Source organism: Equus asinus, chromosome 27 (genome assembly GCF_041296235.1).
Source record: "Equus asinus isolate D_3611 breed Donkey chromosome 27, EquAss-T2T_v2, whole genome shotgun sequence".
Lineage (NCBI taxonomy): Eukaryota > Metazoa > Chordata > Mammalia > Perissodactyla > Equidae > Equus > Equus asinus.
In genome coordinates this window covers 45,606,088-45,674,105 of record NC_091816.1, presented here as the reverse complement: position 1 = coordinate 45,674,105, position 68,018 = coordinate 45,606,088, and positions in this window count along the sequence as shown.

The window sequence follows — 68,018 nt, the reverse complement described above, 5'->3', positions numbered from 1 at the left end:
CCACGCCCTTGTGTGTTTCTTTTGCTTAAAGATTGCCACCTGAGCTAGCCTCTGTTGCCCATCTTCGTCCGTTTCAGAGGGTGGATTTCTCAGTGTTGCCTTTTCGCCAGCTCCCCACGCCCTTGTGTGTTTCTTTTGCTTAAAGATTGTCACCTGAGCTAGGCACTGTTGCCCTGCTTCCTCAGTTTCAGAGGGTACCTTTTTCAGGGTTGCTTTTTGACCGGGTCTCCTCGCCATTGTATTTTTTTATTTTATTTTTTTTGCTTAAAGATTGCCACCTGAGCTAGCCTCTGTTGCGCTTCTTTCTCAGTTCTAGAGGGTAGATTTCTCCGTGTTGCTTTTTCCCCAGGTCTCCACGCACTTCCTTTTATTTTTCCTTAAAAATTGCCACCTGAGCTAGCCTCTGTTGTCCATCTTCGTCGGTTTCAGAGGGTAGATTTCTCACTGTTGCTTTTTTGCCAGGTCTGCACGCCCTTGTGTTTTTTTTCTGCTTAAAGGTTGCAACCTGAGCTAGCTTCTTTTGCCCATGTTCCTCAGTTTCAGAGGGTGGATTTCTCCGTGTTGCTTTTTCCCCAGGTCTCCACGCCCTTGTGTGTTTCTTTTGCTTAACGATTGCCACCTGAGCTAGCCTCTGTTGCCCATCTTCGTCCGTTTCAGAGGGTGGATTTCTCAGTGTTGCCTTTTCCCCAGCTCCCCACGCCCTTGTGTGTTTCTTTTGCTTAAAGATTGCCACCTGAAGCCAGCCTCTCTTGCCCATCTTCCTCAGTTTCAGAGGGTAGATATTTCAGGGTTGCTTTTTCCCCAGGTCTCCACGCCTTTGGGTTTTGTTTTTGCTTAACGATTGCCACCTGAGCTAGCCTCTCTTGCCCATCTTCCTGAGTTTCAGAGGGTCGATATCTCCGTGTTGCTGTTTCCCCAGGTCTCCACGCCCTTGTGTGTCTCTTTTGCTTAACGTTTGCCACCTGAAGCCAGCCTCTCTTGCCCATCTTCCTCAGTTTCAGAGGGTAGATATTTCAGGGTTGCTTTTTCCCCAGGTCTCCACGCCTTTGTGTTTTGTTTTTGCTTAACGATTGCCACCTGAGCTAGCCTCTCTTGCCCATGTTCCTCAGTTTCAGAGGGTAGATATTTCAGGGTTGCTTTGTCCCCAGGGCTCCACGCCTTTGTGCTTTGTTTTTGCTTAAGGATTGCCACCTGAGGTAGCCTCTCTTGCCCATCTTCCTCAGTTTCAGAGGGTGGATTTCTCCGTGTTGCTTTTTCCCCAGGCCTCCACGCCCTTGTGTGTTTCTTTTGCTTAACGATTGCCACCTGAGCTAGCCTCTGTTGCCCATCTTCGTCCGTTTCAGAGGGTGGATTTCTCAGTGTTGCCTTTTCGCCAGCTCCCCACGCCCTTGTGTGTTTCTTTTGCTTAAAGATTGTCACCTGAGCTAGGCACTGTTGCCCTGCTTCCTCAGTTTCAGAGGGTACCTTTTTCAGGGTTGCTTTTTGACCGGGTCTCCTCGCCATTGTATTTTTTTATTTTATTTTTTTTGCTTAAAGATTGCCACCTGAGCTAGCCTCTGTTGCGCTTCTTTCTCAGTTCTAGAGGGTAGATTTCTCCGTGTTGCTTTTTCCCCAGGTCTCCACGCACTTCCTTTTATTTTTCCTTAAAAATTGCCACCTGAGCTAGCCTCTGTTGTCCATCTTCGTCGGTTTCAGAGGGTAGATTTCTCACTGTTGCTTTTTTGCCAGGTCTGCACGCCCTTGTGTTTTTTTTCTGCTTAAAGGTTGCAACCTGAGCTAGCTTCTTTTGCCCATGTTCCTCAGTTTCAGAGGGTGGATTTCTCCGTGTTGCTTTTTCCCCAGGTCTCCACGCCCTTGTGTGTTTCTTTTGCTTAACGATTGCCACCTGAGCTAGCCTCTGTTGCCCATCTTCGTCCGTTTCAGAGGGTGGATTTCTCAGTGTTGCCTTTTCCCCAGCTCCCCACGCCCTTGTGTGTTTCTTTTGCTTAAAGATTGCCACCTGAAGCCAGCCTCTCTTGCCCATCTTCCTCAGTTTCAGAGGGTAGATATTTCAGGGTTGCTTTTTCCCCAGGTCTCCACGCCTTTGGGTTTTGTTTTTGCTTAACGATTGCCACCTGAGCTAGCCTCTCTTGCCCATCTTCCTGAGTTTCAGAGGGTCGATATCTCCGTGTTGCTGTTTCCCCAGGTCTCCACGCCCTTGTGTGTCTCTTTTGCTTAACGTTTGCCACCTGAAGCCAGCCTCTCTTGCCCATCTTCCTCAGTTTCAGAGGGTAGATATTTCAGGGTTGCTTTTTCCCCAGGTCTCCACGCCTTTGTGTTTTGTTTTTGCTTAACGATTGCCACCTGAGCTAGCCTCTCTTGCCCATGTTCCTCAGTTTCAGAGGGTAGATATTTCAGGGTTGCTTTGTCCCCAGGGCTCCACGCCTTTGTGCTTTGTTTTTGCTTAAGGATTGCCACCTGAGGTAGCCTCTCTTGCCCATCTTCCTCAGTTTCAGAGGGTGGATTTCTCCGTGTTGCTTTTTCCCCAGGCCTCCACGCCCTTGTGTGTTTCTTTTGCTTAACGATTGCCACCTGAGCTAGCCTCTGTTGCCCATCTTCGTCCGTTTCAGAGGGTGGATTTCTCAGTGTTGCCTTTTCGCCAGCTCCCCACGCCCTTGTGTGTTTCTTTTGCTTAAAGATTGTCACCTGAGCTAGGCACTGTTGCCCTGCTTCCTCAGTTTCAGAGGGTACCTTTTTCAGGGTTGCTTTTTGACCGGGTCTCCTCGCCATTGTATTTTTTTATCTTATTTTTTTTGCTTAAAGATTGCCACCTGAGCTAGCCTCTGTTGCCCATCTTCGTCCGTTTCAGAGGGTGGATTTCTCAGTGTTGCCTTTTCGCCAGCTCCCCACGCCCTTGTGTGTTTCTTTTGCTTAAAGATTGTCACCTGAGCTAGGCACTGTTGCCCTGCTTCCTCAGTTTCAGAGGGTACCTTTTTCAGGGTTGCTTTTTGACCGGGTCTCCTCGCCATTGTATTTTTTTATTTTATTTTTTTTGCTTAAAGATTGCCACCTGAGCTAGCCTCTGTTGCGCTTCTTTCTCAGTTCTAGAGGGTAGATTTCTCCGTGTTGCTTTTTCCCCAGGTCTCCACGCACTTCCTTTTATTTTTCCTTAAAAATTGCCACCTGAGCTAGCCTCTGTTGTCGATCTTCGTCGGTTTCAGAGGGTAGATTTCTCACTGTTGCTTTTTTGCCAGGTCTGCACGCCCTTGTGTTTTTTTTCTGCTTAAAGGTTGCAACCTGAGCTAGCTTCTTTTGCCCATGTTCCTCAGTTTCAGAGGGTGGATTTCTCCGTGTTGCTTTTTCCCCAGGCCTCCACGCCCTTGTGTGTTTCTTTTGCTTAACGATTGCCACCTGAGCTAGCCTCTGTTGCCCATCTCTGTCCGTTTCAGAGGGTGGATTTCTCAGTGTTGCCTTTTCCCCAGCTCCCCACGCCCTTGTGTGTTTCTTTTGCTTAAAGATTGCCACCTGAAGCCAGCCTCTCTTGCCCATCTTCCTCAGTTTCAGAGGGTAGATATTTCAGGGTTGCTTTTTCCCCAGGTCTCCACGCCTTTGGGTTTTGTTTTTGCTTAACGATTGCCACCTGAGCTAGCCTCTCTTGCCCATCTTCCTGAGTTTCAGAGGGTCGATATCTCCGTGTTGCTGTTTCCCCAGGTCTCCACGCCCTTGTGTGTTTCTTTTGCTTAACGTTTGCCACCTGAAGCCAGCCTCTCTTGCCCATCTTCCTCAGTTTCAGAGGGTAGATATTTCAGGGTTGCTTTTTCCCCAGGTCTCCACGCCTTTGTGTTTTGTTTTTGCTTAACGATTGCCACCTGAGCTAGCCTCTCTTGCCCATGTTCCTCAGTTTCAGAGGGTAGATATTTCAGGGTTGCTTTGTCCCCAGGGCTCCACGCCTTTGTGCTTTGTTTTTGCTTAAGGATTGCCACCTGAGGTAGCCTCTCTTGCCCATCTTCCTCAGTTTCAGAGGGTGGATTTCTCCGTGTTGCTTTTTCCCCAGGTCTCCACGCCCTTGTGTGTTTCTTTTGCTTAAAGATTGCCACCTGAGCTAGCCTCTGTTGCCCATCTTCGTCCGTTTCAGAGGGTGGATTTCTCAGTGTTGCCTTTTCGCCAGCTCCCCACGCCCTTGTGTGTTTCTTTTGCTTAAAGATTGTCACCTGAGCTAGGCACTGTTGCCCTGCTTCCTCAGTTTCAGAGGGTACCTTTTTCAGGGTTGCTTTTTGACCGGGTCTCCTCGCCATTGTATTTTTTTATTTTATTTTTTTTGCTTAAAGATTGCCACCTGAGCTAGCCTCTGTTGCGCTTCTTTCTCAGTTCTAGAGGGTAGATTTCTCCGTGTTGCTTTTTCCCCAGGTCTCCACGCACTTCCTTTTATTTTTCCTTAAAAATTGCCACCTGAGCTAGCCTCTGTTGTCCATCTTCGTCGGTTTCAGAGGGTAGATTTCTCACTGTTGCTTTTTTGCCAGGTCTGCACGCCCTTGTGTTTTTTTTCTGCTTAAAGGTTGCAACCTGAGCTAGCTTCTTTTGCCCATGTTCCTCAGTTTCAGAGGGTGGATTTCTCCGTGTTGCTTTTTCCCCAGGCCTCCACGCCCTTGTGTGTTTCTTTTGCTTAACGATTGCCACCTGAGCTAGCCTCTGTTGCCCATCTTCGTCCGTTTCAGAGGGTGGATTTCTCAGTGTTGCCTTTTCCCCAGCTCCCCACGCCCTTGTGTGTTTCTTTTGCTTAAAGATTGCCACCTGAAGCCAGCCTCTCTTGCCCATCTTCCTCAGTTTCAGAGGGTAGATATTTCAGGGTTGCTTTTTCCCCAGGTCTCCACGCCTTTGGGTTTTGTTTTTGCTTAACGATTGCCACCTGAGCTAGCCTCTCTTGCCCATCTTCCTGAGTTTCAGAGGGTCGATATCTCCGTGTTGCTGTTTCCCCAGGTCTCCACGCCCTTGTGTGTTTCTTTTGCTTAACGTTTGCCACCTGAAGCCAGCCTCTCTTGCCCATCTTCCTCAGTTTCAGAGGGTAGATATTTCAGGGTTGCTTTTTCCCCAGGTCTCCACGCCTTTGTGTTTTGTTTTTGCTTAACGATTGCCACCTGAGCTAGCCTCTCTTGCCCATGTTCCTCAGTTTCAGAGGGTAGATATTTCAGGGTTGCTTTGTCCCCAGGGCTCCACGCCTTTGTGCTTTGTTTTTGCTTAAGGATTGCCACCTGAGGTAGCCTCTCTTGCCCATCTTCCTCAGTTTCAGAGGGTGGATTTCTCCGTGTTGCTTTTTCCCCAGGCCTCCACGCCCTTGTGTGTTTCTTTTGCTTAAAGATTGCCACCTGAGCTAGCCTCTGTTGCCCATCTTCGTCCGTTTCAGAGGGTGGATTTCTCAGTGTTGCCTTTTCGCCAGCTCCCCACGCCCTTGTGTGTTTCTTTTGCTTAAAGATTGTCACCTGAGCTAGGCACTGTTGCCCTGCTTCCTCAGTTTCAGAGGGTACCTTTTTCAGGGTTGCTTTTTGACCGGGTCTCCTCGCCATTGTATTTTTTTATTTTATTTTTTTTGCTTAAAGATTGCCACCTGAGCTAGCCTCTGTTGCGCTTCTTTCTCAGTTCTAGAGGGTAGATTTCTCCGTGTTGCTTTTTCCCCAGGTCTCCACGCACTTCCTTTTATTTTTCCTTAAAAATTGCCACCTGAGCTAGCCTCTGTTGTCCATCTTCGTCGGTTTCAGAGGGTAGATTTCTCACTGTTGCTTTTTTGCCAGGTCTGCACGCCCTTGTGTTTTTTTTCTGCTTAAAGGTTGCAACCTGAGCTAGCTTCTTTTGCCCATGTTCCTCAGTTTCAGAGGGTGGATTTCTCCGTGTTGCTTTTTCCCCAGGTCTCCACGCCCTTGTGTGTTTCTTTTGCTTAACGATTGCCACCTGAGCTAGCCTCTGTTGCCCATCTTCGTCCGTTTCAGAGGGTGGATTTCTCAGTGTTGCCTTTTCCCCAGCTCCCCACGCCCTTGTGTGTTTCTTTTGCTTAAAGATTGCCACCTGAAGCCAGCCTCTCTTGCCCATCTTCCTCAGTTTCAGAGGGTAGATATTTCAGGGTTGCTTTTTCCCCAGGTCTCCACGCCTTTGGGTTTTGTTTTTGCTTAACGATTGCCACCTGAGCTAGCCTCTCTTGCCCATCTTCCTGAGTTTCAGAGGGTCGATATCTCCGTGTTGCTGTTTCCCCAGGTCTCCACGCCCTTGTGTGTCTCTTTTGCTTAACGTTTGCCACCTGAAGCCAGCCTCTCTTGCCCATCTTCCTCAGTTTCAGAGGGTAGATATTTCAGGGTTGCTTTTTCCCCAGGTCTCCACGCCTTTGTGTTTTGTTTTTGCTTAACGATTGCCACCTGAGCTAGAGTCTCTTGCCCATGTTCCTCAGTTTCAGAGGGTAGATATTTCAGGGTTGCTTTGTCCCCAGGGCTCCACGCCTTTGTGCTTTGTTTTTGCTTAAGGATTGCCACCTGAGGTAGCCTCTCTTGCCCATCTTCCTCAGTTTCAGAGGGTGGATTTCTCCGTGTTGCTTTTTCCCCAGGCCTCCACGCCCTTGTGTGTTTCTTTTGCTTAACGATTGCCACCTGAGCTAGCCTCTGTTGCCCATCTTCGTCCGTTTCAGAGGGTGGATTTCTCAGTGTTGCCTTTTCGCCAGCTCCCCACGCCCTTGTGTGTTTCTTTTGCTTAAAGATTGTCACCTGAGCTAGGCACTGTTGCCCTGCTTCCTCAGTTTCAGAGGGTACCTTTTTCAGGGTTGCTTTTTGACCGGGTCTCCTCGCCATTGTATTTTTTTATCTTATTTTTTTTGCTTAAAGATTGCCACCTGAGCTAGCCTCTGTTGCCCATCTTCGTCCGTTTCAGAGGGTGGATTTCTCAGTGTTGCCTTTTCGCCAGCTCCCCACGCCCTTGTGTGTTTCTTTTGCTTAAAGATTGTCACCTGAGCTAGGCACTGTTGCCCTGCTTCCTCAGTTTCAGAGGGTACCTTTTTCAGGGTTGCTTTTTGACCGGGTCTCCTCGCCATTGTATTTTTTTATTTTATTTTTTTTGCTTAAAGATTGCCACCTGAGCTAGCCTCTGTTGCGCTTCTTTCTCAGTTCTAGAGGGTAGATTTCTCCGTGTTGCTTTTTCCCCAGGTCTCCACGCACTTCCTTTTATTTTTCCTTAAAAATTGCCACCTGAGCTAGCCTCTGTTGTCCATCTTCGTCGGTTTCAGAGGGTAGATTTCTCACTGTTGCTTTTTTGCCAGGTCTGCACGCCCTTGTGTTTTTTTTCTGCTTAAAGGTTGCAACCTGAGCTAGCTTCTTTTGCCCATGTTCCTCAGTTTCAGAGGGTGGATTTCTCCGTGTTGCTTTTTCCCCAGGTCTCCACGCCCTTGTGTGTTTCTTTTGCTTAACGATTGCCACCTGAGCTAGCCTCTGTTGCCCATCTTCGTCCGTTTCAGAGGGTGGATTTCTCAGTGTTGCCTTTTCCCCAGCTCCCCACGCCCTTGTGTGTTTCTTTTGCTTAAAGATTGCCACCTGAAGCCAGCCTCTCTTGCCCATCTTCCTCAGTTTCAGAGGGTAGATATTTCAGGGTTGCTTTTTCCCCAGGTCTCCACGCCTTTGGGTTTTGTTTTTGCTTAACGATTGCCACCTGAGCTAGCCTCTCTTGCCCATCTTCCTGAGTTTCAGAGGGTCGATATCTCCGTGTTGCTGTTTCCCCAGGTCTCCACGCCCTTGTGTGTCTCTTTTGCTTAACGTTTGCCACCTGAAGCCAGCCTCTCTTGCCCATCTTCCTCAGTTTCAGAGGGTAGATATTTCAGGGTTGCTTTTTCCCCAGGTCTCCACGCCTTTGTGTTTTGTTTTTGCTTAACGATTGCCACCTGAGCTAGCCTCTCTTGCCCATGTTCCTCAGTTTCAGAGGGTAGATATTTCAGGGTTGCTTTGTCCCCAGGGCTCCACGCCTTTGTGCTTTGTTTTTGCTTAAGGATTGCCACCTGAGGTAGCCTCTCTTGCCCATCTTCCTCAGTTTCAGAGGGTGGATTTCTCCGTGTTGCTTTTTCCCCAGGCCTCCACGCCCTTGTGTGTTTCTTTTGCTTAACGATTGCCACCTGAGCTAGCCTCTGTTGCCCATCTTCGTCCGTTTCAGAGGGTGGATTTCTCAGTGTTGCCTTTTCGCCAGCTCCCCACGCCCTTGTGTGTTTCTTTTGCTTAAAGATTGTCACCTGAGCTAGGCACTGTTGCCCTGCTTCCTCAGTTTCAGAGGGTACCTTTTTCAGGGTTGCTTTTTGACCGGGTCTCCTCGCCATTGTATTTTTTTATCTTATTTTTTTTGCTTAAAGATTGCCACCTGAGCTAGCCTCTGTTGCCCATCTTCGTCCGTTTCAGAGGGTGGATTTCTCAGTGTTGCCTTTTCGCCAGCTCCCCACGCCCTTGTGTGTTTCTTTTGCTTAAAGATTGTCACCTGAGCTAGGCACTGTTGCCCTGCTTCCTCAGTTTCAGAGGGTACCTTTTTCAGGGTTTCTTTTTGACTGGGTCTCCTCGCCATTGTATTTTTTTATTTTATATTTTTTGCTTAAAGATTGCCACCTGAGCTAGCCTCTGTTGCGCTTCTTTCTCAGTTCTAGAGGGTAGATTTCTCCGTGTTGCTTTTTCCCCAGGTCTCCACGCACTTCCTTTTATTTTTCCTTAAAAATTGCCACCTGAGCTAGCCTCTGTTGTCCATCTTCATCGGTTTCAGAGGGTAGATTTCTCACTGTTGCTTTTTTGCCAGGTCTGCACGCCCTTGTGTTTTTTTTCTGCTTAAAGGTTGCAACCTGAGCTAGCTTCTTTTGCCCATGTTCCTCAGTTTCAGAGGGTGGATTTCTCCGTGTTGCTTTTTCCCCAGGCCTCCACGCCCTTGTGTGTTTCTTTTGCTTAACGATTGCCACCTGAGCTAGCCTCTGTTGCCCATCTTCGTCCGTTTCAGAGGGTGGATTTCTCAGTGTTGCCTTTTCCCCAGCTCCCCACGCCCTTGTGTGTTTCTTTTGCTTAAAGATTGCCACCTGAAGCCAGCCTCTCTTGCCCATCTTCCTCAGTTTCAGAGGGTAGATATTTCAGGGTTGCTTTTTCCCCAGGTCTCCACGCCTTTGGGTTTTGTTTTTGCTTAACGATTGCCACCTGAGCTAGCCTCTCTTGCCCATCTTCCTGAGTTTCAGAGGGTCGATATCTCCGTGTTGCTGTTTCCCCAGGTCTCCACGCCCTTGTGTGTTTCTTTTGCTTAACGTTTGCCACCTGAAGCCAGCCTCTCTTGCCCATCTTCCTCAGTTTCAGAGGGTAGATATTTCAGGGTTGCTTTTTCCCCAGGTCTCCACGCCTTTGTGTTTTGTTTTTGCTTAACGATTGCCACCTGAGCTAGCCTCTCTTGCCCATGTTCCTCAGTTTCAGAGGGTAGATATTTCAGGGTTGCTTTGTCCCCAGGGCTCCACGCCTTTGTGCTTTGTTTTTGCTTAAGGATTGCCACCTGAGGTAGCCTCTCTTGCCCATCTTCCTCAGTTTCAGAGGGTGGATTTCTCCGTGTTGCTTTTTCCCCAGGTCTCCACGCCCTTGTGTGTTTCTTTTGCTTAAAGATTGCCACCTGAGCTAGCCTCTGTTGCCCATCTTCGTCCGTTTCAGAGGGTGGATTTCTCAGTGTTGCCTTTTCGCCAGCTCCCCACGCCCTTGTGTGTTTCTTTTGCTTAAAGATTGTCACCTGAGCTAGGCACTGTTGCCCTGCTTCCTCAGTTTCAGAGGGTACCTTTTTCAGGGTTGCTTTTTGACCGGGTCTCCTCGCCATTGTATTTTTTTATCTTATTTTTTTTGCTTAAAGATTGCCACCTGAGCTAGCCTCTGTTGCCCATCTTCGTCCGTTTCAGAGGGTGGATTTCTCAGTGTTGCCTTTTCGCCAGCTCCCCACGCCCTTGTGTGTTTCTTTTGCTTAAAGATTGTCACCTGAGCTAGGCACTGTTGCCCTGCTTCCTCAGTTTCAGAGGGTACCTTTTTCAGGGTTGCTTTTTGACCGGGTCTCCTCGCCATTGTATTTTTTTATTTTATTTTTTTTGCTTAAAGATTGCCACCTGAGCTAGCCTCTGTTGCGCTTCTTTCTCAGTTCTAGAGGGTAGATTTCTCCGTGTTGCTTTTTCCCCAGGTCTCCACGCACTTCCTTTTATTTTTCCTTAAAAATTGCCACCTGAGCTAGCCTCTGTTGTCCATCTTCGTCGGTTTCAGAGGGTAGATTTCTCACTGTTGCTTTTTTGCCAGGTCTGCACGCCCTTGTGTTTTTTTTCTGCTTAAAGGTTGCAACCTGAGCTAGCTTCTTTTGCCCATGTTCCTCAGTTTCAGAGGGTGGATTTCTCCGTGTTGCTTTTTCCCCAGGCCTCCACGCCCTTGTGTGTTTCTTTTGCTTAAAGATTGCCACCTGAGCTAGCCTCTGTTGCCCATCTCTGTCCGTTTCAGAGGGTGGATTTCTCAGTGTTGCCTTTTCCCCAGCTCCCCACGCCCTTGTGTGTTTCTTTTGCTTAAAGATTGCCACCTGAAGCCAGCCTCTCTTGCCCATCTTCCTCAGTTTCAGAGGGTAGATATTTCAGGGTTGCTTTTTCCCCAGGTCTCCACGCCTTTGGGTTTTGTTTTTGCTTAACGATTGCCACCTGAGCTAGCCTCTCTTGCCCATCTTCCTGAGTTTCAGAGGGTCGATATCTCCGTGTTGCTGTTTCCCCAGGTCTCCACGCCCTTGTGTGTTTCTTTTGCTTAACGTTTGCCACCTGAAGCCAGCCTCTCTTGCCCATCTTCCTCAGTTTCAGAGGGTAGATATTTCAGGGTTGCTTTTTCCCCAGGTCTCCACGCCTTTGTGTTTTGTTTTTGCTTAACGATTGCCACCTGAGCTAGCCTCTCTTGCCCATGTTCCTCAGTTTCAGAGGGTAGATATTTCAGGGTTGCTTTGTCCCCAGGGCTCCACGCCTTTGTGCTTTGTTTTTGCTTAAGGATTGCCACCTGAGGTAGCCTCTCTTGCCCATCTTCCTCAGTTTCAGAGGGTGGATTTCTCCGTGTTGCTTTTTCCCCAGGTCTCCACGCCCTTGTGTGTTTCTTTTGCTTAAAGATTGCCACCTGAGCTAGCCTCTGTTGCCCATCTTCGTCCGTTTCAGAGGGTGGATTTCTCAGTGTTGCCTTTTCGCCAGCTCCCCACGCCCTTGTGTGTTTCTTTTGCTTAAAGATTGTCACCTGAGCTAGGCACTGTTGCCCTGCTTCCTCAGTTTCAGAGGGTACCTTTTTCAGGGTTGCTTTTTGACCGGGTCTCCTCGCCATTGTATTTTTTTATCTTATTTTTTTTGCTTAAAGATTGCCACCTGAGCTAGCCTCTGTTGCCCATCTTCGTCCGTTTCAGAGGGTGGATTTCTCAGTGTTGCCTTTTCGCCAGCTCCCCACGCCCTTGTGTGTTTCTTTTGCTTAAAGATTGTCACCTGAGCTAGGCACTGTTGCCCTGCTTCCTCAGTTTCAGAGGGTACCTTTTTCAGGGTTGCTTTTTGACCGGGTCTCCTCGCCATTGTATTTTTTTATTTTATTTTTTTTGCTTAAAGATTGCCACCTGAGCTAGCCTCTGTTGCGCTTCTTTCTCAGTTCTAGAGGGTAGATTTCTCCGTGTTGCTTTTTCCCCAGGTCTCCACGCACTTCCTTTTATTTTTCCTTAAAAATTGCCACCTGAGCTAGCCTCTGTTGTCCATCTTCGTCGGTTTCAGAGGGTAGATTTCTCACTGTTGCTTTTTTGCCAGGTCTGCACGCCCTTGTGTTTTTTTTCTGCTTAAAGGTTGCAACCTGAGCTAGCTTCTTTTGCCCATGTTCCTCAGTTTCAGAGGGTGGATTTCTCCGTGTTGCTTTTTCCCCAGGCCTCCACGCCCTTGTGTGTTTCTTTTGCTTAAAGATTGCCACCTGAGCTAGCCTCTGTTGCCCATCTCTGTCCGTTTCAGAGGGTGGATTTCTCAGTGTTGCCTTTTCCCCAGCTCCCCACGCCCTTGTGTGTTTCTTTTGCTTAAAGATTGCCACCTGAAGCCAGCCTCTCTTGCCCATCTTCCTCAGTTTCAGAGGGTAGATATTTCAGGGTTGCTTTTTCCCCAGGTCTCCACGCCTTTGGGTTTTGTTTTTGCTTAACGATTGCCACCTGAGCTAGCCTCTCTTGCCCATCTTCCTGAGTTTCAGAGGGTCGATATCTCCGTGTTGCTGTTTCCCCAGGTCTCCACGCCCTTGTGTGTTTCTTTTGCTTAACGTTTGCCACCTGAAGCCAGCCTCTCTTGCCCATCTTCCTCAGTTTCAGAGGGTAGATATTTCAGGGTTGCTTTTTCCCCAGGTCTCCACGCCTTTGTGTTTTGTTTTTGCTTAACGATTGCCACCTGAGCTAGCCTCTCTTGCCCATGTTCCTCAGTTTCAGAGGGTAGATATTTCAGGGTTGCTTTGTCCCCAGGGCTCCACGCCTTTGTGCTTTGTTTTTGCTTAAGGATTGCCACCTGAGGTAGCCTCTCTTGCCCATCTTCCTCAGTTTCAGAGGGTGGATTTCTCCGTGTTGCTTTTTCCCCAGGTCTCCACGCCCTTGTGTGTTTCTTTTGCTTAAAGATTGCCACCTGAGCTAGCCTCTGTTGCCCATCTTCGTCCGTTTCAGAGGGTGGATTTCTCAGTGTTGCCTTTTCGCCAGCTCCCCACGCCCTTGTGTGTTTCTTTTGCTTAAAGATTGTCACCTGAGCTAGGCACTGTTGCCCTGCTTCCTCAGTTTCAGAGGGTACCTTTTTCAGGGTTGCTTTTTGACCGGGTCTCTTCGCCATTGTATTTTTTTATCTTATTTTTTTTGCTTAAAGATTGCCACCTGAGCTAGCCTCTGTTGCCCATCTTCGTCCGTTTCAGAGGGTGGATTTCTCAGTGTTGCCTTTTCGCCAGCTCCCCACGCCCTTGTGTGTTTCTTTTGCTTAAAGATTGTCACCTGAGCTAGGCACTGTTGCCCTGCTTCCTCAGTTTCAGAGGGTACCTTTTTCAGGGTTGCTTTTTGACCGGGTCTCCTCGCCATTGTATTTTTTTATTTTATTTTTTTTGCTTAAAGATTGCCACCTGAGCTAGCCTCTGTTGCGCTTCTTTCTCAGTTCTAGAGGGTAGATTTCTCCGTGTTGCTTTTTCCCCATGTCTCCACGCACTTCCTTTTATTTTTCCTTAAAAATTGCCACCTGAGCTAGCCTCTGTTGTCCATCTTCGTCGGTTTCAGAGGGTAGATTTCTCACTGTTGCTTTTTTGCCAGGTCTGCACGCCCTTGTGTTTTTTTTCTGCTTAAAGGTTGCAACCTGAGCTAGCTTCTTTTGCCCATGTTCCTCAGTTTCAGAGGGTGGATTTCTCCGTGTTGCTTTTTCCCCAGGCCTCCACGCCCTTGTGTGTTTCTTTTGCTTAACGATTGCCACCTGAGCTAGCCTCTGTTGCCCATCTTCGTCCGTTTCAGAGGGTGGATTTCTCAGTGTTGCCTTTTCCCCAGCTCCCCACGCCCTTGTGTGTTTCTTTTGCTTAAAGATTGCCACCTGAAGCCAGCCTCTCTTGCCCATCTTCCTCAGTTTCAGAGGGTAGATATTTCAGGGTTGCTTTTTCCCCAGGTCTCCACGCCTTTGGGTTTTGTTTTTGCTTAACGATTGCCACCTGAGCTAGCCTCTCTTGCCCATCTTCCTGAGTTTCAGAGGGTCGATATCTCCGTGTTGCTGTTTCCCCAGGTCTCCACGCCCTTGTGTGTTTCTTTTGCTTAACGTTTGCCACCTGAAGCCAGCCTCTCTTGCCCATCTTCCTCAGTTTCAGAGGGTAGATATTTCAGGGTTGCTTTTTCCCCAGGTCTCCACGCCTTTGTGTTTTGTTTTTGCTTAACGATTGCCACCTGAGCTAGCCTCTCTTGCCCATGTTCCTCAGTTTCAGAGGGTAGATATTTCAGGGTTGCTTTGTCCCCAGGGCTCCACGCCTTTGTGCTTTGTTTTTGCTTAAGGATTGCCACCTGAGGTAGCCTCTCTTGCCCATCTTCCTCAGTTTCAGAGGGTGGATTTCTCCGTGTTGCTTTTTCCCCAGGTCTCCACGCCCTTGTGTGTTTCTTTTGCTTAAAGATTGCCACCTGAGCTAGCCTCTGTTGCCCATCTTCGTCCGTTTCAGAGGGTGGATTTCTCAGTGTTGCCTTTTCGCCAGCTCCCCACGCCCTTGTGTGTTTCTTTTGCTTAAAGATTGTCACCTGAGCTAGGCACTGTTGCCCTGCTTCCTCAGTTTCAGAGGGTACCTTTTTCAGGGTTGCTTTTTGACCGGGTCTCTTCGCCATTGTATTTTTTTATCTTATTTTTTTTGCTTAAAGATTGCCACCTGAGCTAGCCTCTGTTGCCCATCTTCGTCCGTTTCAGAGGGTGGATTTCTCAGTGTTGCCTTTTCGCCAGCTCCCCACGCCCTTGTGTGTTTCTTTTGCTTAAAGATTGTCACCTGAGCTAGGCACTGTTGCCCTGCTTCCTCAGTTTCAGAGGGTACCTTTTTCAGGGTTGCTTTTTGACCGGGTCTCCTCGCCATTGTATTTTTTTATTTTATTTTTTTTGCTTAAAGATTGCCACCTGAGCTAGCCTCTGTTGCGCTTCTTTCTCAGTTCTAGAGGGTAGATTTCTCCGTGTTGCTTTTTCCCCAGGTCTCCACGCACTTCCTTTTATTTTTCCTTAAAAATTGCCACCTGAGCTAGCCTCTGTTGTCCATCTTCGTCGGTTTCAGAGGGTAGATTTCTCACTGTTGCTTTTTTGCCAGGTCTGCACGCCCTTGTGTTTTTTTTCTGCTTAAAGGTTGCAACCTGAGCTAGCTTCTTTTGCCCATGTTCCTCAGTTTCAGAGGGTGGATTTCTCCGTGTTGCTTTTTCCCCAGGCCTCCACGCCCTTGTGTGTTTCTTTTGCTTAACGATTGCCACCTGAGCTAGCCTCTGTTGCCCATCTTCGTCCGTTTCAGAGGGTGGATTTCTCAGTGTTGCCTTTTCCCCAGCTCCCCACGCCCTTGTGTGTTTCTTTTGCTTAAAGATTGCCACCTGAAGCCAGCCTCTCTTGCCCATCTTCCTCAGTTTCAGAGGGTAGATATTTCAGGGTTGCTTTTTCCCCAGGTCTCCACGCCTTTGGGTTTTGTTTTTGCTTAACGATTGCCACCTGAGCTAGCCTCTCTTGCCCATCTTCCTGAGTTTCAGAGGGTCGATATCTCCGTGTTGCTGTTTCCCCAGGTCTCCACGCCCTTGTGTGTTTCTTTTGCTTAACGTTTGCCACCTGAAGCCAGCCTCTCTTGCCCATCTTCCTCAGTTTCAGAGGGTAGATATTTCAGGGTTGCTTTTTCCCCAGGTCTCCACGCCTTTGTGTTTTGTTTTTGCTTAACGATTGCCACCTGAGCTAGCCTCTCTTGCCCATGTTCCTCAGTTTCAGAGGGTAGATATTTCAGGGTTGCTTTGTCCCCAGGGCTCCACGCCTTTGTGCTTTGTTTTTGCTTAAGGATTGCCACCTGAGGTAGCCTCTCTTGCCCATCTTCCTCAGTTTCAGAGGGTGGATTTCTCCGTGTTGCTTTTTCCCCAGGCCTCCACGCCCTTGTGTGTTTCTTTTGCTTAAAGATTGCCACCTGAGCTAGCCTCTGTTGCCCATCTTCGTCCGTTTCAGAGGGTGGATTTCTCAGTGTTGCCTTTTCGCCAGCTCCCCACGCCCTTGTGTGTTTCTTTTGCTTAAAGATTGTCACCTGAGCTAGGCACTGTTGCCCTGCTTCCTCAGTTTCAGAGGGTACCTTTTTCAGGGTTGCTTTTTGACCGGGTCTCCTCGCCATTGTATTTTTTTATTTTATTTTTTTTGCTTAAAGATTGCCACCTGAGCTAGCCTCTGTTGCGCTTCTTTCTCAGTTCTAGAGGGTAGATTTCTCCGTGTTGCTTTTTCCCCAGGTCTCCACGCACTTCCTTTTATTTTTCCTTAAAAATTGCCACCTGAGCTAGCCTCTGTTGTCCATCTTCGTCGGTTTCAGAGGGTAGATTTCTCACTGTTGCTTTTTTGCCAGGTCTGCACGCCCTTGTGTTTTTTTTCTGCTTAAAGGTTGCAACCTGAGCTAGCTTCTTTTGCCCATGTTCCTCAGTTTCAGAGGGTGGATTTCTCCGTGTTGCTTTTTCCCCAGGCCTCCACGCCCTTGTGTGTTTCTTTTGCTTAACGATTGCCACCTGAGCTAGCCTCTGTTGCCCATCTCTGTCCGTTTCAGAGGGTGGATTTCTCAGTGTTGCCTTTTCCCCAGCTCCCCACGCCCTTGTGTGTTTCTTTTGCTTAAAGATTGCCACCTGAAGCCAGCCTCTCTTGCCCATCTTCCTCAGTTTCAGAGGGTAGATATTTCAGGGTTGCTTTTTCCCCAGGTCTCCACGCCTTTGGGTTTTGTTTTTGCTTAACGATTGCCACCTGAGCTAGCCTCTCTTGCCCATCTTCCTGAGTTTCAGAGGGTCGATATCTCCGTGTTGCTGTTTCCCCAGGTCTCCACGCCCTTGTGTGTTTCTTTTGCTTAACGTTTGCCACCTGAAGCCAGCCTCTCTTGCCCATCTTCCTCAGTTTCAGAGGGTAGATATTTCAGGGTTGCTTTTTCCCCAGGTCTCCACGCCTTTGTGTTTTGTTTTTGCTTAACGATTGCCACCTGAGCTAGCCTCTCTTGCCCATGTTCCTCAGTTTCAGAGGGTAGATATTTCAGGGTTGCTTTGTCCCCAGGGCTCCACGCCTTTGTGCTTTGTTTTTGCTTAAGGATTGCCACCTGAGGTAGCCTCTCTTGCCCATCTTCCTCAGTTTCAGAGGGTGGATTTCTCCGTGTTGCTTTTTCCCCAGGCCTCCACGCCCTTGTGTGTTTCTTTTGCTTAAAGATTGCCACCTGAGCTAGCCTCTGTTGCCCATCTTCGTCCGTTTCAGAGGGTGGATTTCTCAGTGTTGCCTTTTCGCCAGCTCCCCACGCCCTTGTGTGTTTCTTTTGCTTAAAGATTGTCACCTGAGCTAGGCACTGTTGCCCTGCTTCCTCAGTTTCAGAGGGTACCTTTTTCAGGGTTGCTTTTTGACCGGGTCTCTTCGCCATTGTATTTTTTTATCTTATTTTTTTTGCTTAAAGATTGCCACCTGAGCTAGCCTCTGTTGCCCATCTTCGTCCGTTTCAGAGGGTGGATTTCTCAGTGTTGCCTTTTCGCCAGCTCCCCACGCCCTTGTGTGTTTCTTTTGCTTAAAGATTGTCACCTGAGCTAGGCACTGTTGCCCTGCTTCCTCAGTTTCAGAGGGTACCTTTTTCAGGGTTGCTTTTTGACCGGGTCTCCTCGCCATTGTATTTTTTTATTTTATTTTTTTTGCTTAAAGATTGCCACCTGAGCTAGCCTCTGTTGCGCTTCTTTCTCAGTTCTAGAGGGTAGATTTCTCCGTGTTGCTTTTTCCCCAGGTCTCCACGCACTTCCTTTTATTTTTCCTTAAAAATTGCCACCTGAGCTAGCCTCTGTTGTCCATCTTCGTCGGTTTCAGAGGGTAGATTTCTCACTGTTGCTTTTTTGCCAGGTCTGCACGCCCTTGTGTTTTTTTTCTGCTTAAAGGTTGCAACCTGAGCTAGCTTCTTTTGCCCATGTTCCTCAGTTTCAGAGGGTGGATTTCTCCGTGTTGCTTTTTCCCCAGGCCTCCACGCCCTTGTGTGTTTCTTTTGCTTAACGATTGCCACCTGAGCTAGCCTCTGTTGCCCATCTCTGTCCGTTTCAGAGGGTGGATTTCTCAGTGTTGCCTTTTCCCCAGCTCCCCACGCCCTTGTGTGTTTCTTTTGCTTAAAGATTGCCACCTGAAGCCAGCCTCTCTTGCCCATCTTCCTCAGTTTCAGAGGGTAGATATTTCAGGGTTGCTTTTTCCCCAGGTCTCCACGCCTTTGGGTTTTGTTTTTGCTTAACGATTGCCACCTGAGCTAGCCTCTCTTGCCCATCTTCCTGAGTTTCAGAGGGTCGATATCTCCGTGTTGCTGTTTCCCCAGGTCTCCACGCCCTTGTGTGTTTCTTTTGCTTAACGTTTGCCACCTGAAGCCAGCCTCTCTTGCCCATCTTCCTCAGTTTCAGAGGGTAGATATTTCAGGGTTGCTTTTTCCCCAGGTCTCCACGCCTTTGTGTTTTGTTTTTGCTTAACGATTGCCACCTGAGCTAGCCTCTCTTGCCCATGTTCCTCAGTTTCAGAGGGTAGATATTTCAGGGTTGCTTTGTCCCCAGGGCTCCACGCCTTTGTGCTTTGTTTTTGCTTAAGGATTGCCACCTGAGGTAGCCTCTCTTGCCCATCTTCCTCAGTTTCAGAGGGTGGATTTCTCCGTGTTGCTTTTTCCCCAGGCCTCCACGCCCTTGTGTGTTTCTTTTGCTTAAAGATTGCCACCTGAGCTAGCCTCTGTTGCCCATCTTCGTCCGTTTCAGAAGGTGGATTTCTCAGTGTTGCCTTTTCGCCAGCTCCCCACGCCCTTGTGTGTTTCTTTTGCTTAAAGATTGTCACCTGAGCTAGGCACTGTTGCCCTGCTTCCTCAGTTTCAGAGGGTACCTTTTTCAGGGTTGCTTTTTGACCGGGTCTCCTCGCCATTGTATTTTTTTATTTTATTTTTTTTGCTTAAAGATTGCCACCTGAGCTAGCCTCTGTTGCGCTTCTTTCTCAGTTCTAGAGGGTAGATTTCTCCGTGTTGCTTTTTCCCCAGGTCTCCACGCACTTCCTTTTATTTTTCCTTAAAAATTGCCACCTGAGCTAGCCTCTGTTGTCCATCTTCGTCGGTTTCAGAGGGTAGATTTCTCACTGTTGCTTTTTTGCCAGGTCTGCACGCCCTTGTGTTTTTTTTCTGCTTAAAGGTTGCAACCTGAGCTAGCTTCTTTTGCCCATGTTCCTCAGTTTCAGAGGGTGGATTTCTCCGTGTTGCTTTTTCCCCAGGCCTCCACGCCCTTGTGTGTTTCTTTTGCTTAACGATTGCCACCTGAGCTAGCCTCTGTTGCCCATCTCTGTCCGTTTCAGAGGGTGGATTTCTCAGTGTTGCCTTTTCCCCAGCTCCCCACGCCCTTGTGTGTTTCTTTTGCTTAAAGATTGCCACCTGAAGCCAGCCTCTCTTGCCCATCTTCCTCAGTTTCAGAGGGTAGATATTTCAGGGTTGCTTTTTCCCCAGGTCTCCACGCCTTTGGGTTTTGTTTTTGCTTAACGATTGCCACCTGAGCTAGCCTCTCTTGCCCATCTTCCTGAGTTTCAGAGGGTCGATATCTCCGTGTTGCTGTTTCCCCAGGTCTCCACGCCCTTGTGTGTTTCTTTTGCTTAACGTTTGCCACCTGAAGCCAGCCTCTCTTGCCCATCTTCCTCAGTTTCAGAGGGTAGATATTTCAGGGTTGCTTTTTCCCCAGGTCTCCACGCCTTTGTGTTTTGTTTTTGCTTAACGATTGCCACCTGAGCTAGCCTCTCTTGCCCATGTTCCTCAGTTTCAGAGGGTAGATATTTCAGGGTTGCTTTGTCCCCAGGGCTCCACGCCTTTGTGCTTTGTTTTTGCTTAAGGATTGCCACCTGAGGTAGCCTCTCTTGCCCATCTTCCTCAGTTTCAGAGGGTGGATTTCTCCGTGTTGCTTTTTCCCCAGGCCTCCACGCCCTTGTGTGTTTCTTTTGCTTAAAGATTGCCACCTGAGCTAGCCTCTGTTGCCCATCTTCGTCCGTTTCAGAGGGTGGATTTCTCAGTGTTGCCTTTTCGCCAGCTCCCCACGCCCTTGTGTGTTTCTTTTGCTTAAAGATTGTCACCTGAGCTAGGCACTGTTGCCCTGCTTCCTCAGTTTCAGAGGGTACCTTTTTCAGGGTTGCTTTTTGACCGGGTCTCCTCGCCATTGTATTTTTTTATTTTATTTTTTTTGCTTAAAGATTGCCACCTGAGCTAGCCTCTGTTGCGCTTCTTTCTCAGTTCTAGAGGGTAGATTTCTCCGTGTTGCTTTTTCCCCAGGTCTCCACGCACTTCCTTTTATTTTTCCTTAAAAATTGCCACCTGAGCTAGCCTCTGTTGTCCATCTTCGTCGGTTTCAGAGGGTAGATTTCTCACTGTTGCTTTTTTGCCAGGTCTGCACGCCCTTGTGTTTTTTTTCTGCTTAAAGGTTGCAACCTGAGCTAGCTTCTTTTGCCCATGTTCCTCAGTTTCACAGGGTGGATTTCTCCGTGTTGCTTTTTCCCCAGGCCTCCACGCCCTTGTGTGTTTCTTTTGCTTAACGATTGCCACCTGAGCTAGCCTCTGTTGCCCATCTCTGTCCGTTTCAGAGGGTGGATTTCTCAGTGTTGCCTTTTCCCCAGCTCCCCACGCCCTTGTGTGTTTCTTTTGCTTAAAGATTGCCACCTGAAGCCAGCCTCTCTTGCCCATCTTCCTCAGTTTCAGAGGGTAGATATTTCAGGGTTGCTTTTTCCCCAGGTCTCCACGCCTTTGGGTTTTGTTTTTGCTTAACGATTGCCACCTGAGCTAGCCTCTCTTGCCCATCTTCCTGAGTTTCAGAGGGTCGATATCTCCGTGTTGCTGTTTCCCCAGGTCTCCACGCCCTTGTGTGTTTCTTTTGCTTAACGTTTGCCACCTGAAGCCAGCCTCTCTTGCCCATCTTCCTCAGTTTCAGAGGGTAGATATTTCAGGGTTGCTTTTTCCCCAGGTCTCCACGCCTTTGTGTTTTGTTTTTGCTTAACGATTGCCACCTGAGCTAGCCTCTCTTGCCCATGTTCCTCAGTTTCAGAGGGTAGATATTTCAGGGTTGCTTTGTCCCCAGGGCTCCACGCCTTTGTGCTTTGTTTTTGCTTAAGGATTGCCACCTGAGGTAGCCTCTCTTGCCCATCTTCCTCAGTTTCAGAGGGTGGATTTCTCCGTGTTGCTTTTTCCCCAGGCCTCCACGCCCTTGTGTGTTTCTTTTGCTTAAAGATTGCCACCTGAGCTAGCCTCTGTTGCCCATCTTCGTCCGTTTCAGAGGGTGGATTTCTCAGTGTTGCCTTTTCGCCAGCTCCCCACGCCCTTGTGTGTTTCTTTTGCTTAAAGATTGTCACCTGAGCTAGGCACTGTTGCCCTGCTTCCTCAGTTTCAGAGGGTACCTTTTTCAGGGTTGCTTTTTGACCGGGTCTCCTCGCCATTGTATTTTTTTATTTTATTTTTTTTGCTTAAAGATTGCCACCTGAGCTAGCCTCTGTTGCGCTTCTTTCTCAGTTCTAGAGGGTAGATTTCTCCGTGTTGCTTTTTCCCCAGGTCTCCACGCACTTCCTTTTATTTTTCCTTAAAAATTGCCACCTGAGCTAGCCTCTGTTGTCGATCTTCGTCGGTTTCAGAGGGTAGATTTCTCACTGTTGCTTTTTTGCCAGGTCTGCACGCCCTTGTGTTTTTTTTCTGCTTAAAGGTTGCAACCTGAGCTAGCTTCTTTTGCCCATGTTCCTCAGTTTCAGAGGGTGGATTTCTCCGTGTTGCTTTTTCCCCAGGCCTCCACGCCCTTGTGTGTTTCTTTTGCTTAACGATTGCCACCTGAGCTAGCCTCTGTTGCCCATCTCTGTCCGTTTCAGAGGGTGGATTTCTCAGTGTTGCCTTTTCCCCAGCTCCCCACGCCCTTGTGTGTTTCTTTTGCTTAAAGATTGCCACCTGAAGCCAGCCTCTCTTGCCCATCTTCCTCAGTTTCAGAGGGTAGATATTTCAGGGTTGCTTTTTCCCCAGGTCTCCACGCCTTTGGGTTTTGTTTTTGCTTAACGATTGCCACCTGAGCTAGCCTCTCTTGCCCATCTTCCTGAGTTTCAGAGGGTCGATATCGCCGTGTTGCTGTTTCCCCAGGTCTCCACGCCCTTGTGTGTTTCTTTTGCTTAACGTTTGCCACCTGAAGCCAGCCTCTCTTGCCCATCTTCCTCAGTTTCAGAGGGTAGATATTTCAGGGTTGCTTTTTCCCCAGGTCTCCACACCTTTGGGTTTTGTTTTTGCTTAAAGATTGCCACCTGAGCTAGCCTCTCTTGCCCATGTTCCTCAGTTTCAGAGGGTAGATATTTCAGGGTTGCTTTGTCCCCAGGGCTCCACGCCTTTGTGCTTTGTTTTTGCTTAAGGATTGCCACCTGAGGTAGCCTCTCTTGCCCATCTTCCTCAGTTTCAGAGGGTGGATTTCTCCGTGTTGCTTTTTCCCCAGGTCTCCACGCCCTTGTGTGTTTCTTTTGCTTAAAGATTGCCACCTGAGCTAGCCTCTGTTGCCCATCTTCTTCCGTTTCAGAGGGTGGATTTCTCAGTGTTGCCTTTTCGCCAGCTCCCCACGCCCTTGTGTGTTTCTTTTGCTTAAAGATTGTCACCTGAGCTAGGCACTGTTGCCCTGCTTCCTCAGTTTCAGAGGGTACCTTTTTCAGGGTTGCTTTTTGACCGGGTCTCCTCGCCATTGTATTTTTTTATCTTATTTTTTTTGCTTAAAGATTGCCACCTGAGCTAGCCTCTGTTGCCCATCTTCGTCCGTTTCAGAGGGTGGATTTCTCAGTGTTGCCTTTTCGCCAGCTCCCCACGCCCTTGTGTGTTTCTTTTGCTTAAAGATTGTCACCTGAGCTAGGCACTGTTGCCCTGCTTCCTCAGTTTCAGAGGGTACCTTTTTCAGGGTTGCTTTTTGACCGGGTCTCCTCGCCATTGTATTTTTTTATTTTATTTTTTTTGCTTAAAGATTGCCACCTGAGCTAGCCTCTGTTGCGCTTCTTTCTCAGTTCTAGAGGGTAGATTTCTCCGTGTTGCTTTTTCCCCAGGTCTCCACGCACTTCCTTTTATTTTTCCTTAAAAATTGCCACCTGAGCTAGCCTCTGTTGTCCATCTTCGTCGGTTTCAGAGGGTAGATTTCTCACTGTTGCTTTTTTGCCAGGTCTGCACGCCCTTGTGTTTTTTTTCTGCTTAAAGGTTGCAACCTGAGCTAGCTTCTTTTGCCCATGTTCCTCAGTTTCAGAGGGTGGATTTCTCCGTGTTGCTTTTTCCCCAGGCCTCCACGCCCTTGTGTGTTTCTTTTGCTTAACGATTGCCACCTGAGCTAGCCTCTGTTGCCCATCTTCGTCCGTTTCAGAGGGTGGATTTCTCAGTGTTGCCTTTTCCCCAGCTCCCCACGCCCTTGTGTGTTTCTTTTGCTTAAAGATTGCCACCTGAAGCCAGCCTCTCTTGCCCATCTTCCTCAGTTTCAGAGGGTAGATATTTCAGGGTTGCTTTTTCCCCAGGTCTCCACGCCTTTGGGTTTTGTTTTTGCTTAACGATTGCCACCTGAGCTAGCCTCTCTTGCCCATCTTCCTGAGTTTCAGAGGGTCGATATCTCCGTGTTGCTGTTTCCCCAGGTCTCCACGCCCTTGTGTGTTTCTTTTGCTTAACGTTTGCCACCTGAAGCCAGCCTCTCTTGCCCATCTTCCTCAGTTTCAGAGGGTAGATATTTCAGGGTTGCTTTTTCCCCAGGTCTCCACGCCTTTGTGTTTTGTTTTTGCTTAACGATTGCCACCTGAGCTAGCCTCTCTTGCCCATGTTCCTCAGTTTCAGAGGGTAGATATTTCAGGGTTGCTTTGTCCCCAGGGCTCCACGCCTTTGTGCTTTGTTTTTGCTTAAGGATTGCCACCTGAGGTAGCCTCTCTTGCCCATCTTCCTCAGTTTCAGAGGGTGGATTTCTCCGTGTTGCTTTTTCCCCAGGCCTCCACGCCCTTGTGTGTTTCTTTTGCTTAAAGATTGCCACCTGAGCTAGCCTCTGTTGCCCATCTTCGTCCGTTTCAGAGGGTGGATTTCTCAGTGTTGCCTTTTCGCCAGCTCCCCACGCCCTTGTGTGTTTCTTTTGCTTAAAGATTGTCACCTGAGCTAGGCACTGTTGCCCTGCTTCCTCAGTTTCAGAGGGTACCTTTTTCAGGGTTGCTTTTTGACCGGGTCTCCTCGCCATTGTATTTTTTTATTTTATTTTTTTTGCTTAAAGATTGCCACCTGAGCTAGCCTCTGTTGCGCTTCTTTCTCAGTTCTAGAGGGTAGATTTCTCCGTGTTGCTTTTTCCCCAGGTCTCCACGCACTTCCTTTTATTTTTCCTTAAAAATTGCCACCTGAGCTAGCCTCTGTTGTCGATCTTCGTCGGTTTCAGAGGGTAGATTTCTCACTGTTGCTTTTTTGCCAGGTCTGCACGCCCTTGTGTTTTTTTTCTGCTTAAAGGTTGCAACCTGAGCTAGCTTCTTTTGCCCATGTTCCTCAGTTTCAGAGGGTGGATTTCTCCGTGTTGCTTTTTCCCCAGGCCTCCACGCCCTTGTGTGTTTCTTTTGCTTAACGATTGCCACCTGAGCTAGCCTCTGTTGCCCATCTCTGTCCGTTTCAGAGGGTGGATTTCTCAGTGTTGCCTTTTCCCCAGCTCCCCACGCCCTTGTGTGTTTCTTTTGCTTAAAGATTGCCACCTGAAGCCAGCCTCTCTTGCCCATCTTCCTCAGTTTCAGAGGGTAGATATTTCAGGGTTGCTTTTTCCCCAGGTCTCCACGCCTTTGGGTTTTGTTTTTGCTTAACGATTGCCACCTGAGCTAGCCTCTCTTGCCCATCTTCCTGAGTTTCAGAGGGTCGATATCTCCGTGGTGCTGTTTCCCCAGGTCTCCACGCCCTTGTGTGTTTCTTTTGCTTAACGTTTGCCACCTGAAGCCAGCCTCTCTTGCCCATCTTCCTCAGTTTCAGAGGGTAGATATTTCAGGGTTGCTTTTTCCCCAGGTCTCCACGCCTTTGGGTTTTGTTTTTGCTTAACGATTGCCACCTGAGCTAGCCTCTCTTGCCCATGTTCCTCAGTTTCAGAGGGTAGATATTTCAGGGTTGCTTTGTCCCCAGGGCTCCACGCCTTTGTGCTTTGTTTTTGCTTAAGGATTGCCACCTGAGGTAGCCTCTCTTGCCCATCTTCCTCAGTTTCAGAGGGTGGATTTCTCCGTGTTGCTTTTTCCCCAGGCCTCCACGCCCTTGTGTGTTTCTTTTGCTTAAAGATTGCCACCTGAGCTAGCCTCTGTTGCCCATCTTCGTCCGTTTCAGAGGGTGGATTTCTCAGTGTTGCCTTTTCGCCAGCTCCCCACGCCCTTGTGTGTTTCTTTTGCTTAAAGATTGTCACCTGAGCTAGGCACTGTTGCCCTGCTTCCTCAGTTTCAGAGGGTACCTTTTTCAGGGTTGCTTTTTGACCGGGTCTCCTCGCCATTGTATTTTTTTATTTTATTTTTTTTGCTTAAAGATTGCCACCTGAGCTAGCCTCTGTTGCGCTTCTTTCTCAGTTCTAGAGGGTAGATTTCTCCGTGTTGCTTTTTCCCCAGGTCTCCACGCACTTCCTTTTATTTTCCCTTAAAAATTGCCACCTGAGCTAGCCTCTGTTGTCGATCTTCGTCGGTTTCAGAGGGTAGATTTCTCACTGTTGCTTTTTTGCCAGGTCTGCACGCCCTTGTGTTTTTTTTCTGCTTAAAGGTTGCAACCTGAGCTAGCTTCTTTTGCCCATGTTCCTCAGTTTCAGAGGGTGGATTTCTCCGTGTTGCTTTTTCCCCAGGCCTCCACGCACTTGTGTGTTTCTTTTGCTTAACGATTGCCACCTGAGCTAGCCTCTGTTGCCCATCTTCGTCCGTTTCAGAGGGTGGATTTCTCAGTGTTGCCTTTTCGCCAGCTCCCCACGCCCTTGTGTGTTTCTTTTGCTTAAAGATTGTCACCTGAGCTAGGCACTGTTGCCCTGCTTCCTCAGTTTCAGAGGGTGCCTTTTTCAGGGTTGCTTTTTGACCGGGTCTCCTCGCCATTGGATTTTTTTATCTTATTTTTTTTGCTTAAAGATTGCCACCTGAGCTAGCCTCTGTTGCCCATCTTCGTCCGTTTCAGAGGGTGGATTTCTCAGTGTTGCCTTTTCGCCAGCTCCCCACGCCCTTGTGTGTTTCTTTTGCTTAAAGATTGTCACCTGATCTAGGCACTGTTGCCCTGCTTCCTCAGTTTCAGAGGGTACCTTTTTCAGGGTTGCTTTTTGACCGGGTCTCCTCGCCATTGTATTTCTTTATTTTATTTTTTTTGCTTAAAGATTGCCACCTGAGCTAGCCTCTGTTGCGCTTCTTTCTCAGTTCTAGAGGGTAGATTTCTCCGTGTTGCTTTTTCCCCAGGTCTCCACGCACTTCCTTTTATTTTTCCTTAAAAATTGCCACCTGAGCTAGCCTCTGTTGTCGATCTTCATCGGTTTCAGAGGGTAGATTTCTCACTGTTGCTTTTTTGCCAGGTCTGCACGCCCTTGTGTTTTTTTTCTGCTTAAAGGTTGCAACCTGAGCTAGCTTCTTTTGCCCATGTTCCTCAGTTTCAGAGGGCGGATTTCTCCGTGTTGCTTTTTCCCCAGGCCTCCACGCCCTTGTGTGTTTCTTTTGCTTAACGATTGCCACCTGAGCTAGCCTCTGTTGCCCATCTCTGTCCGTTTCAGAGGGTGGATTTCTCAGTGTTGCCTTTTCCCCAGCTCCCCACGCCCTTGTGTGTTTCTTTTGCTTAAAGATTGCCACCTGAAGCCAGCCTCTCTTGCCCATCTTCCTCAGTTTCAGAGGGTAGATATTTCAGGGTTGCTTTTTCCCCAGGTCTCCATGCCTTTGGGTTTTGTTTTTGCTTAACGATTGCCACCTGAGCTAGCCTCTCTTGCCCATCTTCCTGAGTTTCAGAGGGTCGATATCTCCGTGTTGCTGTTTCCCCAGGTCTCCACGCCCTTGTGTGTTTCTTTTGCTTAACGTTTGCCACCTGAAGCCAGCCTCTCTTGCCCATCTTCCTCAGTTTCAGAGGGTAGATATTTCAGGGTTGCTTTTTCCCCAGGTCTCCATGCCTTTGTGTTTTGTTTTTGCTTAACGATTGCCACCTGAGCTAGCCTCTCTTGCCCATGTTCCTCAGTTTCAGAGGGTAGATATTTCAGGGTTGCTTTGTCCCCAGGGCTCCACGCCTTTGTGCTTTGTTTTTGCTTAAGGATTGCCACCTGAGGTAGCCTCTCTTGCCCATCTTCCTCAGTTTCAGAGGGTGGATTTCTCCGTGTTGCTTTTTCCCCAGGCCTCCACGCCCTTGTGTGTTTCTTTTGCTTAAAGATTGCCACCTGAGCTAGCCTCTGTTGCCCATCTTCGTCCGTTTCAGAGGGTGGATTTCTCAGTGTTGCCTTTTCGCCAGCTCCCCACGCCCTTGTGTGTTTCTTTTGCTTAAAGATTGTCACCTGAGCTAGGCACTGTTGCCCTGCTTCCTCAGTTTCAGAGGGTACCTTTTTCAGGGTTGCTTTTTGACCGGGTCTCCTCGCCATTGTATTTTTTTATTTTATTTTTTTTGCTTAAAGATTGCCACCTGAGCTAGCCTCTGTTGCGCTTCTTTCTCAGTTCTAGAGGGTAGATTTCTCCGTGTTGCTTTTTCCCCAGGTCTCCACGCACTTCCTTTTATTTTTCCTTAAAAATTGCCACCTGAGCTAGCCTCTGTTGTCGATCTTCATCGGTTTCAGAGGGTAGATTTCTCACTGTTGCTTTTTTGCCAGGTCTGCACGCCCTTGTGTTTTTTTTCTGCTTAAAGGTTGCAACCTGAGCTAGCTTCTTTTGCCCATGTTCCTCAGTTTCAGAGGGCGGATTTCTCCGTGTTGCTTTTTCCCCAGGCCTCCACGCCCTTGTGTGTTTCTTTTGCTTAACGATTGCCACCTGAGCTAGCCTCTGTTGCCCATCTTCGTCCGTTTCAGAGGGTGGATTTCTCAGTGTTGCCTTTTCCCCAGCTCCCCACGCCCTTGTGTGTTTCTTTTGCTTAAAGATTGCCACCTGAAGCCAGCCTCTCTTGCACATCTTCCTCAGTTTCAGAGGGTAGATATTTCAGGGTTGCTTTTTCCCCAGGTCTCCATGCCTTTGGGTTTTGTTTTTGCTTAACGATTGCCACCTGAGCTAGCCTCTCTTGCCCATCTTCCTGAGTTTCAGAGGGTCGATATCTCCGTGTTGCTGTTTCCCCAGGTCTCCACGCCCTTGTGTGTTTCTTTTGCTTAACGTTTGCCACCTGAAGCCAGCCTCTCTTGCCCATCTTCCTCAGTTTCAGAGGGTAGATATTTCAGGGTTGCTTTTTCCCCAGGTCTCCACGCCTTTGTGTTTTGTTTTTGCTTAACGATTGCCACCTGAGCTAGCCTCTCTTGCCCATGTTCCTCAGTTTCAGAGGGTAGATATTTCAGGGTTGCTTTGTCCCCAGGGCTCCACGCCTTTGTGCTTTGTTTTTGCTTAAGGATTGCCACCTGAGGTAGCCTCTCTTGCCCATCTTCCTCAGTTTCAGAGGGTGGATTTCTCCGTGTTGCTTTTTCCCCAGGTCTCCACGCCCTTGTGTGTTTCTTTTGCTTAAAGATTGCCACCTGAGCTAGCCTCTGTTGCCCATCTTCGTCCGTTTCAGAGGGTGGATTTCTCAGTGTTGCCTTTTCGCCAGCTCCCCACGCCCTTGTGTGTTTCTTTTGCTTAAAGATTGTCACCTGAGCTAGGCACTGTTGCCCTGCTTCCTCAGTTTCAGAGGGTACCTTTTTCAGGGTTGCTTTTTGACCGGGTCTCCTCGCCATTGTATTTTTTTATTTTATTTTTTTTGCTTAAAGATTGCCACCTGAGCTAGCCTCTGTTGCGCTTCTTTCTCAGTTCTAGAGGGTAGATTTCTCCGTGTTGCTTTTTCCCCAGGTCTCCACGCACTTCCTTTTATTTTTCCTTAAAAATTGCCACCTGAGCTAGCCTCTGTTGTCCATCTTCGTCGGTTTCAGAGCGTAGATTTCTCACTGTTGCTTTTTTGCCAGGTCTGCACGCCCTTGTGTTTTTTTTCTGCTTAAAGGTTGCAACCTGAGCTAGCTTCTTTTGCCCATGTTCCTCAGTTTCAGAGGGCGGATTTCTCCGTGTTGCTTTTTCCCCAGGCCTCCACGCCCTTGTGTGTTTCTTTTGCTTAACGATTGCCACCTGAGCTAGCCTCTGTTGCCCATCTCTGTCCGTTTCAGAGGGTGGATTTCTCAGTGTTGCCTTTTCCCCAGCTCCCCACGCCCTTGTGTGTTTCTTTTGCTTAAAGATTGCCACCTGAAGCCAGCCTCTCTTGCCCATCTTCCTCAGTTTCAGAGGGTAGATATTTCAGGGTTGCTTTTTCCCCAGGTCTCCACGCCTTTGGGTTTTGTTTTTGCTTAACGATTGCCACCTGAGCTAGCCTCTCTTGCCCATCTTCCTGAGTTTCAGAGGGTCGATATCTCCGTGTTGCTGTTTCCCCAGGTCTCCACGCCCTTGTGTGTTTCTTTTGCTTAACGTTTGCCACCTGAAGCCAGCCTCTCTTGCCCATCTTCCTCAGTTTCAGAGGGTAGATATTTCAGGGTTGCTTTTTCCCCAGGTCTCCACGCCTTTGTGTTTTGTTTTTGCTTAACGATTGCCACCTGAGCTAGCCTCTCTTGCCCATGTTCCTCAGTTTCAGAGGGTAGATATTTCAGGGTTGCTTTGTCCCCAGGGCTCCACGCCTTTGTGCTTTGTTTTTGCTTAAGGATTGCCACCTGAGGTAGCCTCTCTTGCCCATCTTCCTCAGTTTCAGAGGGTGGATTTCTCCGTGTTGCTTTTTCCCCAGGTCTCCACGCCCTTGTGTGTTTCTTTTGCTTAAAGATTGCCACCTGAGCTAGCCTCTGTTGCCCATCTTCGTCCGTTTCAGAGGGTGGATTTCTCAGTGTTGCCTTTTCGCCAGCTCCCCACGCCCTTGTGTGTTTCTTTTGCTTAAAGATTGTCACCTGAGCTAGGCACTGTTGCCCTGCTTCCTCAGTTTCAGAGGGTACCTTTTTCAGGGTTGCTTTTTGACCGGGTCTCCTCGCCATTGTATTTTTTTATTTTATTTTTTTTGCTTAAAGATTGCCACCTGAGCTAGCCTCTGTTGCGCTTCTTTCTCAGTTCTAGAGGGTAGATTTCTCCGTGTTGCTTTTTCCCCAGGTCTCCACGCACTTCCTTTTATTTTTCCTTAAAAATTGCCACCTGAGCTAGCCTCTGTTGTCGATCTTCATCGGTTTCAGAGGGTAGATTTCTCACTGTTGCTCTTTTGCCAGGTCTGCACGCCCTTGTGTTTTTTTTCTGCTTAAAGGTTGCAACCTGAGCTAGCTTCTTTTGCCCATGTTCCTCAGTTTCAGAGGGCGGATTTCTCCGTGTTGCTTTTTCCCCAGGCCTCCACGCCCTTGTGTGTTTCTTTTGCTTAACGATTGCCACCTGAGCTAGCCTCTGTTGCCCATCTTCGTCCGTTTCAGAGGGTGGATTTCTCAGTGTTGCCTTTTCCCCAGCTCCCCACGCCCTTGTGTGTTTCTTTTGCTTAAAGATTGCCACCTGAAGCCAGCCTCTCTTGCCCATCTTCCTCAGTTTCAGAGGGTAGATATTTCAGGGTTGCTTTTTCCCCAGGTCTCCATGCCTTTGGGTTTTGTTTTTGCTTAACGATTGCCACCTGAGCTAGCCTCTCTTGCCCATCTTCCTGAGTTTCAGAGGGTCGATATCTCCGTGTTGCTGTTTCCCCAGGTCTCCACGCCCTTGTGTGTTTCTTTTGCTTAACGTTTGCCACCTGAAGCCAGCCTCTCTTGCCCATCTTCCTCAGTTTCAGAGGGTAGATATTTCAGGGTTGCTTTTTCCCCAGGTCTCCACGCCTTTGTGTTTTGTTTTTGCTTAACGATTGCCACCTGAGCTAGCCTCTCTTGCCCATGTTCCTCAGTTTCAGAGGGTAGATATTTCAGGGTTGCTTTGTCCCCAGGGCTCCACGCCTTTGTGCTTTGTTTTTGCTTAAGGATTGCCACCTGAGGTAGCCTCTCTTGCCCATCTTCCTCAGTTTCAGAGGGTGGATTTCTCCGTGTTGCTTTTTCCCCAGGCCTCCACGCCCTTGTGTGTTTCTTTTGCTTAAAGATTGCCACCTGAGCTAGCCTCTGTTGCCCATCTTCGTCCGTTTCAGAGGGTGGATTTCTCAGTGTTGCCTTTTCGCCAGCTCCCCACGCCCTTGTGTGTTTCTTTTGCTTAAAGATTGTCACCTGAGCTAGGCACTGTTGCCCTGCTTCCTCAGTTTCAGAGGGTACCTTTTTCAGGGTTGCTTTTTGACCGGGTCTCCTCGCCATTGGATTTTTTTATCTTATTTTTTTTGCTTAAAGATTGCCACCTGAGCTAGCCTCTGTTGCCCATCTTCGTCCGTTTCAGAGGGTGGATTTCTCAGTGTTGCCTTTTCGCCAGCTCCCCACGCCCTTGTGTGTTTCTTTTGCTTAAAGATTGTCACCTGATCTAGGCACTGTTGCCCTGCTTCCTCAGTTTCAGAGGGTACCTTTTTCAGGGTTGCTTTTTGACCGGGTCTCCTCGCCATTGTATTTTTTTATTTTATTTTTTTTGCTTAAAGATTGCCACCTGAGCTAGCCTCTGTTGCGCTTCTTTCTCAGTTCTAGAGGGTAGATTTCTCCGTGTTGCTTTTTCCCCAGGTCTCCACGCACTTCCTTTTATTTTTCCTTAAAAATTGCCACCTGAGCTAGCCTCTGTTGTCGATCTTCATCGGTTTCAGAGGGTAGATTTCTCACTGTTGCTTTTTTGCCAGGTCTGCACGCCCTTGTGTTTTTTTTCTGCTTAAAGGTTGCAACCTGAGCTAGCTTCTTTTGCCCATGTTCCTCAGTTTCAGAGGGCGGATTTCTCCGTGTTGCTTTTTCCCCAGGCCTCCACGCCCTTGTGTGTTTCTTTTGCTTAACGATTGCCACCTGAGCTAGCCTCTGTTGCCCATCTCTGTCCGTTTCAGAGGGTGGATTTCTCAGTGTTGCCTTTTCCCCAGCTCCCCACGCCCTTGTGTGTTTCTTTTGCTTAAAGATTGCCACCTGAAGCCAGCCTCTCTTGCCCATCTTCCTCAGTTTCAGAGGGTAGATATTTCAGGGTTGCTTTTTCCCCAGGTCTCCACGCCTTTGGGTTTTGTTTTTGCTTAACGATTGCCACCTGAGCTAGCCTCTCTTGCCCATCTTCCTGAGTTTCAGAGGGTCGATATCTCCGTGTTGCTGTTTCCCCAGGTCTCCACGCCCTTGTGTGTTTCTTTTGCTTAACGTTTGCCACCTGAAGCCAGCCTCTCTTGCCCATCTTCCTCAGTTTCAGAGGGTAGATATTTCAGGGTTGCTTTTTCCCCAGGTCTCCACGCCTTTGTGTTTTGTTTTTGCTTAACGATTGCCACCTGAGCTAGCCTCTCTTGCCCATGTTCCTCAGTTTCAGAGGGTAGATATTTCAGGGTTGCTTTGTCCCCAGGGCTCCACGCCTTTGTGCTTTGTTTTTGCTTAAGGATTGCCACCTGAGGTAGCCTCTCTTGCCCATCTTCCTCAGTTTCAGAGGGTGGATTTCTCCGTGTTGCTTTTTCCCCAGGCCTCCACGCCCTTGTGTGTTTCTTTTGCTTAAAGATTGCCACCTGAGCTAGCCTCTGTTGCCCATCTTCGTCCGTTTCAGAGGGTGGATTTCTCAGTGTTGCCTTTTCGCCAGCTCCCCACGCCCTTGTGTGTTTCTTTTGCTTAAAGATTGTCACCTGAGCTAGGCACTGTTGCCCTGCTTCCTCAGTTTCAGAGGGTACCTTTTTCAGGGTTGCTTTTTGACCGGGTCTCCTCGCCATTGTATTTTTTTATTTTATTTTTTTTGCTTAAAGATTGCCACCTGAACTAGCCTCTGTTGCGCTTCTTTCTCAGTTCTAGAGGGTAGATTTCTCCGTGTTGCTTTTTCCCCAGGTCTCCACGCACTTCCTTTTATTTTTCCTTAAAAATTGCCACCTGAGCTAGCCTCTGTTGTCGATCTTCGTCGGTTTCAGAGGGTAGATTTCTCACTGTTGCTCTTTTGCCAGGTCTGCACGCCCTTGTGTTTTTTTTCTGCTTAAAGGTTGCAACCTGAGCTAGCTTCTTTTGCCCATGTTCCTCAGTTTCAGAGGGCGGATTTCTCCGTGTTGCTTTTTCCCCAGGCCTCCACGCCCTTGTGTGTTTCTTTTGCTTAACGATTGCCACCTGAGCTAGCCTCTGTTGCCCATCTTCGTCCGTTTCAGAGGGTGGATTTCTCAGTGTTGCCTTTTCCCCAGCTCCCCACGCCCTTGTGTGTTTCTTTTGCTTAAAGATTGCCACCTGAAGCCAGCCTCTCTTGCCCATCTTCCTCAGTTTCAGAGGGTAGATATTTCAGGGTTGCTTTTTCCCCAGGTCTCCATGCCTTTGGGTTTTGTTTTTGCTTAACGATTGCCACCTGAGCTAGCCTCTCTTGCCCATCTTCCTGAGTTTCAGAGGGTCGATATCTCCGTGTTGCTGTTTCCCCAGGTCTCCACGCCCTTGTGTGTTTCTTTTGCTTAACGTTTGCCACCTGAAGCCAGCCTCTCTTGCCCATCTTCCTCAGTTTCAGAGGGTAGATATTTCAGGGTTGCTTTTTCCCCAGGTCTCCACGCCTTTGTGTTTTGTTTTTGCTTAACGATTGCCACCTGAGCTAGCCTCTCTTGCCCATGTTCCTCAGTTTCAGAGGGTAGATATTTCAGGGTTGCTTTGTCCCCAGGGCTCCACGCCTTTGTGCTTTGTTTTTGCTTAAGGATTGCCACCTGAGGTAGCCTCTCTTGCCCATCTTCCTCAGTTTCAGAGGGTGGATTTCTCCGTGTTGCTTTTTCCCCAGGCCTCCACGCCCTTGTGTGTTTCTTTTGCTTAAAGATTGCCACCTGAGCTAGCCTCTGTTGCCCATCTTCGTCCGTTTCAGAGGGTGGATTTCTCAGTGTTGCCTTTTCGCCAGCTCCCCACGCCCTTGTGTGTTTCTTTTGCTTAAAGATTGTCACCTGAGCTAGGCACTGTTGCCCTGCTTCCTCAGTTTCAGAGGGTACCTTTTTCAGGGTTGCTTTTTGACCGGGTCTCCTCGCCATTGGATTTTTTTATCTTATTTTTTTTGCTTAAAGATTGCCACCTGAGCTAGCCTCTGTTGCCCATCTTCGTCCGTTTCAGAGGGTGGATTTCTCAGTGTTGCCTTTTCGCCAGCTCCCCACGCCCTTGTGTGTTTCTTTTGCTTAAAGATTGTCACCTGAGCTAGGCACTGTTGCCCTGCTTCCTCAGTTTCAGAGGGTACCTTTTTCAGGGTTGCTTTTTGACCGGGTCTCCTCGCCATTGTATTTTTTTATTTTATTTTTTTTGCTTAAAGATTGCCACCTGAGCTAGCCTCTGTTGCGCTTCTTTCTCAGTTCTAGAGGGTAGATTTCTCCGTGTTGCTTTTTCCCCAGGTCTCCACGCACTTCCTTTTATTTTTCCTTAAAAATTGCCACCTGAGCTAGCCTCTGTTGTCGATCTTCATCGGTTTCAGAGGGTAGATTTCTCACTGTTGCTTTTTTGCCAGGTCTGCACGCCCTTGTGTTTTTTTTCTGCTTAAAGGTTGCAACCTGAGCTAGCTTCTTTTGCCCATGTTCCTCAGTTTCAGAGGGCGGATTTCTCCGTGTTGCTTTTTCCCCAGGCCTCCACGCCCTTGTGTGTTTCTTTTGCTTAACGATTGCCACCTGAGCTAGCCTCTGTTGCCCATCTCTGTCCGTTTCAGAGGGTGGATTTCTCAGTGTTGCCTTTTCCCCAGCTCCCCACGCCCTTGTGTGTTTCTTTTGCTTAAAGATTGCCACCTGAAGCCAGCCTCTCTTGCCCATCTTCCTCAGTTTCAGAGGGTAGATATTTCAGGGTTGCTTTTTCCCCAGGTCTCCACGCCTTTGGGTTTTGTTTTTGCTTAACGATTGCCACCTGAGCTAGCCTCTCTTGCCCATCTTCCTGAGTTTCAGAGGGTCGATATCTCCGTGTTGCTGTTTCCCCAGGTCTCCACGCCCTTGTGTGTTTCTTTTGCTTAACGTTTGCCACCTGAAGCCAGCCTCTCTTGCCCATCTTCCTCAGTTTCAGAGGGTAGATATTTCAGGGTTGCTTTTTCCCCAGGTCTCCACGCCTTTGTGTTTTGTTTTTGCTTAACGATTGCCACCTGAGCTAGCCTCTCTTGCCCATGTTCCTCAGTTTCAGAGGGTAGATATTTCAGGGTTGCTTTGTCCCCAGGGCTCCACGCCTTTGTGCTTTGTTTTTGCTTAAGGATTGCCACCTGAGGTAGCCTCTCTTGCCCATCTTCCTCAGTTTCAGAGGGTGGATTTCTCCGTGTTGCTTTTTCCCCAGGCCTCCACGCCCTTGTGTGTTTCTTTTGCTTAAAGATTGCCACCTGAGCTAGCCTCTGTTGCCCATCTTCGTCCGTTTCAGAGGGTGGATTTCTCAGTGTTGCCTTTTCGCCAGCTCCCCACGCCCTTGTGTGTTTCTTTTGCTTAAAGATTGTCACCTGAGCTAGGCACTGTTGCCCTGCTTCCTCAGTTTCAGAGGGTACCTTTTTCAGGGTTGCTTTTTGACCGGGTCTCCTCGCCATTGTATTTTTTTATTTTATTTTTTTTGCTTAAAGATTGCCACCTGAGCTAGCCTCTGTTGCGCTTCTTTCTCAGTTCTAGAGGGTAGATTTCTCCGTGTTGCTTTTTCCCCAGGTCTCCACGCACTTCCTTTTATTTTTCCTTAAAAATTGCCACCTGAGCTAGCCTCTGTTGTCGATCTTCGTCGGTTTCAGAGGGTAGATTTCTCACTGTTGCTTTTTTGCCAGGTCTGCACGCCCTTGTGTTTTTTTTCTGCTTAAAGGTTGCAACCTGAGCTAGCTTCTTTTGCCCATGTTCCTCAGTTTCAGAGGGCGGATTTCTCCGTGTTGCTTTTTCCCCAGGCCTCCACGCCCTTGTGTGTTTCTTTTGCTTAACGATTGCCACCTGAGCTAGCCTCTGTTGCCCATCTTCGTCCGTTTCAGAGGGTGGATTTCTCAGTGTTGCCTTTTCCCCAGCTCCCCACGCCCTTGTGTGTTTCTTTTGCTTAAAGATTGCCACCTGAAGCCAGCCTCTCTTGCCCATCTTCCTCAGTTTCAGAGGGTAGATATTTCAGGGTTGCTTTTTCCCCAGGTCTCCATGCCTTTGGGTTTTGTTTTTGCTTAACGATTGCCACCTGAGCTAGCCTCTCTTGCCCATCTTCCTGAGTTTCAGAGGGTCGATATCTCCGTGTTGCTGTTTCCCCAGGTCTCCACGCCCTTGTGTGTTTCTTTTGCTTAACGTTTGCCACCTGAAGCCAGCCTCTCTTGCCCATCTTCCTCAGTTTCAGAGGGTAGATATTTCAGGGTTGCTTTTTCCCCAGGTCTCCACGCCTTTGTGTTTTGTTTTTGCTTAACGATTGCCACCTGAGCTAGCCTCTCTTGCCCATGTTCCTCAGTTTCAGAGGGTAGATATTTCAGGGTTGCTTTGTCCCCAGGGCTCCACGCCTTTGTGCTTTGTTTTTGCTTAAGGATTGCCACCTGAGGTAGCCTCTCTTGCCCATCTTCCTCAGTTTCAGAGGGTGGATTTCTCCGTGTTGCTTTTTCCCCAGGTCTCCACGCCCTTGTGTGTTTCTTTTGCTTAAAGATTGCCACCTGAGCTAGCCTCTGTTGCCCATCTTCGTCCGTTTCAGAGGGTGGATTTCTCAGTGTTGCCTTTTCGCCAGCTCCCCACGCCCTTGTGTGTTTCTTTTGCTTAAAGATTGTCACCTGAGCTAGGCACTGTTGCCCTGCTTCCTCAGTTTCAGAGGGTACCTTTTTCAGGGTTGCTTTTTGACCGGGTCTCCTCGCCATTGTATTTTTTTATTTTATTTTTTTTGCTTAAAGATTGCCACCTGAGCTAGCCTCTGTTGCGCTTCTTTCTCAGTTCTAGAGGGTAGATTTCTCCGTGTTGCTTTTTCCCCAGGTCTCCACGCACTTCCTTTTATTTTTCCTTAAAAATTGCCACCTGAGCTAGCCTCTGTTGTCCATCTTCGTCGGTTTCAGAGGGTAGATTTCTCACTGTTGCTTTTTTGCCAGGTCTGCACGCCCTTGTGTTTTTTTTCTGCTTAAAGGTTGCAACCTGAGCTAGCTTCTTTTGCCCATGTTCCTCAGTTTCAGAGGGCGGATTTCTCCGTGTTGCTTTTTCCCCAGGCCTCCACGCCCTTGTGTGTTTCTTTTGCTTAACGATTGCCACCTGAGCTAGCCTCTGTTGCCCATCTTCGTCCGTTTCAGAGGGTGGATTTCTCAGTGTTGCCTTTTCCCCAGCTCCCCACGCCCTTGTGTGTTTCTTTTGCTTAAAGATTGCCACCTGAAGCCAGCCTCTCTTGCACATCTTCCTCAGTTTCAGAGGGTAGATATTTCAGCGTTGCTTTTTCCCCAGGTCTCCATGCCTTTGGGTTTTGTTTTTGCTTAACGATTGCCACCTGAGCTAGCCTCTCTTGCCCATCTTCCTGAGTTTCAGAGGGTCGATATCTCCGTGTTGCTGTTTCCCCAGGTCTCCACGCCCTTGTGTGTTTCTTTTGCTTAACGTTTGCCACCTGAAGCCAGCCTCTCTTGCCCATCTTCCTCAGTTTCAGAGGGTAGATATTTCAGGGTTGCTTTTTCCCCAGGTCTCCACGCCTTTGTGTTTTGTTTTTGCTTAACGATTGCCACCTGAGCTAGCCTCTCTTGCCCATGTTCCTCAGTTTCAGAGGGTAGATATTTCAGGGTTGCTTTGTCCCCAGGGCTCCACGCCTTTGTGCTTTGTTTTTGCTTAAGGATTGCCACCTGAGGTAGCCTCTCTTGCCCATCTTCCTCAGTTTCAGAGGGTGGATTTCTCCGTGTTGCTTTTTCCCCAGGTCTCCACGCCCTTGTGTGTTTCTTTTGCTTAAAGATTGCCACCTGAGCTAGCCTCTGTTGCCCATCTTCGTCCGTTTCAGAGGGTGGATTTCTCAGTGTTGCCTTTTCGCCAGCTCCCCACGCCCTCGTGTGTTTCTTTTGCTTAAAGATTGTCACCTGAGCTAGGCACTGTTGCCCTGCTTCCTCAGTTTCAGAGGGTACCTTTTTCAGGGTTGCTTTTTGACCGGGTCTCCTCGCCATTGTATTTTTTTATTTTATTTTTTTTGCTTAAAGATTGCCACCTGAGCTAGCCTCTGTTGCGCTTCTTTCTCAGTTCTAGAGGGTAGATTTCTCCGTGTTGCTTTTTCCCCAGGTCTCCACGCACTTCCTTTTATTTTTCCTTAAAAATTGCCACCTGAGCTAGCCTCTGTTGTCCATCTTCGTCGGTTTCAGAGGGTAGATTTCTCACTGTTGCTTTTTTGCCAGGTCTGCACGCCCTTGTGTTTTTTTTCTGCTTAAAGGTTGCAACCTGAGCTAGCTTCTTTTGCCCATGTTCCTCAGTTTCAGAGGGTGGATTTCTCCGTGTTGCTTTTTCCCCAGGCCTCCACGCCCTTGTGTGTTTCTTTTGCTTAACGATTGCCACCTGAGCTAGCCTCTGTTGCCCATCTCTGTCCGTTTCAGAGGGTGGATTTCTCAGTGTTGCCTTTTCCCCAGCTCCCCACGCCCTTGTGTGTTTCTTTTGCTTAAAGATTGCCACCTGAAGCCAGCCTCTCTTGCCCATCTTCCTCAGTTTCAGAGGGTAGATATTTCAGGGTTGCTTTTTCCCCAGGTCTCCACGCCTTTGGGTTTTGTTTTTGCTTAACGATTGCCACCTGAGCTAGCCTCTCTTGCCCATCTTCCTGAGTTTCAGAGGGTCGATATCTCCGTGTTGCTGTTTCCCCAGGTCTCCACGCCCTTGTGTGTTTCTTTTGCTTAACGTTTGCCACCTGAAGCCAGCCTCTCTTGCCCATCTTCCTCAGTTTCAGAGGGTAGATATTTCAGGGTTGCTTTTTCCCCAGGTCTCCACGCCTTTGTGTTTTGTTTTTGCTTAACGATTGCCACCTGAGCTAGCCTCTCTTGCCCATGTTCCTCAGTTTCAGAGGGTAGATATTTCAGGGTTGCTTTGTCCCCAGGGCTCCACGCCTTTGTGCTTTGTTTTTGCTTAAGGATTGCCACCTGAGGTAGCCTCTCTTGCCCATCTTCCTCAGTTTCAGAGGGTGGATTTCTCCGTGTTGCTTTTTCCCCAGGTCTCCACGCCCTTGTGTGTTTCTTTTGCTTAAAGATTGCCACCTGAGCTAGCCTCTGTTGCCCATCTTCGTCCGTTTCAGAGGGTGGATTTCTCAGTGTTGCCTTTTCCCCAGCTCCCCACGCCCTTGTGTGTTTCTTTTGCTTAAAGATTGTCACCTGAGCTAGGCACTGTTGCCCTGCTTCCTCAGTTTCAGAGGGTACCATTTTCAGGGTTGCTTTTTGACCGGGTCTCCTCGCCATTGTATTTTTTTATCTTATTTTTTTTGCTTAAAGATTGCCACCTGAGCTAGCCTCTGTTGCCCATCTTCGTCCGTTTCAGAGGGTGGATTTCTCAGTGTTGCCTTTTCGCCAGCTCCCCACGCCCTTGTGTGTTTCTTTTGCTTAAAGATTGTCACCTGAGCTAGGCACTGTTGCCCTGCTTCCTCAGTTTCAGAGGGTACCTTTTTCAGGGTTGCTTTTTGACCGGGTCTCCTCGCCATTGTATTTTTTTATGTTATTTTTTTTGCTTAAAGATTGCCACCTGAGCTAGCCTCTGTTGCGCTTCTTTCTCAGTTCTAGAGGGTAGATTTCTCCGTGTTGCTTTTTCCCCAGGTCTCCACGCACTTCCTTTTATTTTTCCTTAAAAATTGCCACCTGAGCTAGCCTCTGTTGTCCATCTTCGTCGGTTTCAGAGGGTAGATTTCTCACTGTTGCTTTTTTGCCAGGTCTGCACGCCCTTGTGTTTTTTTTCTGCTTAAAGGTTGCAACCTGAGCTAGCTTCTTTTGCCCATGTTCCTCAGTTTCAGAGGGTGGATTTCTCCGTGTTGCTTTTTCCCCAGGCCTCCACGCCCTTGTGTGTTTCTTTTGCTTAACGATTGCCACCTGAGCTAGCCTCTGTTGCCCATCTCTGTCCGTTTCAGAGGGTGGATTTCTCAGTGTTGCCTTTTCCCCAGCTCCCCACGCCCTTGTGTGTTTCTTTTGCTTAAAGATTGCCACCTGAAGCCAGCCTCTCTTGCCCATCTTCCTCAGTTTCAGAGGGTAGATATTTCAGGGTTGCTTTTTCCCCAGGTCTCCACGCCTTTGGGTTTTGTTTTTGCTTAACGATTGCCACCTGAGCTAGCCTCTCTTGCCCATCTTCCTGAGTTTCAGAGGGTCGATATCTCCGTGTTGCTGTTTCCCCAGGTCTCCACGCCCTTGTGTGTTTCTTTTGCTTAACGTTTGCCACCTGAAGCCAGCCTCTCTTGCCCATCTTCCTCAGTTTCAGAGGGTAGATATTTCAGGGTTGCTTTTTCCCCAGGTCTCCACGCCTTTGTGTTTTGTTTTTGCTTAACGATTGCCACCTGAGCTAGCCTCTCTTGCCCATGTTCCTCAGTTTCAGAGGGTAGATATTTCAGGGTTGCTTTGTCCCCAGGGCTCCACGCCTTTGTGCTTTGTTTTTGCTTAAGGATTGCCACCTGAGGTAGCCTCTCTTGCCCATCTTCCTCAGTTTCAGAGGGTGGATTTCTCCGTGTTGCTTTTTCCCCAGGTCTCCACGCCCTTGTGTGTTTCTTTTGCTTAAAGATTGCCACCTGAGCTAGCCTCTGTTGCCCATCTTCGTCCGTTTCAGAGGGTGGATTTCTCAGTGTTGCCTTTTCCCCAGCTCCCCACGCCCTTGTGTGTTTCTTTTGCTTAAAGATTGTCACCTGAGCTAGGCACTGTTGCCCTGCTTCCTCAGTTTCAGAGGGTACCATTTTCAGGGTTGCTTTTTGACCGGGTCTCCTCGCCATTGTATTTTTTTATCTTATTTTTTTTGCTTAAAGATTGCCACCTGAGCTAGCCTCTGTTGCCCATCTTCGTCCGTTTCAGAGGGTGGATTTCTCAGTGTTGCCTTTTCGCCAGCTCCCCACGCCCTTGTGTGTTTCTTTTGCTTAAAGATTGTCACCTGAGCTAGGCACTGTTGCCCTGCTTCCTCAGTTTCAGAGGGTACCTTTTTCAGGGTTGCTTTTTGACCGGGTCTCCTCGCCATTGTATTTTTTTATCTTATTTTTTTTGCTTAAAGATTGCCACCTGAGCTAACCTCTGTTGCCCATCTTCGTCCGTTTCAGAGGGTGGATTTCTCAGTGTTGCCTTTTCGCCAGCTCCCCACGCCCTTGTGTGTTTCTTTTGCTTAAAGATTGTCACCTGAGCTAGGCAATGTTGCCCTGCTTCCTCAGTTTTAGAGGGTACCTTTTTCAGGGTTGCTTTTTGACCGGGTCTCCTTGCCATTGTATTTTTTTATTTTATTTTTTTTGCTTAAAGATTGCCACCTGAGCTAGCCTCTGTTGCGCTTCTTTCTCAGTTCTAGAGGGTAGATTTCTCCGTGTTGCTTTTTCCCCAGGTCTCCACGCACTTCCTTTTATTTTTCCTTAAAAATTGCCACCTGAGCTAGCCTCTGTTGTCCATCTTCGTCGGTTTCAGAGGGTAGATTTCTCACTGTTGCTTTTTTGCCAGGTCTGCACGCCCTTGTGTTTTTTTTCTGCTTAAAGGTTGCAACCTGAGCTAGCTTCTTTTGCCCATGTTCCTCAGTTTCAGAGGGTGGATTTCTCCGTGTTGCTTTTTCCCCAGGCCTCCACGCCCTTGTGTGTTTCTTTTGCTTAAGGATTGCCACCTGAGCTAGCCTCTGTTGCCCATCTTCGTCCGTTTCAGAGGGTGGATTTCTCAGTGTTGCCTTTTCCCCAGCTCCCCACGCCCTTGTGTGTTTCTTTTGCTTAACGTTTGCCACCTGAAGCCAGCCTCTCTTGCCCATCTTCCTCAGTTTCAGAGGGTAGATATTTCAGGGTTGCTTTTTCCCCAGGTCTCCACGCCTTTGGGTTTTGTTTTTGCTTAACGATTGCCACCTGAGCTAGCCTCTCTTGCCCATCTTCCTGAGTTTCAGAGGGTCGATATCTCCGTGTTGCTGTTTCCCCAGGTCTCCACGCCCTTGTGTGTTTCTTTTGCTTAACGTTTGCCACCTGAAGCCAGCCTCTCTTGCCCATCTTCCTCAGTTTCAGAGGGTAGATATTTCAGGGTTGCTTTTTCCCCAGGTCTCCACGCCTTTGTGTTTTGTTTTTGCTTAACGATTGCCACCTGAGCTAGCCTCTCTTGCCCATGTTCCTCAGTTTCAGAGGGTAGATATTTCAGGGTTGCTTTGTCCCCAGGGCTCCACGCCTTTGTGCTTTGTTTTTGCTTAAGGATTGCCACCTGAGGTAGCCTCTCTTGCCCATCTTCCTCAGTTTCAGAGGGTGGATTTCTCCGTGTTGCTTTTTCCCCAGGTCTCCACGCCCTTGTGTGTTTCTTTTGCTTAGCGATTGCCACCTGAGCTAGCCTCTGTTGCCCTGCTTCCTCAGTTTCAGAGGGTACCTTTTTCAGGGTTGCTTTTTGACCGGGTCTCCTCGCCATTGTATTTTTTTATTTTATTTTTTTTGCTTAAAGATTGCCACCTGAGCTAGCCTCTGTTGCGCTTCTTTCTCAGTTCTGGAGGGTAGATTTCTCCGTGTTGCTTTTTCCCCAGGTCTCCACGCACTTCCTTTTATTTTTCCTTAAAAATTGCCACCTGAGCTAGCCTCTGTTGTCGATCTTCGTCGGTTTCAGAGGGTAGATTTCTCACTGTTGCTTTTTTGCCAGGTCTGCACGCCCTTGTGTTTTTTTTCTGCTTAAAGGTTGCAACCTGAGCTAGCTTCTTTTGCCCTTGTTCCTCAGTTTCAGAGGGCGGATTTCTCCGTGTTGCTTTTTCCCCAGGCCTCCACGCCCTTGTGTGTTTCTTTTGCTTAACGATTGCCACCTGAGCTAGCCTCTGTTGCCCATCTTCGTCCGTTTCAGAGGGTGGATTTCTCAGTGTTGCCTTTTCCCCAGCTCCCCACGCCCTTGTGTGTTTCTTTTGCTTAAAGATTGCCACCTGAAGCCAGCCTCTCTTGCCCATCTTCCTCAGTTTCAGAGGGTAGATATTTCAGGGTTGCTTTTTCCCCAGGTCTCCATGCCTTTGGGTTTTGTTTTTGCTTAACGATTGCCACCTGAGCTAGCCTCTCTTGCCCATCTTCCTGAGTTTCAGAGGGTCGATATCTCCGTGTTGCTGTTTCCCCAGGTCTCCACGCCCTTGTGTGTTTCTTTTGCTTAACGTTTGCCACCTGAAGCCAGCCTCTCTTGCCCATCTTCCTCAGTTTCAGAGGGTAGATATTTCAGGGTTGCTTTTTCCCCAGGTCTCCACGCCTTTGGGTTTTGTTTTTGCTTAACGATTGCCACCTGAGCTAGCCTCTCTTGCCCATGTTCCTCAGTTTCAGAGGGTAGATATTTCAGGGTTGCTTTGTCCCCAGGGCTCCACGCCTTTGTGCTTTGTTTTTGCTTAAGGATTGCCACCTGAGGTAGCCTCTCTTGCCCATCTTCCTCAGTTTCAGAGGGTGGATTTCTCCGTGTTGCTTTTTCCCCAGGTCTCCACGCCCTTGTGTGTTTCTTTTGCTTAAAGATTGCCACCTGAGCTAGCCTCTGTTGCCCATCTTCGTCCGTTTCAGAGGGTGGATTTCTCAGTGTTGCCTTTTCGCCAGCTCCCCACGCCCTCGTGTGTTTCTTTTGCTTAAAGATTGTCACCTGAGCTAGGCACTGTTGCCCTGCTTCCTCAGTTTCAGAGGGTACCTTTTTCAGGGTTGCTTTTTGACCGGGTCTCCTCGCCATTGTATTTTTTTATTTTATTTTTTTTGCTTAAAGATTGCCACCTGAGCTAGCCTCTGTTGCGCTTCTTTCTCAGTTCTAGAGGGTAGATTTCTCCGTGTTGCTTTTTCCCCAGGTCTCCACGCACTTCCTTTTATTTTTCCTTAAAAATTGCCACCTGAGCTAGCCTCTGTTGTCCATCTTCGTCGGTTTCAGAGGGTAGATTTCTCACTGTTGCTTTTTTGCCAGGTCTGCACGCCCTTGTGTTTTTTTTCTGCTTAAAGGTTGCAACCTGAGCTAGCTTCTTTTGCCCATGTTCCTCAGTTTCAGAGGGTGGATTTCTCCGTGTTGCTTTTTCCCCAGGCCTCCACGCCCTTGTGTGTTTCTTTTGCTTAAAGATTGCCACCTGAGCTAGCCTCTGTTGCCCATCTCTGTCCGTTTCAGAGGGTGGATTTCTCAGTGTTGCCTTTTCCCCAGCTCCCCACGCCCTTGTGTGTTTCTTTTGCTTAAAGATTGCCACCTGAAGCCAGCCTCTCTTGCCCATCTTCCTCAGTTTCAGAGGGTAGATATTTCAGGGTTGCTTTTTCCCCAGGTCTCCACGCCTTTGGGTTTTGTTTTTGCTTAACGATTGCCACCTGAGCTAGCCTCTCTTGCCCATCTTCCTGAGTTTCAGAGGGTCGATATCTCCGTGTTGCTGTTTCCCCAGGTCTCCACGCCCTTGTGTGTTTCTTTTGCTTAACGTTTGCCACCTGAAGCCAGCCTCTCTTGCCCATCTTCCTCAGTTTCAGAGGGTAGATATTTCAGGGTTGCTTTTTCCCCAGGTCTCCACGCCTTTGTGTTTTGTTTTTGCTTAACGATTGCCACCTGAGCTAGCCTCTCTTGCCCATGTTCCTCAGTTTCAGAGGGTAGATATTTCAGGGTTGCTTTGTCCCCAGGGCTCCACGCCTTTGTGCTTTGTTTTTGCTTAAGGATTGCCACCTGAGGTAGCCTCTCTTGCCCATCTTCCTCAGTTTCAGAGGGTGGATTTCTCCGTGTTGCTTTTTCCCCAGGTCTCCACGCCCTTGTGTGTTTCTTTTGCTTAGCGATTGCCACCTGAGCTAGCCTCTGTTGCCCATCTTCGTCCGTTTCAGAGGGTGGATTTCTCAGTGTTGCCTTTTCCCCAGCTCCCCACGCCCTTGTGTGTTTCTTTTGCTTAAAGATTGTCACCTGAGCTAGGCACTGTTGCCCTGCTTCCTCAGTTTCAGAGGGTACCTTTTTCAGGGTTGCTTTTTGACCGGGTCTCCTCGCCATTGTATTTTTTTATCTTATTTTTTTTGCTTAAAGATTGCCACCTGAGCTAACCTCTTTTGCCCATCTTCTTCCGTTTCAGAGGGTGGATTTCTCAGTGTTGCCTTTTCGCCAGCTCCCCACGCCCTTGTGTGTTTCTTTTGCTTAAAGATTGTCACCTGAGCTAGGCAATGTTGCCCTGCTTCCTCAGTTTCAGAGGGTACCTTTTTCAGGGTTGCTTTTTGACCGGGTCTCCTCGCCATTGTATTTTTTTATTTTATTTTTTTTGCTTAAAGATTGCCACCTGAGCTAGCCTCTGTTGCGCTTCTTTCTCAGTTCTAGAGGGTAGATTTCTCCGTGTTGCTTTTTCCCCAGGTCTCCACGCACTTCCTTTTATTTTTCCTTAAAAATTGCCACCTGAGCTAGCCTCTGTTGTCCATCTTCGTCGGTTTCAGAGGGTAGATTTCTCACTGTTGCTTTTTTGCCAGGTCTGCACGCCCTTGTGTTTTTTTTCTGCTTAAAGGTTGCAACCTGAGCTAGCTTCTTTTGCCCATGTTCCTCAGTTTCAGAGGGTGGATTTCTCCGTGTTGCTTTTTCCCCAGGCCTCCACGCCCTTGTGTGTTTCTTTTGCTTAACGATTGCCACCTGAGCTAGCCTCTGTTGCCCATCTCTGTCCGTTTCAGAGGGTGGATTTCTCAGTGTTGCCTTTTCCCCAGCTCCCCACGCCCTTGTGTGTTTCTTTTGCTTAAAGATTGCCACCTGAAGCCAGCCTCTCTTGCCCATCTTCCTCAGTTTCAGAGGGTAGATATTTCAGGGTTGCTTTTTCCCCAGGTCTCCACGCCTTTGGGTTTTGTTTTTGCTTAACGATTGCCACCTGAGCTAGCCTCTCTTGCCCATCTTCCTGAGTTTCAGAGGGTCGATATCTCCGTGTTGCTGTTTCCCCAGGTCTCCACGCCCTTGTGTGTTTCTTTTGCTTAACGTTTGCCACCTGAAGCCAGCCTCTCTTGCCCATCTTCCTCAGTTTCAGAGGGTAGATATTTCAGGGTTGCTTTTTCCCCAGGTCTCCACGCCATTGTGTTTTGTTTTTGCTTAACGATTGCCACCTGAGCTAGCCTCTCTTGCCCATGTTCCTCAGTTTCAGAGGGTAGATATTTCAGGGTTGCTTTGTCCCCAGGGCTCCACGCCTTTGTGCTTTGTTTTTGCTTAAGGATTGCCACCTGAGGTAGCCTCTCTTGCCCATCTTCCTCAGTTTCAGAGGGTGGATTTCTCCGTGTTGCTTTTTCCCCAGGTCTCCACGCCCCTGTGTGTTTCTTTTGCTTAGCGATTGCCACCTGAGCTAGCCTCTGTTGCCCATCTTCGTCCGTTTCAGAGGGTGGATTTCTCAGTGTTGCCTTTTCCCCAGCTCCCCACGCCCTTGTGTGTTTCTTTTGCTTAAAGATTGTCACCTGAGCTAGGCACTGTTGCCCTGCTTCCTCAGTTTCAGAGGGTACCTTTTTCAGGGTTGCTTTTTGACCGGGTCTCCTCGCCATTGTATTTTTTTATCTTATTTTTTTTGCTTAAAGATTGCCACCTGAGCTAGCCTCTGTTGCCCATCTTCGTCCGTTTCAGAGGGTGGATTTCTCAGTGTTGCCTTTTCGCCAGCTCCCCACGCCCTTGTGTGTTTCTTTTGCTTAAAGATTGTCACCTGAGCTAGGCACTGTTGCCCTGCTTCCTCAGTTTCAGAGGGTACCTTTTTCAGGGTTGCTTTTTGACCGGGTCTCCTCGCCATTGTATTTTTTTATCTTATTTTTTTTGCTTAAAGATTGCCACCTGAGCTAACCTCTGTTGCCCATCTTCTTCTGTTTCAGAGGGTGGATTTCTCAGTGTTGCCTTTTCGCCAGCTCCCCACGCCCTTGTGTGTTTCTTTTGCTTAAAGATTGTCACCTGAGCTAGGCAATGTTGCCCTGCTTCCTCAGTTTCAGAGGGTACCTTTTTCAGGGTTGCTTTTTGACCGGGTCTCCTCGCCATTGTATTTTTTTATTTTATTTTTTTTGCTTAAAGATTGCCACCTGAGCTAGCCTCTGTTGCGCTTCTTTCTCAGTTCTAGAGGGTAGATTTCTCCGTGTTGCTTTTTCCCCAGGTCTCCACGCACTTCCTTTTATTTTTCCTTAAAAATTGCCACCTGAGCTAGCCTCTGTTGTCCATCTTCGTCGGTTTCAGAGGGTAGATTTCTCACTGTTGCTTTTTTGCCAGGTCTGCACGCCCTTGTGTTTTTTTTCTGCTTAAAGGTTGCAACCTGAGCTAGCTTCTTTTGCCCATGTTCCTCAGTTTCAGAGGGTGGATTTCTCCGTGTTGCTTTTTCCCCAGGCCTCCACGCCCTTGTGTGTTTCTTTTGCTTAACGATTGCCACCTGAGCTAGCCTCTGTTGCCCATCTCTGTCCGTTTCAGAGGGTGGATTTCTCAGTGTTGCCTTTTCCCCAGCTCCCCACGCCCTTGTGTGTTTCTTTTGCTTAAAGATTGCCACCTGAAGCCAGCCTCTCTTGCCCATCTTCCTCAGTTTCAGAGGGTAGATATTTCAGGGTTGCTTTTTCCCCAGGTCTCCACGCCTTTGGGTTTTGTTTTTGCTTAACGATTGCCACCTGAGCTAGCCTCTCTTGCCCATCTTCCTGAGTTTCAGAGGGTCGATATCTCCGTGTTGCTGTTTCCCCAGGTCTCCACGCCCTTGTGTGTTTCTTTTGCTTAACGTTTGCCACCTGAAGCCAGCCTCTCTTGCCCATCTTCCTCAGTTTCAGAGGGTAGATATTTCAGGGTTGCTTTTTCCCCAGGTCTCCACTCCTTTGTGTTTTGTTTTTGCTTAACGATTGCCACCTGAGCTGGCCTCTCTTGCCCATGTTCCTCAGTTTCAGAGGGTAGATATTTCAGGGTTGCTTTGTCCCCAGGGCTCCACGCCTTTGTGCTTTGTTTTTGCTTAAGGATTGCCACCTGAGGTAGCCTCTCTTGCCCATCTTCCTCAGTTTCAGAGGGTGGATTTCTCCGTGTTGCTTTTTCCCCAGGTCTCCACGCCCTTGTGTGTTTCTTTTGCTTAAAGATTGCCACCTGAGCTAGCCTCTGTTGCCCATCTTCGTCCGTTTCAGAGGGTGGATTTCTCAGTGTTGCCTTTTCCCCAGCTCCCCACGCCCTTGTGTGTTTCTTTTGCTTAAAGATTGTCACCTGAGCTAGGCACTGTTGCCCTGCTTCCTCAGTTTCAGAGGGTACCTTTTTCAGGGTTGCTTTTTGACCGGGTCTCCTCGCCATTGTATTTTTTTATCTTATTTTTTTTGCTTAAAGATTGCCACCTGAGCTAACCTCTTTTGCCCATCTTCTTCCGTTTCAGAGGGTGGATTTCTCAGTGTTGCCTTTTCGCCAGCTCCCCACGCCCTTGTGTGTTTCTTTTGCTTAAAGATTGTCACCTGAGCTAGGCAATGTTGCCCTGCTTCCTCAGTTTCAGAGGGTACCTTTTTCAGGGTTGCTTTTTGACCGGGTCTCCTCGCCATTGTATTTTTTTATTTTATTTTTTTTGCTTAAAGATTGCCACCTGAGCTAGCCTCTGTTGCGCTTCTTTCTCAGTTCTAGAGGGTAGATTTCTCCGTGTTGCTTTTTCCCCAGGTCTCCACGCACTTCCTTTTATTTTTCCTTAAAAATTGCCACCTGAGCTAGCCTCTGTTGTCCATCTTCGTCGGTTTCAGAGGGTAGATTTCTCACTGTTGCTTTTTTGCCAGGTCTGCACGCCCTTGTGTTTTTTTTCTGCTTAAAGGTTGCAACCTGAGCTAGCTTCTTTTGCCCATGTTCCTCAGTTTCAGAGGGTGGATTTCTCCGTGTTGCTTTTTCCCCAGGCCTCCACGCCCTTGTGTGTTTCTTTTGCTTAACGATTGCCACCTGAGCTAGCCTCTGTTGCCCATCTCTGTCCGTTTCAGAGGGTGGATTTCTCAGTGTTGCCTTTTCCCCAGCTCCCCACGCCCTTGTGTGTTTCTTTTGCTTAAAGATTGCCACCTGAAGCCAGCCTCTCTTGCCCATCTTCCTCAGTTTCAGAGGGTAGATATTTCAGGGTTGCTTTTTCCCCAGGTCTCCACGCCTTTGGGTTTTGTTTTTGCTTAACGATTGCCACCTGAGCTAGCCTCTCTTGCCCATCTTCCTGAGTTTCAGAGGGTCGATATCTCCGTGTTGCTGTTTCCCCAGGTCTCCACGCCCTTGTGTGTTTCTTTTGCTTAACGTTTGCCACCTGAAGCCAGCCTCTCTTGCCCATCTTCCTCAGTTTCAGAGGGTAGATATTTCAGGGTTGCTTTTTCCCCAGGTCTCCACGCCATTGTGTTTTGTTTTTGCTTAACGATTGCCACCTGAGCTAGCCTCTCTTGCCCATGTTCCTCAGTTTCAGAGGGTAGATATTTCAGGGTTGCTTTGTCCCCAGGGCTCCACGCCTTTGTGCTTTGTTTTTGCTTAAGGATTGCCACCTGAGGTAGCCTCTCTTGCCCATCTTCCTCAGTTTCAGAGGGTGGATTTCTCCGTGTTGCTTTTTCCCCAGGTCTCCACGCCCCTGTGTGTTTCTTTTGCTTAGCGATTGCCACCTGAGCTAGCCTCTGTTGCCCATCTTCGTCCGTTTCAGAGGGTGGATTTCTCAGTGTTGCCTTTTCCCCAGCTCCCCACGCCCTTGTGTGTTTCTTTTGCTTAAAGATTGTCACCTGAGCTAGGCACTGTTGCCCTGCTTCCTCAGTTTCAGAGGGTACCTTTTTCAGGGTTGCTTTTTGACCGGGTCTCCTCGCCATTGTATTTTTTTATCTTATTTTTTTTGCTTAAAGATTGCCACCTGAGCTAGCCTCTGTTGCCCATCTTCGTCCGTTTCAGAGGGTGGATTTCTCAGTGTTGCCTTTTCGCCAGCTCCCCACGCCCTTGTGTGTTTCTTTTGCTTAAAGATTGTCACCTGAGCTAGGCACTGTTGCCCTGCTTCCTCAGTTTCAGAGGGTACCTTTTTCAGGGTTGCTTTTTGACCGGGTCTCCTCGCCATTGTATTTTTTTATCTTATTTTTTTTGCTTAAAGATTGCCACCTGAGCTAACCTCTGTTGCCCATCTTCTTCTGTTTCAGAGGGTGGATTTCTCAGTGTTGCCTTTTCGCCAGCTCCCCACGCCCTTGTGTGTTTCTTTTGCTTAAAGATTGTCACCTGAGCTAGGCAATGTTGCCCTGCTTCCTCAGTTTCAGAGGGTACCTTTTTCAGGGTTGCTTTTTGACCGGGTCTCCTCGCCATTGTATTTTTTTATTTTATTTTTTTTGCTTAAAGATTGCCACCTGAGCTAGCCTCTGTTGCGCTTCTTTCTCAGTTCTAGAGGGTAGATTTCTCCGTGTTGCTTTTTCCCCAGGTCTCCACGCACTTCCTTTTATTTTTCCTTAAAAATTGCCACCTGAGCTAGCCTCTGTTGTCCATCTTCGTCGGTTTCAGAGGGTAGATTTCTCACTGTTGCTTTTTTGCCAGGTCTGCACGCCCTTGTGTTTTTTTTCTGCTTAAAGGTTGCAACCTGAGCTAGCTTCTTTTGCCCATGTTCCTCAGTTTCAGAGGGTGGATTTCTCCGTGTTGCTTTTTCCCCAGGCCTCCACGCCCTTGTGTGTTTCTTTTGCTTAACGATTGCCACCTGAGCTAGCCTCTGTTGCCCATCTCTGTCCGTTTCAGAGGGTGGATTTCTCAGTGTTGCCTTTTCCCCAGCTCCCCACGCCCTTGTGTGTTTCTTTTGCTTAAAGATTGCCACCTGAAGCCAGCCTCTCTTGCCCATCTTCCTCAGTTTCAGAGGGTAGATATTTCAGGGTTGCTTTTTCCCCAGGTCTCCACGCCTTTGGGTTTTGTTTTTGCTTAACGATTGCCACCTGAGCTAGCCTCTCTTGCCCATCTTCCTGAGTTTCAGAGGGTCGATATCTCCGTGTTGCTGTTTCCCCAGGTCTCCACGCCCTTGTGTGTTTCTTTTGCTTAACGTTTGCCACCTGAAGCCAGCCTCTCTTGCCCATCTTCCTCAGTTTCAGAGGGTAGATATTTCAGGGTTGCTTTTTCCCCAGGTCTCCACTCCTTTGTGTTTTGTTTTTGCTTAACGATTGCCACCTGAGCTGGCCTCTCTTGCCCATGTTCCTCAGTTTCAGAGGGTAGATATTTCAGGGTTGCTTTGTCCCCAGGGCTCCACGCCTTTGTGCTTTGTTTTTGCTTAAGGATTGCCACCTGAGGTAGCCTCTCTTGCCCATCTTCCTCAGTTTCAGAGGGTGGATTTCTCCGTGTTGCTTTTTCCCCAGGTCTCCACGCCCTTGTGTGTTTCTTTTGCTTAAAGATTGCCACCTGAGCTAGCCTCTGTTGCCCATCTTCGTCCGTTTCAGAGGGTGGATTTCTCAGTGTTGCCTTTTCGCCAGCTCCCCACGCCCTTGTGTGTTTCTTTTGCTTAAAGATTGTCACCTGAGCTAGGCACTGTTGCCCTGCTTCCTCAGTTTCAGAGGGTACCTTTTTCAGGGTTGCTTTTTGACCGGGTCTCCTCGCCATTGTATTTTTTTATTTTATTTTTTTTGCTTAAAGATTGCCACCTGAGCTAGCCTCTGTTGCGCTTCTTTCTCAGTTCTAGAGGGTAGATTTCTCCGTGTTGCTTTTTCCCCAGGCCTCCACGCCCTTGTGTGTTTCTTTTGCTTAATGATTGCCACCTGAGCTAGCCTCTGTTGCCCATCTTCGTCCGTTTCAGAGGGTGGATTTCTCAGTGTTGCCTTTTCCCCAGCTCCCCACGCCCTTGTGTGTTTCTTTTGCTTAACGTTTGCCACCTGAAGCCAGCCTCTCTTGCCCATCTTCCTCAGTTTCAGAGGGTAGATATTTCAGGGTTGCTTTTTCCCCAGGTCTCCACGCCTTTGGGTTTTGTTTTTGCTTAACGATTGCCACCTGAGCTAGCCTCTCTTGCCCATCTTCCTGAGTTTCAGAGGGTCGATATCTCCGTGTTGCTGTTTCCCCAGGTCTCCACGCCCTTGTGTGTTTCTTTTGCTTAACGTTTGCCACCTGAAGCCAGCCTCTCTTGCCCATCTTCCTCAGTTTCAGAGGGTAGATATTTCAGGGTTGCTTTTTCCCCAGGTCTCCACGCCTTTGTGTTTTGTTTTTGCTTAACGATTGCCACCTGAGCTAGCCTCTCTTGCCCATGTTCCTCAGTTTCAGAGGGTAGATATTTCAGGGTTGCTTTGTCCCCAGGGCTCCACGCCTTTGTGCTTTGTTTTTGCTTAAGGATTGCCACCTGAGGTAGCCTCTCTTGCCCATCTTCCTCAGTTTCAGAGGGTGGATTTCTCCGTGTTGCTTTTTCCCCAGGTCTCCACGCCCTTGTGTGTTTCTTTTGCTTAGCGATTGCCACCTGAGCTAGCCTCTGTTGCCCATCTTCGTCCGTTTCAGAGGGTGGATTTCTCAGTGTTGCCTTTTCCCCAGCTCCCCACGCCCTTGTGTGTTTCTTTTGCTTAAAGATTGTCACCTGAGCTAGGCACTGTTGCCCTGCTTCCTCAGTTTCAGAGGGTACCTTTTTCAGGGTTGCTTTTTGACCGGGTCTCCTCGCCATTGTATTTTTTTATCTTATTTTTTTTGCTTAAAGATTGCCACCTGAGCTAGCCTCTGTTGCCCATCTTCGTCCGTTTCAGAGGGTGGATTTCTCAGTGTTGCCTTTTCGCCAGCTCCCCACGCCCTTGTGTGTTTCTTTTGCTTAAAGATTGTCACCTGAGCTAGGCACTGTTGCCCTGCTTCCTCAGTTTCAGAGGGTACCTTTTTCAGGGTTGCTTTTTGACCGGGTCTCCTCGCCATTGTATTTTTTTATCTTATTTTTTTTGCTTAAAGATTGCCACCTGAGCTAGCCTCTGTTGCCCATCTTCGTCCGTTTCAGAGGGTGGATTTCTCAGTGTTGCCTTTTCGCCAGCTCCCCACGCCCTTGTGTGTTTCTTTTGCTTAAAGATTGTCACCTGAGCTAGGCACTGTTGCCCTGCTTCCTCAGTTTCAGAGGGTACCTTTTTCAGGGTTGCTTTTTGACCGGGTCTCCTCGCCATTGTATTTTTTTATTTTATTTTTTTTGCTTAAAGATTGCCACCTGAGCTAGCCTCTGTTGCGCTTCTTTCTCAGTTCTAGAGGGTAGATTTCTCCGTGTTGCTTTTTCCCCAGGTCTCCACGCACTTCCTTTTATTTTCCCTTAAAAATTGCCACCTGAGCTAGCCTCTGTTGTCGATCTTCGTCGGTTTCAGAGGGTAGATTTCTCACTGTTGCTTTTTTGCCAGGTCTGCACGCCCTTGTGTTTTTTTTCTGCTTAAAGGTTGCAACCTGAGCTAGCTTCTTTTGCCCATGTTCCTCAGTTTCAGAGGGTGGATTTCTCCGTGTTGCTTTTTCCCCAGGCCTCCACGCACTTGTGTGTTTCTTTTGCTTAACGATTGCCACCTGAGCTAGCCTCTGTTGCCCATCTTCGTCCGTTTCAGAGGGTGGATTTCTCAGTGTTGCCTTTTCGCCAGCTCCCCACGCCCTTGTGTGTTTCTTTTGCTTAAAGATTGTCACCTGAGCTAGGCACTGTTGCCCTGCTTCCTCAGTTTCAGAGGGTGCCTTTTTCAGGGTTGCTTTTTGACCGGGTCTCCTCGCCATTGGATTTTTTTATCTTATTTTTTTTGCTTAAAGATTGCCACCTGAGCTAGCCTCTGTTGCCCATCTTCGTCCGTTTCAGAGGGTGGATTTCTCAGTGTTGCCTTTTCGCCAGCTCCCCACGCCCTTGTGTGTTTCTTTTGCTTAAAGATTGTCACCTGATCTAGGCACTGTTGCCCTGCTTCCTCAGTTTCAGAGGGTACCTTTTTCAGGGTTGCTTTTTGACCGGGTCTCCTCGCCATTGTATTTTTTTATTTTATTTTTTTTGCTTAAAGATTGCCACCTGAGCTAGCCTCTGTTGCGCTTCTTTCTCAGTTCTAGAGGGTAGATTTCTCCGTGTTGCTTTTTCCCCAGGTCTCCACGCACTTCCTTTTATTTTTCCTTAAAAATTGCCACCTGAGCTAGCCTCTGTTGTCCATCTTCGTCGGTTTCAGAGGGTAGATTTCTCACTGTTGCTTTTTTGCCAGGTCTGCACGCCCTTGTGTTTTTTTTCTGCTTAAAGGTTGCAACCTGAGCTAGCTTCTTTTGCCCATGTTCCTCAGTTTCAGAGGGTGGATTTCTCCGTGTTGCTTTTTCCCCAGGCCTCCACGCCCTTGTGTGTTTCTTTTGCTTAACGATTGCCACCTGAGCTAGCCTCTGTTGCCCATCTCTGTCCGTTTCAGAGGGTGGATTTCTCAGTGTTGCCTTTTCCCCAGCTCCCCACGCCCTTGTGTGTTTCTTTTGCTTAACGTTTGCCACCTGAAGCCAGCCTCTCTTGCCCATCTTCCTCAGTTTCAGAGGGTAGATATTTCAGGGTTGCTTTTTCCCCAGGTCTCCACGCCTTTGGGTTTTGTTTTTGCTTAACGATTGCCACCTGAGCTAGCCTCTCTTGCCCATCTTCCTGAGTTTCAGAGGGTCGATATCTCCGTGTTGCTGTTTCCCCAGGTCTCCACGCCCTTGTGTGTTTCTTTTGCTTAACGTTTGCCACCTGAAGCCAGCCTCTCTTGCCCATCTTCCTCAGTTTCAGAGGGTAGATATTTCAGGGTTGCTTTTTCCCCAGGTCTCCACGCCTTTGTGTTTTGTTTTTGCTTAACGATTGCCACCTGAGCTAGCCTCTCTTGCCCATGTTCCTCAGTTTCAGAGGGTAGATATTTCAGGGTTGCTTTGTCCCCAGGGCTCCACGCCTTTGTGCTTTGTTTTTGCTTAAGGATTGCCACCTGAGGTAGCCTCTCTTGCCCATCTTCCTCAGTTTCAGAGGGTGGATTTCTCCGTGTTGCTTTTTCCCCAGGTCTCCACGCCCTTGTGTGTTTCTTTTGCTTAGCGATTGCCACCTGAGCTAGCCTCTGTTGCCCTGCTTCCTCAGTTTCAGAGGGTACCTTTTTCAGGGTTGCTTTTTGACCGGGTCTCCTCGCCATTGTATTTTTTTATTTTATTTTTTTTGCTTAAAGATTGCCACCTGAGCTAGCCTCTGTTGCGCTTCTTTCTCAGTTCTAGAGGGTAGATTTCTCCGTGTTGCTTTTTCCCCAGGTCTCCACGCACTTCCTTTTATTTTTCCTTAAAAATTGCCACCTGAGCTAGCCTCTGTTGTCGATCTTCGTCGGTTTCAGAGGGTAGATTTCTCACTGTTGCTTTTTTGCCAGGTCTGCACGCCCTTGTGTTTTTTTTCTGCTTAAAGGTTGCAACCTGAGCTAGCTTCTTTTGCCCATGTTCCTCAGTTTCAGAGGGCGGATTTCTCCGTGTTGCTTTTTCCCCAGGCCTCCACGCCCTTGTGTGTTTCTTTTGCTTAACGATTGCCACCTGAGCTAGCCTCTGTTGCCCATCTTCGTCCGTTTCAGAGGGTGGATTTCTCAGTGTTGCCTTTTCCCCAGCTCCCCACGCCCTTGTGTGTTTCTTTTGCTTAAAGATTGCCACCTGAAGCCAGCCTCTCTTGCCCATCTTCCTCAGTTTCAGAGGGTAGATATTTCAGGGTTGCTTTTTCCCCAGGTCTCCATGCCTTTGGGTTTTGTTTTTGCTTAACGATTGCCACCTGAGCTAGCCTCTCTTGCCCATCTTCCTGAGTTTCAGAGGGTCGATATCTCCGTGTTGCTGTTTCCCCAGGTCTCCACGCCCTTGTGTGTTTCTTTTGCTTAACGTTTGCCACCTGAAGCCAGCCTCTCTTGCCCATCTTCCTCAGTTTCAGAGGGTAGATATTTCAGGGTTGCTTTTTCCCCAGGTCTCCACGCCTTTGTGTTTTGTTTTTGCTTAACGATTGCCACCTGAGCTAGCCTCTCTTGCCCATGTTCCTCAGTTTCAGAGGGTAGATATTTCAGGGTTGCTTTGTCCCCAGGGCTCCACGCCTTTGTGCTTTGTTTTTGCTTAAGGATTGCCACCTGAGGTAGCCTCTCTTGCCCATCTTCCTCAGTTTCAGAGGGTGGATTTCTCCGTGTTGCTTTTTCCCCAGGTCTCCACGCCCTTGTGTGTTTCTTTTGCTTAAAGATTGCCACCTGAGCTAGCCTCTGTTGCCCATCTTCGTCCGTTTCAGAGGGTGGATTTCTCAGTGTTGCCTTTTCGCCAGCTCCCCACGCCCTTGTGTGTTTCTTTTGCTTAAAGATTGTCACCTGAGCTAGGCACTGTTGCCCTGCTTCCTCAGTTTCAGAGGGTACCTTTTTCAGGGTTGCTTTTTGACCGGGTCTCCTCGCCATTGTATTTTTTTATCTTATTTTTTTTGCTTAAAGAATGCCACCTGAGCTAGCCTCTGTTGCGCTTCTTTCTCAGTTCTAGAGGGTAGATTTCTCCGTGTTGCTTTTTCCCCAGGTCTCCACGCACTTCCTTTTATTTTTCCTTAAAAATTGCCACCTGAGCTAGCCTCTGTTGTCCATCTTCGTCGGTTTCAGAGGGTAGATTTCTCACTGTTGCTTTTTTGCCAGGTCTGCACGCCCTTGTGTTTTTTTTCTGCTTAAAGGTTGCAACCTGAGCTAGCTTCTTTTGCCCATGTTCCTCAGTTTCAGAGGGTGGATTTCTCCGTGTTGCTTTTTCCCCAGGCCTCCACGCCCTTGTGTGTTTCTTTTGCTTAAAGATTGCCACCTGAGCTAGCCTCTGTTGCCCATCTCTGTCCGTTTCAGAGGGTGGATTTCTCAGTGTTGCCTTTTCCCCAGCTCCCCACGCCCTTGTGTGTTTCTTTTGCTTAAAGATTGCCACCTGAAGCCAGCCTCTCTTGCCCATCTTCCTCAGTTTCAGAGGGTAGATATTTCAGGGTTGCTTTTTCCCCAGGTCTCCACGCCTTTGGGTTTTGTTTTTGCTTAACGATTGCCACCTGAGCTAGCCTCTCTTGCCCATCTTCCTGAGTTTCAGAGGGTCGATATCTCCGTGTTGCTGTTTCCCCAGGTCTCCACGCCCTTGTGTGTTTCTTTTGCTTAACGTTTGCCACCTGAAGCCAGCCTCTCTTGCCCATCTTCCTCAGTTTCAGAGGGTAGATATTTCAGGGTTGCTTTTTCCCCAGGTCTCCACGCCTTTGTGTTTTGTTTTTGCTTAACGATTGCCACCTGAGCTAGCCTCTCTTGCCCATGTTCCTCAGTTTCAGAGGGTAGATATTTCAGGGTTGCTTTGTCCCCAGGGCTCCACGCCTTTGTGCTTTGTTTTTGCTTAAGGATTGCCACCTGAGGTAGCCTCTCTTGCCCATCTTCCTCAGTTTCAGAGGGTGGATTTCTCCGTGTTGCTTTTTCCCCAGGTCTCCACGCCCTTGTGTGTTTCTTTTGCTTAAAGATTGCCACCTGAGCTAGCCTCTGTTGCCCATCTTCGTCCGTTTCAGAGGGTGGATTTCTCAGTGTTGCCTTTTCGCCAGCTCCCCACGCCCTTGTGTGTTTCTTTTGCTTAAAGATTGTCACCTGAGCTAGGCACTGTTGCCCTGCTTCCTCAGTTTCAGAGGGTACCTTTTTCAGGGTTGCTTTTTGACCGGGTCTCCTCGCCATTGTATTTTTTTATCTTATTTTTTTTGCTTAAAGATTGCCACCTGAGCTAGCCTCTGTTGCCCATCTTCGTCCGTTTCAGAGGGTGGATTTCTCAGTGTTGCCTTTTCGCCAGCTCCCCACGCCCTTGTGTGTTTCTTTTGCTTAAAGATTGTCACCTGAGCTAGGCACTGTTGCCCTGCTTCCTCAGTTTCAGAGGGTACCTTTTTCAGGGTTGCTTTTTGACCGGGTCTCCTCGCCATTGTATTTTTTTATCTTATTTTTTTTGCTTAAAGATTGCCACCTGAGCTAACCTCTGTTGCCCATCTTCTTCCGTTTCAGAGGGTGGATTTCTCAGTGTTGCCTTTTCGCCAGCTCCCCACGCCCTTGTGTGTTTCTTTTGCTTAAAGATTGTCACCTGAGCTAGGCAATGTTGCCCTGCTTCCTCAGTTTCAGAGGGTACCTTTTTCAGGGTTGCTTTTTGACCGGGTCTCCTCGCCATTGTATTTTTTTATTTTATTTTTTTTGCTTAAAGATTGCCACCTGAGCTAGCCTCTGTTGCGCTTCTTTCTCAGTTCTAGAGGGTAGATTTCTCCGTGTTGCTTTTTCCCCAGGTCTCCACGCACTTCCTTTTATTTTTCCTTAAAAATTGCCACCTGAGCTAGCCTCTGTTGTCCATCTTCGTCGGTTTCAGAGGGTAGATTTCTCACTGTTGCTTTTTTGCCAGGTCTGCACGCCCTTGTGTTTTTTTTCTGCTTAAAGGTTGCAACCTGAGCTAGCTTCTTTTGCCCATGTTCCTCAGTTTCAGAGGGTGGATTTCTCCGTGTTGCTTTTTCCCCAGGCCTCCACGCCCTTGTGTGTTTCTTTTGCTTAACGATTGCCACCTGAGCTAGCCTCTGTTGCCCATCTCTGTCCGTTTCAGAGGGTGGATTTCTCAGTGTTGCCTTTTCCCCAGCTCCCCACGCCCTTGTGTGTTTCTTTTGCTTAAAGATTGCCACCTGAAGCCAGCCTCTCTTGCCCATCTTCCTCAGTTTCAGAGGGTAGATATTTCAGGGTTGCTTTTTCCCCAGGTCTCCACGCCTTTGGGTTTTGTTTTTGCTTAACGATTGCCACCTGAGCCAGCCTCTCTTGCCCATCTTCCTGAGTTTCAGAGGGTCGATATCTCCGTGTTGCTGTTTCCCCAGGTCTCCACGCCCTTGTGTGTTTCTTTTGCTTAACGTTTGCCACCTGAAGCCAGCCTCTCTTGCCCATCTTCCTCAGTTTCAGAGGGTAGATATTTCAGGGTTGCTTTTTCCCTAGGTCTCCACTCCTTTGTGTTTTGTTTTTGCTTAACGATTGCCACCTGAGCTAGCCTCTCTTGCCCATGTTCCTCAGTTTCAGAGGGTAGATATTTCAGGGTTGCTTTGTCCCCAGGGCTCCACGCCTTTGTGCTTTGTTTTTGCTTAAGGATTGCCACCTGAGGTAGCCTCTCTTGCCCATCTTCCTCAGTTTCAGAGGGTGGATTTCTCCGTGTTGCTTTTTCCCCAGGTCTCCACGCCCTTGTGTGTTTCTTTTGCTTAGCGATTGCCACCTGAGCTAGCCTCTGTTGCCCATCTTCGTCCGTTTCAGAGGGTGGATTTCTCAGTGTTGCCTTTTCGCCAGCTCCCCACGCCCTTGTGTGTTTCTTTTGCTTAAAGATTGTCACCTGAGCTAGGCACTGTTGCCCTGCTTCCTCAGTTTCAGAGGGTACCTTTTTCAGGGTTGCTTTTTGACCGGGTCTCCTCGCCATTGTATTTTTTTATTTTATTTTTTTTGCTTAAAGATTGCCACCTGAGCTAGCCTCTGTTGCGCTTCTTTCTCAGTTCTAGAGGGTAGATTTCTCCGTGTTGCTTTTTCCCCAGGCCTCCACGCCCTTGTGTGTTTCTTTTGCTTAACGATTGCCACCTGAGCTAGCCTCTGTTGCCCATCTTCGTCCGTTTCAGAGGGTGGATTTCTCAGTGTTGCCTTTTCCCCAGCTCCCCACGCCCTTGTGTGTTTCTTTTGCTTAACGTTTGCCACCTGAAGCCAGCCTCTTTTGCCCATCTTCCTCAGTTTCAGAGGGTAGATATTTCAGGGTTGCTTTTTCCCCAGGTCTCCACGCCTTTGGGTTTTGTTTTTGCTTAACGATTGCCACCTGAGCTAGCCTCTCTTGCCCATCTTCCTGAGTTTCAGAGGGTCGATATCTCCGTGTTGCTGTTTCCCCAGGTCTCCACGCCCTTGTGTGTTTCTTTTGCTTAACGTTTGCCACCTGAAGCCAGCCTCTCTTGCCCATCTTCCTCAGTTTCAGAGGGTAGATATTTCAGGGTTGCTTTTTCCCCAGGTCTCCACGCCTTTGTGTTTTGTTTTTGCTTAACGATTGCCACCTGAGCTAGCCTCTCTTGCCCATGTTCCTCAGTTTCAGAGGGTAGATATTTCAGGGTTGCTTTGTCCCCAGGGCTCCACGCCTTTGTGCTTTGTTTTTGCTTAAGGATTGCCACCTGAGGTAGCCTCTCTTGCCCATCTTCCTCAGTTTCAGAGGGTGGATTTCTCCGTGTTGCTTTTTCCCCAGGTCTCCACGCCCTTGTGTGTTTCTTTTGCTTAGCGATTGCCACCTGAGCTAGCCTCTGTTGCCCATCTTCGTCCGTTTCAGAGGGTGGATTTCTCAGTGTTGCCTTTTCCCCAGCTCCCCACGCCCTTGTGTGTTTCTTTTGCTTAAAGATTGTCACCTGAGCTAGGCACTGTTGCCCTGCTTCCTCAGTTTCAGAGGGTACCTTTTTCAGGGTTGCTTTTTGACCGGGTCTCCTCGCCATTGTATTTTTTTATCTTATTTTTTTTGCTTAAAGATTGCCACCTGAGCTAGCCTCTGTTGCCCATCTTCGTCCGTTTCAGAGGGTGGATTTCTCAGTGTTGCCTTTTCGCCAGCTCCCCACGCCCTTGTGTGTTTCTTTTGCTTAAAGATTGTCACCTGAGCTAGGCACTGTTGCCCTGCTTCCTCAGTTTCAGAGGGTACCTTTTTCAGGGTTGCTTTTTGACCGGGTCTCCTCGCCATTGTATTTTTTTATCTTATTTTTTTTGCTTAAAGATTGCCACCTGAGCTAGCCTCTGTTGCCCATCTTCGTCCGTTTCAGAGGGTGGATTTCTCAGTGTTGCCTTTTCGCCAGCTCCCCACGCCCTTGTGTGTTTCTTTTGCTTAAAGATTGTCACCTGAGCTAGGCACTGTTGCCCTGCTTCCTCAGTTTCAGAGGGTACCTTTTTCAGGGTTGCTTTTTGACCGGGTCTCCTCGCCATTGTATTTTTTTATTTTATTTTTTTTGCTTAAAGATTGCCACCTGAGCTAGCCTCTGTTGCGCTTCTTTCTCAGTTCTAGAGGGTAGATTTCTCCGTGTTGCTTTTTCCCCAGGTCTCCACGCACTTCCTTTTATTTTTCCTTAAAAATTGCCACCTGAGCTAGCCTCTGTTGTCCATCTTCGTCGGTTTCAGAGGGTAGATTTCTCACTGTTGCTTTTTTGCCAGGTCTGCACGCCCTTGTGTTTTTTTTCTGCTTAAAGGTTGCAACCTGAGCTAGCTTCTTTTGCCCATGTTCCTCAGTTTCAGAGGGTGGATTTCTCCGTGTTGCTTTTTCCCCAGGCCTCCACGCCCTTGTGTGTTTCTTTTGCTTAACGATTGCCACCTGAGCTAGCCTCTGTTGCCCATCTCTGTCCGTTTCAGAGGGTGGATTTCTCAGTGTTGCCTTTTCCCCAGCTCCCCACGCCCTTGTGTGTTTCTTTTGCTTAAAGATTGCCACCTGAAGCCAGCCTCTCTTGCCCATCTTCCTCAGTTTCAGAGGGTAGATATTTCAGGGTTGCTTTTTCCCCAGGTCTCCACGCCTTTGGGTTTTGTTTTTGCTTAACGATTGCCACCTGAGCTAGCCTCTCTTGCCCATCTTCCTGAGTTTCAGAGGGTCGATATCTCCGTGTTGCTGTTTCCCCAGGTCTCCACGCCCTTGTGTGTTTCTTTTGCTTAACGTTTGCCACCTGAAGCCAGCCTCTCTTGCCCATCTTCCTCAGTTTCAGAGGGTAGATATTTCAGGGTTGCTTTTTCCCCAGGTCTCCACGCCTTTGTGTTTTGTTTTTGCTTAACGATTGCCACCTGAGCTAGCCTCTCTTGCCCATGTTCCTCAGTTTCAGAGGGTAGATATTTCAGGGTTGCTTTGTCCCCAGGGCTCCACGCCTTTGTGCTTTGTTTTTGCTTAAGGATTGCCACCTGAGGTAGCCTCTCTTGCCCATCTTCCTCAGTTTCAGAGGGTGGATTTCTCCGTGTTGCTTTTTCCCCAGGTCTCCACGCCCTTGTGTGTTTCTTTTGCTTAAAGATTGCCACCTGAGCTAGCCTCTGTTGCCCATCTTCGTCCGTTTCAGAGGGTGGATTTCTCAGTGTTGCCTTTTCGCCAGCTCCCCACGCCCTTGTGTGTTTCTTTTGCTTGAAGATTGTCACCTGAGCTAGGCACTGTTGCCCTGCTTCCTCAGTTTCAGAGGGTACCTTTTTCAGGGTTGCTTTTTGACCGGGTCTCCTCGCCATTGTATTTTTTTATCTTATTTTTTTTGCTTAAAGATTGCCACCTGAGCTAGCCTCTGTTGCCCATCTTCGTCCGTTTCAGAGGGTGGATTTCTCAGTGTTGCCTTTTCGCCAGCTCCCCACGCCCTTGTGTGTTTCTTTTGCTTAAAGATTGTCACCTGAGCTAGGCACTGTTGCCCTGCTTCCTCAGTTTCAGAGGGTACCTTTTTCAGGGTTGCTTTTTGACCGGGTCTCCTCGCCATTGTATTTTTTTATTTTATTTTTTTTGCTTAACGATTGCCACCTGAGCTAGCCTCTGTTGCGCTTCTTTCTCAGTTCTAGAGGGTAGATTTCTCCGTGTTGCTTTTTCCCCAGGTCTCCACGCACTTCCTTTTATTTTTCCTTAAAAATTGCCACCTGAGCTAGCCTCTGTTGTCCATCTTCGTCGGTTTCAGAGGGTAGATTTCTCACTGTTGCTTTTTTGCCAGGTCTGCACGCCCTTGTGTTTTTTTTCTGCTTAAAGGTTGCAACCTGAGCTAGCTTCTTTTGCCCATGTTCCTCAGTTTCAGAGGGTGGATTTCTCCGTGTTGCTTTTTCCCCAGGCCTCCACGCCCTTGTGTGTTTCTTTTGCTTAACGATTGCCACCTGAGCTAGCCTCTGTTGCCCATCTTCGTCCGTTTCAGATGGTGGATTTCTCAGTGTTGCCTTTTCCCCAGCTCCCCACGCCCTTGTGTGTTTCTTTTGCTTAAAGATTGTCACCTGAGCTAGGCACTGTTGCCCTGCTTCCTCAGTTTCAGAGGGTACCTTATTCAGGGTTGCTTTTTGACCGGGTCTCCTCGCCATTGTATTTTTTATCTTATTTTTTTTGCTTAAAGATTGCCACCTGAGCTAGCCTCTGTTGCCCATCTTCGTCCGTTTCAGAGGATGGATTTCTCAGTGTTGCCTTTTCGCCAGCTCCCCACGCCCTTGTGTGTTTCTTTTGCTTAAAGATTGTCACCTGAGCTAGGCACTGTTGCCCTGCTTCCTCAGTTTCAGAGGGTACCTTTTTCAGGGTTGCTTTTTGACCGGGTCTCCTCGCCATTGTATTTTTTTATCTTATTTTTTTTGCTTAAAGATTGCCACCTGAGCTAGCCTCTGTTGCCCATCTTCGTCCGTTTCAGAGGGTGGATTTCTCAGTGTTGCCTTTTCGCCAGCTCCCCACGCCCTTGTGTGTTTCTTTTGCTTAAAGATTGTCACCTGAGCTAGGCACTGTTGCCCTGCTTCCTCAGTTTCAGAGGGTACCTTTTTCAGGGTTGCTTTTTGACCGGGTCTCCTCGCCATTGTATTTTTTTATTTTATTTTTTTTGCTTAACGATTGCCACCTGAGCTAGCCTCTGTTGCGCTTCTTTCTCAGTTCTAGAGGGTAGATTTCTCCGTGTTGCTTTTTCCCCAGGTCTCCACGCACTTCCTTTTATTTTTCCTTAAAAATTGCCACCTGAGCTAGCCTCTGTTGTCCATCTTCGTCGGTTTCAGAGGGTAGATTTCTCACTGTTGCTTTTTTGCCAGGTCTGCACGCCCTTGTGTTTTTTTTCTGCTTAAAGGTTGCAACCTGAGCTAGCTTCTTTTGCCCATGTTCCTCAGTTTCAGAGGGTGGATTTCTCCGTGTTGCTTTTTCCCCAGGCCTCCACGCCCTTGTGTGTTTCTTTTGCTTAACGATTGCCACCTGAGCTAGCCTCTGTTGCCCATCTCTGTCCGTTTCAGAGGGTGGATTTCTCAGTGTTGCCTTTTCCCCAGCTCCCCACGCCCTTGTGTGTTTCTTTTGCTTAAAGATTGCCACCTGAAGCCAGCCTCTCTTGCCCATCTTCCTCAGTTTCAGAGGGTAGATATTTCAGGGTTGCTTTTTCCCCAGGTCTCCACGCCTTTGGGTTTTGTTTTTGCTTAACGATTGCCACCTGAGCTAGCCTCTCTTGCCCATCTTCCTGAGTTTCAGAGGGTCGATATCTCCGTGTTGCTGTTTCCCCAGGTCTCCACGCCCTTGTGTGTTTCTTTTGCTTAACGTTTGCCACCTGAAGCCAGCCTCTCTTGCCCATCTTCCTCAGTTTCAGAGGGTAGATATTTCAGGGTTGCTTTTTCCCCAGGTCTCCACGCCTTTGTGTTTTGTTTTTGCTTAACGATTGCCACCTGAGCTAGCCTCTCTTGCCCATGTTCCTCAGTTTCAGAGGGTAGATATTTCAGGGTTGCTTTGTCCCCAGGGCTCCACGCCTTTGTGCTTTGTTTTTGCTTAAGGATTGCCACCTGAGGTAGCCTCTCTTGCCCATCTTCCTCAGTTTCAGAGGGTGGATTTCTCCCTGTTGCTTTTTCCCCAGGCCTCCACGCCCTTGTGTGTTTCTTTTGCTTAAAGATTGCCACCTGAGCTAGCCTCTGTTGCCCATCTTCGTCCGTTTCAGAGGGTGGATTTCTCAGTGTTGCCTTTTCGCCAGCTCCCCACGCCCTTGTGTGTTTCTTTTGCTTAAAGATTGTCACCTGAGCTAGGCACTGTTGCCCTGCTTCCTCAGTTTCAGAGGGTACCTTTTTCAGGGTTGCTTTTTGACCTGGTCTCCTCGCCATTGTATTTTTTTATTTTATTTTTTTTGCTTAAAGATTGCCACCTGAGCTAGCCTCTGTTGCGCTTCTTTCTCAGTTCTAGAGGGTAGATTTCTCCGTGTTGCTTTTTCCCCTGGTCTCCACGCACTTCCTTTTATTTTTCCTTAAAAATTGCCACCTGAGCTAGCCTCTGTTGTCGATCTTCGTCGGTTTCAGAGGGTAGATTTCTCACTGTTGCTTTTTTGCCAGGTCTGCACGCCCTTGTGTTTTTTTTCTGCTTAAAGGTTGCAACCTGAGCTAGCTTCTTTTGCCCATGTTCCTCAGTTTCACAGGGTGGATTTCTCCGTGTTGCTGTTTCCCCAGGTCTCCACGCCCTTGTGTGTTTCTTTTGCTTAACGTTTGCCACCTGAAGCCAGCCTCTCTTGCCCATCTTCCTCAGTTTCAGAGGGTAGATATTTCAGGGTTGCTTTTTCCCCAGGTCTCCACGCCTTTGTGTTTTGTTTTTGCTTAACGATTGCCACCTGAGCTAGCCTCTCTTGCCCATGTTCCTCAGTTTCAGAGGGTAGATATTTCAGGGTTGCTTTGTCCCCAGGGCTCCACGCCTTTGTGCTTTGTTTTTGCTTAAGGATTGCCACCTGAGGTAGCCTCTCTTGCCCATCTTCCTCAGTTTCAGAGGGTGGATTTCTCCGTGTTGCTTTTTCCCCAGGTCTCCACGCCCTTGTGTGTTTCTTTTGCTTAGCGATTGCCACCTGAGCTAGCCTCTGTTGCCCATCTTCGTCCGTTTCAGAGGGTGGATTTCTCAGTGTTGCCTTTTCGCCAGCTCCCCACGCCCTTGTGTGTTTCTTTTGCTTAAAGATTGTCACCTGAGCTAGGCACTGTTGCCCTGCTTCCTCAGTTTCAGAGGGTACCTTTTTCAGGGTTGCTTTTTGACCGGGTCTCCTCGCCATTGTATTTTTTTATTTTATTTTTTTTGCTTAAAGATTGCCACCTGAGCTAGCCTCTGTTGCGCTTCTTTCTCAGTTCTAGAGGGTAGATTTCTCCGTGTTGCTTTTTCCCCAGGCCTCCACGCCCTTGTGTGTTTCTTTTGCTTAACGATTGCCACCTGAGCTAGCCTCTGTTGCCCATCTTCGTCCGTTTCAGAGGGTGGATTTCTCAGTGTTGCCTTTTCCCCAGCTCCCCACGCCCTTGTGTGTTTCTTTTGCTTAACGTTTGCCACCTGAAGCCAGCCTCTCTTGCCCATCTTCCTCAGTTTCAGAGGGTAGATATTTCAGGGTTGCTTTTTCCCCAGGTCTCCACGCCTTTGGGTTTTGTTTTTGCTTAACGATTGCCACCTGAGCTAGCCTCTCTTGCCCATCTTCCTGAGTTTCAGAGGGTCGATATCTCCGTGTTGCTGTTTCCCCAGGTCTCCACGCCCTTGTGTGTTTCTTTTGCTTAACGTTTGCCACCTGAAGCCAGCCTCTCTTGCCCATCTTCCTCAGTTTCAGAGGGTAGATATTTCAGGGTTGCTTTTTCCCCAGGTCTCCACGCCTTTGTGTTTTGTTTTTGCTTAACGATTGCCACCTGAGCTAGCCTCTCTTGCCCATGTTCCTCAGTTTCAGAGGGTAGATATTTCAGGGTTGCTTTGTCCCCAGGGCTCCACGCCTTTGTGCTTTGTTTTTGCTTAAGGATTGCCACCTGAGGTAGCCTCTCTTGCCCATCTTCCTCAGTTTCAGAGGGTGGATTTCTCCGTGTTGCTTTTTCCCCAGGTCTCCACGCCCTTGTGTGTTTCTTTTGCTTAGCGATTGCCACCTGAGCTAGCCTCTGTTGCCCATCTTCGTCCGTTTCAGAGGGTGGATTTCTCAGTGTTGCCTTTTCCCCAGCTCCCCACGCCCTTGTGTGTTTCTTTTGCTTAAAGATTGTCACCTGAGCTAGGCACTGTTGCCCTGCTTCCTCAGTTTCAGAGGGTACCTTTTTCAGGGTTGCTTTTTGACCGGGTCTCCTCGCCATTGTATTTTTTTATCTTATTTTTTTTGCTTAAAGATTGCCACCTGAGCTAGCCTCTGTTGCCCATCTTCGTCCGTTTCAGAGGGTGGATTTCTCAGTGTTGCCTTTTCGCCAGCTCCCCACGCCCTTGTGTGTTTCTTTTGCTTAAAGATTGTCACCTGAGCTAGGCACTGTTGCCCTGCTTCCTCAGTTTCAGAGGGTACCTTTTTCAGGGTTGCTTTTTGACCGGGTCTCCTCGCCATTGTATTTTTTTATCTTATTTTTTTTGCTTAAAGATTGCCACCTGAGCTAGCCTCTGTTGCCCATCTTCGTCCGTTTCAGAGGGTGGATTTCTCAGTGTTGCCTTTTCGCCAGCTCCCCACGCCCTTGTGTGTTTCTTTTGCTTAAAGATTGTCACCTGAGCTAGGCACTGTTGCCCTGCTTCCTCAGTTTCAGAGGGTACCTTTTTCAGGGTTGCTTTTTGACCGGGTCTCCTCGCCATTGTATTTTTTTATTTTATTTTTTTTGCTTAAAGATTGCCACCTGAGCTAGCCTCTGTTGCGCTTCTTTCTCAGTTCTAGAGGGTAGATTTCTCCGTGTTGCTTTTTCCCCAGGTCTCCACGCACTTCCTTTTATTTTTCCTTAAAAATTGCCACCTGAGCTAGCCTCTGTTGTCCATCTTCGTCGGTTTCAGAGGGTAGATTTCTCACTGTTGCTTTTTTGCCAGGTCTGCACGCCCTTGTGTTTTTTTTCTGCTTAAAGGTTGCAACCTGAGCTAGCTTCTTTTGCCCATGTTCCTCAGTTTCAGAGGGTGGATTTCTCCGTGTTGCTTTTTCCCCAGGCCTCCACGCCCTTGTGTGTTTCTTTTGCTTAACGATTGCCACCTGAGCTAGCCTCTGTTGCCCATCTCTGTCCGTTTCAGAGGGTGGATTTCTCAGTGTTGCCTTTTCCCCAGCTCCCCACGCCCTTGTGTGTTTCTTTTGCTTAAAGATTGCCACCTGAAGCCAGCCTCTCTTGCCCATCTTCCTCAGTTTCAGAGGGTAGATATTTCAGGGTTGCTTTTTCCCCAGGTCTCCACGCCTTTGGGTTTTGTTTTTGCTTAACGATTGCCACCTGAGCTAGCCTCTCTTGCCCATCTTCCTGAGTTTCAGAGGGTCGATATCTCCGTGTTGCTGTTTCCCCAGGTCTCCACGCCCTTGTGTGTTTCTTTTGCTTAACGTTTGCCACCTGAAGCCAGCCTCTCTTGCCCATCTTCCTCAGTTTCAGAGGGTAGATATTTCAGGGTTGCTTTTTCCCCAGGTCTCCACGCCTTTGTGTTTTGTTTTTGCTTAACGATTGCCACCTGAGCTAGCCTCTCTTGCCCATGTTCCTCAGTTTCAGAGGGTAGATATTTCAGGGTTGCTTTGTCCCCAGGGCTCCACGCCTTTGTGCTTTGTTTTTGCTTAAGGATTGCCACCTGAGGTAGCCTCTCTTGCCCATCTTCCTCAGTTTCAGAGGGTGGATTTCTCCGTGTTGCTTTTTCCCCAGGTCTCCACGCCCTTGTGTGTTTCTTTTGCTTAAAGATTGCCACCTGAGCTAGCCTCTGTTGCCCATCTTCGTCCGTTTCAGAGGGTGGATTTCTCAGTGTTGCCTTTTCGCCAGCTCCCCACGCCCTTGTGTGTTTCTTTTGCTTG